The sequence below is a fragment of the Trichoplusia ni genome, chromosome 15 (assembly GCF_003590095.1).
Source record: "Trichoplusia ni isolate ovarian cell line Hi5 chromosome 15, tn1, whole genome shotgun sequence".
Classification (NCBI taxonomy): domain Eukaryota; kingdom Metazoa; phylum Arthropoda; class Insecta; order Lepidoptera; family Noctuidae; genus Trichoplusia; species Trichoplusia ni.
The window spans coordinates 10067793-10137774 of record NC_039492.1 but is presented as its reverse complement, the minus strand read 5'-3'; the positions used below and the strand labels follow the sequence as shown (position 1 = coordinate 10137774).

The following is a 69982-nucleotide window of genomic DNA, read 5'->3' as shown; positions in this document are numbered from 1 at the left end:
AGCACGACATGTTATATTGTCCATATTTATGTTTATTTATTTGTTATTTAACTTAGTGTATAACGTTAATGCTAAAACGTTCCGGTACTCACGACATCCGGAATCATTTTCAAATACCAAAACCCACACGAATACGGGTAGGTGTCCGCCAACTCTCGTCAGTCGCGCTAATTGTTGTTACAAGTTGTTGCGCCGCGCGCCCTCGCCGCGACACGCAACTCACGCAAGGTGATATTTTAACGTGACCGAATTTATATGTAAATGCGCAAACTTCCCGCGGAGTTTTGACGGCACCGGCTACCTACGCACATAATTTTCGTTTGTCCAAGTTATAAATTACTCGCCCCAACGACTGCCCTCGTGTGATTTGAATACGATTAAATCTAAATTTCAAGTGTCTTGTCGTACACAGAAATGAGGTTGATTTATTAATCAAAACATTACAATACCCTCTTTATACAATTATGTTGCTATTTAGAATCAATGAAAATATATTCCGAATCTTGTTCTCCTGCACACATTCATCGACATTACTTTCTCGCTGTCGAAGACTACAGATTGAAGCTCCGGACTTACAAAATTAGAGCATGTACTTTGTTTGGATTATTCGGCACCAGAGGTAGGGTCCTTAATAGCCATTGAAACTGAACAGAAACGTGAGTGGACAAATTGGACCGGGTTACGATAAGGGCGCCGACCACCGAGCCCAAGGAAAGGGAAACGTCCATAAACAACAGGCGACTCGGTCCCAATTAATAAAGCAGCCAACACTGAAGTAGTGCAATTAATTCTGTGCCTTCAGAGATTTTAATAGTTCACATAAATCAGAGCGACGCGAGCGGCCGGTGGGTTAATCGTCGTTTAATATGCCGGACGATCCCATCGGCCAACTAGCTCATAACAAATGTATTGCCCACTATCAACAGATAAAGCACGAAACGTGAGCCGCAACTTTACCGAGAACCTTCTTTTGGCAACGTTTATCATCCGACGGAGTCCCACGCCGTGTGAAATTATATCATGATCATAAAGCTACTATCGACTTACAAATTTAGGAATGTCTGATTTTAACGAAGTGACAGTTTATTGCCACATTCGTTGAAATCACGTATTTCTTCAGATTATTTTAATCTCATTTTTAAACAATGTAACATTTGTAAAACTTTAAAGCCAAATATTGACCTTATCCTCTTGAAAGCCGAGTATATTTTAGGAAAATAGATCGTTTATGCGAAAATAATAACAGGAACCCTCGCATACCTAAAATTATCTACATATTTTAGTGCACGGCGGGAGTTCGGAAATTCAATTCGGGCCAGACTTCACTTGTCGTTAAGTGGTTATATCCCCTTTAACAGTGGACAGAGGACGGCTAGTGGACACTAAACACAAGGTGCACGGGGGTGCGAGCCAGCGGGGGCGCGGGGCGGGGTGCGGGGTCGCGGGGGGGAGCGATCCAGATACTACGACACCTCTGGATATTGAATTTGCGGCGGCGAGCGACTCTCAATTGTTATCTACCGCTGCAAGGTCGACCCCAATAGCCCACGCCAGGTACTACAGCCCTTTCTTTTGCAATAGGGCTAGTACGACAAGCAAAATAAATTATAGGCGTTTATTTTATTAATTAAATCACAAGCAATCTGCATGACTCTTGCTCATGTCTCGCCATCTCCAAAACGCGGGCAAAGAGCTCAGAGTAAGTGATATAAATTCGAATAACATGTAAGGTAACCAGTACCTAGACAATAGGCGCGAATGAATAATATCGATACAAATCATAAATCACTCGATGACGCGAACATTCCTTACTGACTCTTTGTGTAGACAAGTAATCATTTGTTACTTATGTAACGTCAAATAATATCAGATGTCTGCCCCAGTTTCATCACAATAGGACTTGGATACGAACTCTAGTAATTTAAATACAAAACGTATACGCGTGATTAGGTCGATCTAGTATGAGCATAAGCATATATGTTGCGTCAGCTTTGAAACGGTTTATGAAGCATAAGGAGGCATGAAACGTCAGAATACCTCGTTTAAGACATTCTGATTCAAAGCTAGTCGCTACATTATCACTAAACCTGGTAGAGAATGATGATACGCATAAGAAATAAAAAATCTAGTATTTTTTGTTCTTTAATTCACTGTTAATTAATCTGAAGTAAGAATAGATATATTAATATATATATAATAATATATCCTAATATATATAATATATCCTGGGACAACTCACACACGGTTATCTGATCCCAAGCTAAGCAGAGCTTGTGTTATGGTAACCAGACAACTGATAAACTTACTTATATATTTCTAAATACATACATATTATAGATAAATTACACCCAGACACCAGAACAAATGATCATGCTCATCACACAACATTTGTCCTGGGCGGGAATCGAACCCACGACCTCCGGTATAGCAATCAGGGTCACTAACCACTAGACCAACAGGCCTGTCAAAATAAGATAATTTACAAGATCATTAAACTAAACCAAGTCAAACAATACGATGCACATAACAATGTATCAGTGTCAGTGTTATAGTCGTCGCTCGTCTGCCGTCAGCGGCCACATCAATAACGGCAACATCGCCGGGCGCGCGTTCATTGCGCCTGATCTATGCGCTGCACCTTCACAAGACACGGCAAGCACTGCCCGCCGTGACGCTATCACGGAACTCATCAAACCTTATATTTTTAAAATGCACTATTATAGTATATGTATGTATTTTTTGTTGATATGAGAAAGGGTTGCCTAGCAGTGGGATCTAAAAGAAGCTATTTAGGATAAGATAAACACTATAAAAAGTTTCTACTATTGTTCTGGTTCATTTAGGTTCAGACCTTAATGAAGCAGAACAATAGAATAGTCTGCTATACGTAGTATGCTTGACGACCTCCGTGGTCGAGTGGCGTACGCACCGGTTTCAAGGTGTCGCTAGCTCTGAGGTCCCGGGTTCGATCCCCGGTCGGTTCAATGTAAAAATTCACATTTCTACATTGTTTCGGGTCTGGGTGTTTGTGGTACCTTCGTTGTATCTGAATTCCATAACACAAGTGCTTTAGCAACTTACTTTGGATTCAGAACAATGAATGTGATGTTGTCCGCATTTATAAAAAAAAAAAAAAATGACCTAAAATCTCAAATCTTATGCTATTCTTTTAGTTATTGTAGAGACTGCTCAAACCCAGGTTATTATGGTTAGGTTAATAACTTCACCAGAACAATTCGGGTTTCAGCCTTCAGGCTACTTGTTAAATAACAAGAGTCATTGGCAATATCCATAGTTCTCTTTTAATTCTCTACGAGTAGTTGTGACGGACGGTTAGTGAGCAGACATGTTTATGCGGCCGCCGCGGTGAAGTAGGAGTACTGTTTGAAAACTTATTAAAGTGGGACACTAATTAGCCGAACTCATTATCATAATCAACACAACACACGTTACTCTGCAGCAGTTATTTCAGCTACAGGGAATTTAATTATTTCAGCGTTAACAAGGACACGTTATGACCGTACTATTTTTACTTTAAATTACTTACAGGTTTTATTGAATAAGTTCTCACTTCATGCTAAAATGAATTAATAATTATTGATTGATTAAAACACAATATTTGACGTTATTGTTATTATAAAATCAGCCACAATCATTATATAATATCGGAAGGTTACCTAGATGACTTGCGTGGGATACGGTCGGTTGTTCCGTGGCTGGTTGACCATCAATGTCGCAACGAGTTTCTGCGCGCTTCTGAAGACTCGCCACCAGCTGGTGTATAATTTTACAATTTTGACCGTCGTTACCTGTACTTTGAAGCTTGGCACTCTGACAATCAGTCTTACTAAGGGGTATGTTTTTGCCCAGGTAATTGGGTTGAAGAGATCTGATAAGCAGTCGCAAATCTTTGTAAAATATTGGTAGGTACTTACCTGAATCCGGTTAGACTGGAAACCGACCCCAACATAGGAAAAGCTAGGCTTATAATAATGATGTGTTTTGGGTAAATAAAGTCCACAAATCCTATACTTATTCTCATCTCAGGATCTTCTCGACGGATATTGAAAATTCGTTTAATAATAGAAGCGTTTTCTGCGAGTGACATACATAGGGTACCCAGTAAATGCTGCTCAACAAAATGAGCACGGACCAGCTAGTTCATATAATGATGTACATAATTCACAAATGCATTTACGTAGAGCGGTTAATGTTGTTATTATGACACAAATGTGACTTATTTTTATTACTTTACTAAATGTAACATTATCCACCTAAATACAAATGAGACTCTTCGAGATCATCACAGGACGCGAATGACGCTAGCCGGGGAAATACGCAAACATGTTTGTTACAAATGAAGTTGTAATAGGTGCTGTGAAGGTTAACATAACAGCTTTCTTCATCTTCTAGCCGCCTTCAAAACTAAGTCGCATCACATAAACGATTTGGTAACGGAGCTTTCAACGATTAACCAGTGATATAACAATTCAGTCTTGTTGGGATCTTTTCAGACAGACAATACAAAGTGCCTAAATTACGTCCTTGATGAACCATCGATCTGGTGTTAATATCATATGTTAACTTAGAACAATGCCTCAAGTCGTCATACTGACTATCTTTAATTATGCCGTAAGTACATCTGTTTTAAGCAATAAACGCAAATAGTTAATTTTAATCGATGTCTGTTTACTTATTTCATTATCTACTCCTTTCCAATATCTGATTATACAATTCACGAGGGATATGAATATTTATGTAGTAAATTCATTTCACCAAGTTTTCACTATTATTGTGAGATAACTACAAAAATTTACACTGAATATGGTCAGCATTAACATTATAATTCATACATAGTTTTTTTGAACAAACCTCCCTGGTGGTCAAACTCCAAATGTCTTATATAGGGATGGTGTTTCATGCCAATACGAGATAAAGTATGTACTAAAGGGATAACAAGCTTGGCTTCTTAGCTCCTTAATATCTACACTGCGAAGCTTACTTAATTGGTACTAAATTCAACATAAGCGCAATTATTAAAAAAATGAGTTGACTTAAATATCGCCTAGACCATCGCATCGACACCACCTAAGAACGAGCAGTAAACAAGAAACACATGACGCAGTCCACTTCCTACAAAACAGGCTGAAGTGCGATATCGTCCAAAACACGAGAATAATAACAACAAACGTCAAGAGTGTAAGGTTAACGGCTTGTAGTGCGTGTTATTTAGTGGAACCTTGTAGAAACGGGGCCGCGGCGGTGGTGGCGCGGAGGAGCAGGCAGCGAGCCCGCGGCGCGATACCGAGGTCGGCGGGAGCGCGCGATAGCGGACTTACCTCGTCGCGGTGTGAGGCTCTGACGTCAATCCGTACCCTATTTGTATGTATTATCTGAGCGATAGCGGTGGCGGAGGTGAAGGATCGCGCTCATACGCAACGTTCACGTGTTGTCGATCACATCGCGGTATTCTGCGAAGATGAGATAACTTGATTGATTGCTCTTTGTTCGCCGCGATTGTTATGCGATGCGCTAAGTGGGCCGATCCCGGTGATGGGACTTCTAACTCCGCTCGTTTATTTTGTGTTATTATGGTAATACAACTGCAAGCTCAACAACAATTCGTTAAATTAAAGAATCAAGCAAGCTATTACCATTTTTACTTAAGGATCAAAGCACTCTTTGACACAAATCAAACGAGACTGAGTCTCAACTCAATAAGGTTGTCGTTTTATAACGGAGTACCTACGGCTATCGACACCTAAATCAGATAAGATATGCCAAATCGTAAGGTAACCGGGATATGGGGCAAATTTAACTTTAATTTTACTTGGATGACAGATAAAGGGCAGGTGATAGTAGTTTGCTAACCACCAAACTCTAATTATTTGAAATCTTTCCAGAAGTCGGTCACAAGTAAACACCATAAAATGTATTGTGCGTAATTAATGACATATCGAGTGCGTCATCATCACCTTATTGTTCTAATGCCGGGTACCTAATAAGGGAAGAGGTAATATCACGCTATCTGCTTGTAAGCAACTTTGTGTAAGCGTTAAAAACATAATAAGGTGTGCATATTTGTCTACATTCTATCTTGCTATCTTCGAGTAATAACATGTGTATGTTTTCCAAAAGATGAAAACTATCAAAATAATTCACCATGGCACCGAACACCACCGAAGAGTTACCAACAGAGCGGGTTCCAGCTGCACGCACAAGCTACGGCTATCAACTAACCGAGATACCGATTAATCTGGGTTATTGCACTGGTCACTGGTAGCAATCTGAAAACATCCAGCAAATTCTTGGCGTGGATGAACCGGTGACGTGTCAATATATTATTATCAATCATAATCTCCAGTAAGGTGGCTATGCGTCGAAGGTATCGCACACCAGTGACAGGTTCAGTTCCCCGTTGGCACAGTTGGCGGCGCTCCAGCGCACTCTCCTCTACCACTATAATATATTGGTTGTAATGCTCACTAACGGTAACCCAACAATAAAATATATTACCCGTAAGCACATCTTTATCTACTACAACATACATACTCTACAAGCCACAGCAACATTAAACAAATCCGTGCGACGCATAAAGAACTATGCTTATTATCATCATACGTCGTCGCCAAAGACGTAAATACAAATAATAGCGAACCTATTCGGTGTGAGATAACTGTATTTATCGAAATTATCGTAAGTTTAGTACAAAACTCAGAAGTAGGTAGAGCATCCGGACAAAACAATTCACGACAAGTAGGTTAAAGAAAAGGAAAAATCTTCATTTTTAATTTAACTTGGTCTAGCTTCTCGTAAATTTCAATGAAAATAAAAAGCTTGTATGCGAATCCACACACCACGCCAAATTCAGCGTCCATTAGTTTTCACCGAGAAAAGGAAATGCAAAAGGAAAACACACGCAGAACACTTACGAGAGGAGCGAAGTGAGCCACGGACAGCGACGCGGGGGACTACTGGAATATAAACCTGGACTTATATCGCATTAGTAGCCAACGTCTTACTGTAAAGAAATAACTTGAACCAAACGGAACAAAGTGACGAACAATAAAATAATTCAGGCAGGAATGCAAATAGTAACAAAATATGCCTATAAATATACATACCTATCATCTGTGATTAATCGACCTCGCACCAGCTCTACTGGAGGTAGAGCCGCCGTAGTCGGTTAAAAAAAATGTTTGTACATAACTTTGACAATGGGTCGTTACAACCTAAACTAACAAAGATGGCATGACACAAATGTTCAATTATAATTAAATTCTGTTTATGTAAAGCCAGCAATGTAATTCTAAAACCGAGCAAAGACAACACGCGAAGGCTTGGAGATGAAGCAATAGGCCGTAGAGGGCATAGGCCGTAGCGGCACATTGGCAAGTGGCATGGTAATGACGGCGGGGCGACAAGCGGCGGAAACCTGCCGCAATAAAGGTTCGCATCGGCGCATTGTTTTTATTGCGCCGGAAGCGAGTCGCGCCAGCGCGCCGCCCGCGCCCCGCCCGCGCCCGCGACACTACCTCATCTACTTACAACTGGTTGCTGCCATTATTATATTTTTAGCGATTATATTATCAGTTGCTAGTTTACTTCCCATTTCATATGTTAACTAACAACGGTACCCACACGATTAGTAATATTTGAAAATTATATTTATTAGGTATATCTACTCGCAAAACGCTAATAAATCCAAATGTGCCGACACAGTCGCCATTGTGAAGCAAACGTTGTGATACCCCTTGCATATACGTTAAGCTTAATAAATCCCTAAGCGAGATATATTTTGTTAGTTATCCGTATTCGATATTTTTTGTGACTAAAACCAACGGTCGCACAGCAGTTGCATGGGTATGTCACATAATAATGTCAGGCGGAAGATGTAGCTCGTTCCTTGTAATTGCGCACCTCGATGGGTGCTTTCGAGAAAAGCTGTGAGTTCCGCGTCAGAGCGCGGCGCGCGCGGTGCCGGTCTGCAGCGGCGTGACTACATCATTTTCCATGGTTAAGTAAACTAACAGTTGCTTACCTATTCTACACCTACTAAGTATACAACAATAATTGTCAACAACATTACAGAATTTCCAGATTTCCAACAAATTATCCTACCTAACAACTACTATAAATAACATGATCATTAGGATATCCGGTAAAAACATCCAATTTACCTTAATTTACAGATAAATAACTCATTACCGTTCCGCACGATAAGGATAATTGTTAAAATAAATGTAGAGGCAAAAGTGAATAGCAGATTAGGTTTAAATGTAGGTTAAATAAAAGTAGCAACAATTGAGATAGGGATTAGGAAAGTAGGGGCATGCAGGTGAGGCCGGGGCAGCGCCTACTGCCGGAGAAACGAGGGAAGTCAATCGAAGTGACCACTGAAACAATACCACTTCTGACTCTACATACACTGTTCATACGAGAATCTATTAAACAAGACTATTCATAAACTCACTGGATATAATATTACGAACAGTTATATTTTAATATACTATTATTAATAGGTTGTTAATTAAGGCGTATCCGCTGCTCACCTGGCGGCACGCGCACTTCCTCTGTTGACGGACGCGTTCCTTTCCTTCCTCATAGTTAATTATATTTGCCTCTAACTGTTCGTAATGACATCACCTGGAAATAATTACATTTATAAATAGTGTGGGTATTTACTATAATATGTTATTATAGTTAGTTATAAAAATATATTGGAGCGAATAATACTTACTCGTAATTATAAATTATTGTGAAAACCTTAAAGTTATCAGTTAATATACCTTAGTTAAGCAATATAAAAAATAGACTAATAACTTCCGCGAGGTCATGCATTTTTATCAAAATTGGTCAAGTGCTTGAGAGTAAAAGACCACAAAGATCTAATAACAAACACTCGCATTTATTAGTATAAATTGTTTAAAACAGCTATGCATGTATATTAAGTCGCAATAAATTCCGATGTTATTAAATATACAGCATAATGAGTGGCTTTGTTTGTAGGTGTACCGGGTAGGTGTCCCGACCTCAGTGCGCAGCATTTCAGCCACGTCACGGCAGAGGCGGCCGGAGACGCACTTTATAATTAATTAAATAATAACAATAGTTAGCGAGGGACGTCGCTTTTTACGACAAGTGTACACTCAAACAATGGAGACGCATAAAACTTTCGCCGAGCCATTGTGCGCTCTGATGTGAGAATAATGTTACATCAAATTAGTAGTGGCAAAAATACTGCGCCCTACTCAAGGGGGAGTACAACAACTAGGCTGATGCGAAACAAAGCCCACAGTTATAAGGAATTACTTACGCTGTGTTAACTGTCGTTCTACAACGCAGCACTCGCGAATCGAAGCTTGCATTATAACTAAAACATCACTTCATATGAATACTTAGTTGAATTCAAACCCAGGAAAAACGTCTCGTCCCATCGCATGCGCTCCATACATCCCATACATCCCGGCCACTTGTTAATGTACTACTATTTACGCTACGCTTGTAAATGATTTTCGATTATAACACGTACATACATTTTATCTCTAAAATTAAAATTAGGTGACAAATATAGGTACATCGTGAGACACGACAGCACAACACTAATCAACGACGAGGAAGTTTGTTTGAACACGAATATCATTTTAGAGACCAATGTATGTAAATCGATCATAAACTACAACATCATTAAATCATTCGAAATTTATCGAGTCTGACTGTAGTATCATAAGGTAATCCCGTCATCCTTACGATGTTGAGTACTTACCTAAGTAACTTAAAAAATAAGTAAGTAAATCCTATTAGTACTCGGATAGTGCTGTTTTTGTGCCCAGCTTATTGCCACATGGTTTGCTAATGCTTTTCAATCTCATTAAATGTGTCTCTGCCATACCTTACAAACAACAGATTTACAGCTTTCGCATCCTCTCATTATCATCTCAAGTACAAAGGCTATTACTTTGACACTTCTAACAAAACACAACGCTTCCTGTCAGACCATCTGGCGACATCTTCTAGGGCCAACTTCTTTACGTCGAGACAAGTCAATTTAAACCTTATTTGAAGGGCTTAAGGAAGGTAATGTTGGTAAAGCGAGCATAATGTTGTTTAGGACAAAGCAGGCAATAGTTAGAACAATTAGTGTTTGTTTGGTGGATCCGAGACGTGCCTGGTGCGGCCAGGGGTCGGCTGGCCGCCACATGGCCGCCCGGCCGCGACACGGCACGCCGCGCACAATGCTAGCACAACTATACGTAGTGTTTTATCAAACAATCGATGCTCACGGGGCCCAAGACACAGACTAGCAAGAGGTTACAAAGCCACACTAGTTTCAAAACGGCATGTCTGTACAGATATACAAGCATCCAATAGGGGTTATGGTTTTCCGAAATAAATTGTTATATTTTATCTGTACTTTTTCTCATCACAATTCCTTTTTTTCAGTTCAACGGTACACCTACATATACTAGGAGGCTTATTCATTCTTCGAATCACGACCGTTAGATGTTATCTTGATCGTTCATGACAGTTAGCAGTAGTTATATGAGGTTCGAAATAAATGACAGAGTGTATATAATCAGCTAGTTCGGTGTTTGTGGTGATCCTGTGCATGTGTCAACACTTTCGTCTCACGTCGTCGTCGCCAGATTAGAGAGCGGCGGAGGAGATAACCTCGGACCTCGGGACGCTCGGTAAGCTGATTACACTGTTTTTATTCCGTACCGTATTGTTTATCACCACTCAAAACTGTTTGCTGATAGGTTTCAAAGGATATAATGCTATTACTGATAAGATTTGATTGACGTTATGGATGCTCAGAATTTAGTTTTAAATAATTGTTGATGTCGATGCTTTTTACACTCTGTTGTTTTTATGTACTGATAAATTTGTCATATGTCATGTGAAAGCAGATAATAAAAAAATAAAAGACTCCCTCGAAAAAATTCTCGTTGAACTCAGTACGTAGTATCTTGCCAAGCAATTGAGCTGTTGAGGTCAACATTTTACTTCCAGTTAGCTTAAAGACTTATTATTTAGAATTACGAATTTAGAACTGGCTATCAACATTTATCGCTCTTTGTGATCAATAACTATACATTTCCGAACAGGAGCTTTACATTGCGGGTCATTGCAAAGACCACATTACTCATAAACTATAATTCCCACACAATACAAACAAAATCCCACAGCATCCTAAAATCCGTTACAATCGACAATAGCGGAACTAATAATAGGTGAGCACGTATGCGGGCATCGGAAACGTATCGCGAGCCTGCTATCGGCTCATTATCGACACAGATCGCGGCAGTCGATACCGCGCGGCAGAGCGCTGCCCAAACTGGCAATTTAGCCACGGCTCCGGTACGGCGCCCGCAGCTGCCGCGCAACAATATCGCTACCTCGTTACCGCTCTGCGCTCTACAACTTCAATACTTCCAATCTCATACAAATAAAATTATGTCGTTATCGTGCCCGAGCCTTGTTATTACTTGAGAAACACGTATACGTAGAGCAGCGCCGACACCCTGTTTGTAGAGTTCAATTTTTGACAAGCGGCCGCCAGCCGACATAAATAGGTATGTAAATAATTTAGGATACTTTACATGAGAACGAATTTTATAAACGCAAACACTAGATTTAGTGTTGAAGTAATTTTTAATCAATCAACTTACTACCCATCAAATTCTGACAATATTGAATTATTTGAGGTTCCAACAATTACCTTAGTCTATTTTTTACATCAATGTTTTATATTTGTGCAATCTCGTGATGACTCTGTTCCATGACATAGGTGTGATCGCGTCGCTGGATTGAGCCAAATAGCATGAATAAATCCGAATATTATTGTTAACGATCAATTCGATGCAACACATTCGTGTGACAGCGCCACGATACTGCCATTAGTATTAGAATCTATATCGATGTCGATGAAAACATAACAGTCGACGTGACAAGCGGATGTCCGAGAACATCATTAGTAAACGACCCTCCGCACTCCCTAAACTGACATTTTACTAACCTGACTATTAAAAAGGTCTCTTCTAAGTTTTTTTTTCGGTTTGACACTTGTATATAATCCTAGTAATAACAATTGTGTACATAGTGTCGTTTGTTTGACAGCAAGAATAATACTGTCATAGTATCGGTGTAGCTGTAAAACAGTAAAGTTACCTGTGCGAGCGGCGCCTGCTGGCGGCCAGATGTGCGCAGGCGCGGCTCTCTCCCACGGCGCACCTACTGCCGTGAGACAATACACACACTACCTAGTCTGCATCACTTCTACTATCACACTGAAACTCACTCGGATCGTTGTTTCTAGTAAAAAGTCGCCAAACTCAAAGGCAGCAACTATTAGAAACTAATTCATGATATGCACTCTCTAATCCTCGAAACTATGTCTTACTGTGTGCTTTTCCCTTTAGACGTGTTGTGGTATAATACTCAAAAGCTTCATCTCAAAATGTTATTAATGTCCTTCATATCCTAGTAGCTCTAAACAAACAACTTGTTTATATTGAGCGCAAACAAATTGATAAAAGCAATCCACTCGAACGCATCCATTAGGGCACCAAGAAAACGTTATCAATGTGCATACGCAGTGGTTACCCTACGCGATACAACGTGGATTTGAATGCAAAAGGTTAAAATGACACATGTTTTTATTTAAAGGTATCAAGCGTGTGTTACGAATGAAATAAAACATGTGTAGTTTTATTGAGTGTTTTGGCATGCTTCCGCGTTTTCTCTTGGTGGTTCTGAAATGTGTTCACCGATCGAGATCTGAATGTCACGTTGTTAGGAGTGGGTATACCGCAAGTCAGTGCTGCGGGGTTGAGACGCGACCACACGTAGAGGCCCCACACAGTCCTGCGCCGCTCAGCACACGTGCAGCGAGGACCGTCCATTGTAAGCTCTCACTATACACCTTTTGTAATCAGACTTTACTTAACCTCGAATATATTATCCTCACGCGTGCTATTGAACAAAACAACAATTCAAATTAAACTTTTAAAAATTGACGTCGTGAAGGATGGTAAACTCTTTGCTAAGTTCCCGAATGGATCTACTTTTTTTTTGTAAAATTTAGTTAAGATGCTAAATTATCTGTAACTCAACAAGATCAAAATAATGCAACAAATAAAACTCCTGCAAAAAGACAAACAAGTAAATCTTCAAAAAATTATGTTAACATTTGTCTAAAAGTATAGCTAACAACGAGGTCACCGCTCCGGATCTATAATATCACACGATGGTGTGCTACACTGCCCACGCCACTAGATTCTTGCACTGCTGTTGCCCACTATCCGTCTTATCGTGGAGGTATCACAGAGAGCCCATCTCGAGAGCGGTGACTAGTTTTCCGGCAACTTTAATAAAGCTAACTTAACAAATTCGAATCAATAGTGAGATTATACTAGATCGACATTCTTCATCAGTGATATGCAATAGTTCTACATATTCTTCGGGTCGATATATTTTACAATAATTTAATATTCTTACCAAGGTTTCTGTATATTGGATCTGCGTTAAAAGAGAGCAGGTTTAAACCCTTGCAAAATAATAAATTCCGACCACTGAAGAAACGAACGTAACTTGTTTAAAGGACGATTTTTCAAACGCCAGATAACTTTTATTCAACGAATATATTTGACGTTTTGACAGATTTTGTATAGAAAATATGTCAAACAGCCATATTTATTAGTCAGACAAAAGTTATCTGACGATTGAAAAATCGGACCTAAGTTGTATTGCGATTACAGAAAGACGAACAAGTAATTAGAACGCAATGTAAAGCGAGTCTCCAGCATCAATAAAACAAAGCGTGGGACAAAGCGGTAGGTGTGGTATTGTGCGGAGGCGGCGCGCGCGCACGTGGCGCACACGTGGACCACAAGGTGCTATTGTCTTTGTTACCTAACCCGCTTTTGTCCTGCAAGTTTAAACCGTAAAACAATTATTTTAAAGCTCTATTTAGTATTTAAAGTCGTCGCAACGAGGTAAATTATGAGGGTACCATCTACAAAAAATAACAGCGGGCCATATTTTAGTAACGTAAAACAATAATATCATTTACAAAAATGGTGTGTCAAATAGAGGGCAATATTATGTCGGAGTTGTAAGTTTTCCAATATTAATTGAGTGATATCTCCTTCATAACATGGGGTTATACCTTTATAATCTGTAAGTAGCTTAACGGAGAGTTAATAACTACTCCATGACACCTAGTAGAGTAATTGGCTTATCAGCGATACAGTGATATGCTATAAAGATGGAAATAATGAACAATGTGCATTTATGACTTAAATGAATGTCCTTAACAAAACTGTCGAGTCTTGAATATACAGCACCTCATTGTAAACAATCGACTCTCCCCATTAACTCGTCTATAATTAGGCGAACAATAACATGCTACTTACCACATGTTTTTACAGAAAACAAATCATTAAGAGCTCCACTACTAGTAACAATAATAAAGCTAGTCTACTACCTATTAATCAAGTAGTCGAGTCATTATAATAATGGTTATTGAAGTTTGCTTCAATATTGATAGATGTTGAACCAGTGGAAGCTCGTAATTTTTTTAATTATTAAAATAAATCGTCCTTAGCTCTTTTAGTCATCATGGTATGATACTAGTTTCAGCTATACTATACCAACGTACTGTATGTTAGCAGCAATGTTTCCGTTAGACCTGTGTGCCACTGCTAACGCCATCTAGTGACCGAAAGCGGAACTAAAAATGCAACACTGGGCAGTTACAGAAACCAGTCTCTACAATCAATATAATATACGAAAACATACTTCTAAATATATTTTTTGTATAAGTATTATTATATACTACTTTGAAATACAACTTTCTTCAAGTATTTGGACTCTCTTCTATTTATTTCCCTTTATTTTTTCCTTTCGTTCTTGCTCTACATTACCATAAAGAGTTTCTGAGGCATTCAAGTATAATTTTACCTATGAAATTAACCAAACTTACCAATAAGTTGGATAGAGACAGGTAGATACTTTTAGAAGGTGGAGCGTAGAGCATGTAAATAAACAACACAATGATTGGAGCCGCAGCCATAGGTGCAGGCTGTAAAAAGCGGTGGTCATTATAATGCGAAGGTGTTATATCGGTGGTGTATCGTTATTAGAGTCGTGGTGAGACACGGCTCAGCAGTCGCAGTCGGTAGTCGGCTCTACTAATTAAGTATAGGTGGGGGGAGGTCGCGGGAGGTGAGCGGGCGCGCGGAGCGGGGTGCGGGGGGCGCGGGCGCGCAGGGCGGGGCGAGAGGCGGGCCGGCATCATTCCGCCGCGCGCCGCGCCGCCAAGAGCACGTCAGTCCGCGCGCGCGGGCCATGGTCGCGAGAACCGATGAGAGCATGTTCGGGTGCTATGGTGACAGCTACTCGTACCGCCTGTGGAGCCTGGCCAACGTGTGGGGCGCCTGCCGATGTGAGTAGCGCGCCGCCAGCCACCTGCAGTGCACGTGCACCCCCTGTACTGAAACTAGGACTTTTACCGCTGACGTCAGCGGAGGCTGTGAAATCTCGGTGTAGTACGACGTAGATAGGAATCCGACGCCGCCGCGAAGTGCTTATCGCGTTGTTAGATAGCCCGTGGTCGCGGTTAGTGAGGTGTGAGAACAGAGGTGTCGCTCGATGAAAGTGCAGAGCCCGTTAATGGGAGTTGGCGGTTGGTACGAATGCTTGGCGGCCGGTTGGCTTGCGGACATGAGGAGTAAGCAGGTCCCCACGTCCACCACCTCGGCCAGGCGGCTCGCGGCCTTAAGTAAGCTTCCTTTCTTTTTGTTTTATTTGCATTTTACTTCTTTATGTATCGCCCTTATTATTTGAATTTCTTCACAAGTTATTTTATTTTCATTCTACATTTTTAAACTATTCCTAAAAGATAATACGTTCACAAGTATACTCTGGGAAAAAAATATTTATATTCAACTTTTGATATTAATCGACGAAGTGACAACAAATACAAACAAACTTCGTAACTTTATAATCCTGCGACAGTTTATTTTTGATAATAAAAAAGTGTAATATCTGCAGGTGTGATATGGCAAAATTATAACCATCACCTCTGAAACATTAAAAATAGAAACTAGAACACGTCTTCATTAGAAATAACCTTCGTGTTCGGTAGTCTCCCCTAGTCTCCCTCGGGATATAATTCATCCACTTGAAAATCGGGAACAGGTACACAGACTTGAAAGAAAGTTTCGTTTGTCGAGGGGAACCCCGCTCGCTTTCACCGTCTTAAATCGTAAATGATTATGTTGTTTTAATTCATTTGCTTTTTTCTGTCTTACTTTTTATTTTATTCCTTCTCTTTGAGTGCCGCCTGTCTGGAGTGGATAAAATAATAGGGACGTTTGATGCATTCGGACGACCTACAATGCGTAATATTTTATCTGCGAGTTTGAGGAAAGCGGATGAATAAATTAGTAAAAAAATATTTTATTACTGTTCTCCGCCAAATGCTCTGATGCACGATTGTATTTTTGATCGCGTTTTATGGAAAAAGCAACAGAATACAAGTGTCCAGAGAATCTCTAACAATACTTTAAGTTAATTTAAATATACTCACTGTAAACGTATAATAAACATTAATCACGTCTCAGATAAGTTTAGCAAATAGGATTAGATTCACAGAACAGCAGGTTTACTACAGATAAGAACTTCAGAACCTTTCGTGTGTTTTAGACGTGGATCCACGTTCGAAAAATCTTTACCCTCGTGTGCCTAAGCGTGGATCCACGTCCAAAACTAACAAACTTTTTAAATGCGATTTTGTTCTCTATTCTTTGGACTTTTGGGTAAATTTTTTTTTGCAACGAAAACGTACTGAATGAATCTGTCACGGGCGGCCATTAGACTGAATGGATTTCGTCATGGGAATGGGATCGACAAGTAAAAACAAGTGCATTCTGGTGACACGTGCGACCGGTGAAATTCCTTTTGTGTGATTCTCACGAAAATAAACAACTGTAAGTATTCTTGTCTATTTTGCTTTTGTTTATATTATGTAGAACATAAAACAATTGAAAATAAATGTATTATTAACTTGATTTGTGATATTTCTACGATCAAATCTCTCGCGATGTTTTTTCTGTCAATGTTTTGATTTTCTTATCGATTTATATTTGCATCTATCTTAAAAAAATGTCGTTATTATATATCATTATAAAGGAAATTTCATTAACTTTCGAATTGCATAAAGGTTTTAGTACATTTTTTATCAGAATATGAAAAATAATTGACATTTTCTAAGGTCATGCAAAATGCACGCACACATTCTCATAATAGGGCTTGCATTTACGTGACGCAGATGACGCAATCGAATGGCGTCATGTTACGTCAGTCTTGATGTTTTTGTACAGTATGTTGTTTTGTTTGAATCCATTGATATATTGAACTATATATTATAATTGCAGTGTAAACTGTATATAGCGACAATGAAATAAATTGCGCATTTTATGGCGTTATTGACACTTGTTATTAAATAAATGGAATGAGATGGAATGGAATGAAACGAGATGAAAAAAAACAATATTATTTTACTATTTCAATATTTTTTACTAATAAACGATACTATACATGCTCATGATATAAAAAAAAAAAAAATAACTGGTGTTGTTAATCGATTTCGCTCACGTAAAACTACTAGCGTTTCATATGGTTTCGTCCAAGTTTTCGTAACTATTTTTCTGCACACGGTTTTTCTCGCGTATCTATCTTAACTTTATAATATTATAAAAGCGAAAGCAATAAATATCAGAAAGTATCAATAAGTCATTAGTGGTTTTCTCTTCTTTTTAGGAATTCATCATGGTTGTGGTCCTGGATCTTGACCGGTTTTTGCATAAACGCGACTATATTTCTTGCTATAAAGGAGAGTGTATGTGGCCATGGGAGGAAACCCATTTCTTGCGGGAAAATATTTGTCATATTTGCCACACGGAAGTTAATAACTCCATAAGGCACTTCCGTGTCATCATGAGTAGAAATACAATTCGTCGGCTTCTACTATCAAATTTTTTCTGGTGCAAATGTGGTTATAGTGTATATGATCACTATCCCCCAGACGAATGTTGCTCATAAATTCTTAATTTTAATTTGATTCTTTTTTTAAATTCATTGATCAGATCATTCCAAGAAGAATATGTTTTTATTTTCAAAAATAAAATTGATTTCTTAATCAAATTAACTCATTTTCTCTACGTGGACACAAGAAGGTACTAGGCAAGATCTACGTCGTCCAATAAACTATTAAATGGCATAATTGACTAACTGGTACAGATTTTTTTTTTTATTTCTTTCATTCTGTCATCATTGAAATAAATAAATAAATAAAAAACTAATCTATCCTAAATAACCGTAGGTAATGGAGCCAGACCGAATTATTGACGACGTCGGGCTTCCCGAAGCCAGCACTTCAAAAAGTGTGGTATGCTGCTAATAAATATTTGTATCAAATATTTTTGTTAATCAGGGAATTCTAACAAGTAAATATTTTTTTCAATTTTCATCTTTGTAGGGTACCGGAAGACATTTTCCCGATGACGACGATTATGATTGGCAGCCTAATCAAAGGCCTCATGACCTTGATATGTCTTATTCCGAGGTAGATATTTAACAATTTTTTTTTACTTTTTATTTTTAGAGTTTTGCACGCATTCTCCCTCTGATTAATTATAAATGAATATGATTATATTTGTCACATTATCAAAAAGAATTATCATAAATGGCAATTTACTCTTGTAGATACTCAGTGGGCCATTAGGCGAGGAGCTAAGAGTGGATTCGGGCAGTGAGGAAGAGGAGGAACCTATGTCGCTGGAGGAGCTTCGAGCTATCCTGGAAGAGACAGCCGAAGATGTTGAGGAAGATCCCGAAGAACACGAGAGGCTGTCTGAATCTTTCAATTGGTCAAGCGATTATAGTACATTTAGAGGTCAACCGGAAGTTTATTCCCAGGCAGGCGAGCGAGGTCCCAATATTAAGGAAACAGATCCTCTGAAGCTATTCACTCATGTTTGGGATCACGATATAATGAACAGTATTGTGGCACAGACCAACGAGTATGCCTGGCAAACGATAGCGCAAGCATCCGAGTTACCGGACGGTATCTCGGCGCATTCTCGATTAAATGATTGGGTAGAAACCACTACTGATGAGCTGTACAAGCTCTTTGCGGTGATGATTTTTATGTCGCTGATGGTCGCAGGACGTGTGAGTGAATACTGGAGCACGGGTACCCTGGCCATGCCAGGTTTTCGTAAACTTATGAGTATAAAACGGTACTGGCTACTCATGCGTTTCCTGCACTTTGTCGATAACAATACTATCAGTGTTCATGGTTCCGATCGTAAAGTTGCTAAGATACAACCCATCATTGACCATTGTAATAAAAAGTTTAATAGCATGTACACGCCTCGCAGAGAAATAAGCATTGACGAATCGTTGCTGCTTTTTAAAGGACGCTTGAGTTGGATTCAGTGTATCCGTACAAAAGCAGCACGGTTTGGTATCAAATTTTATGAACTTTGCGAGGCGGTTACAGGCTATTTGCTCAAATTTGAGGTTTACACGGGAAAAAAATATCCACAGACAGGGGACTCTGCGGAGGACTCCTTGTATGGCTTTACGAGCGCAAGTGCGAAAGTGGTGCTAAGGCTCATGCAAAGATTCCTCAACAAAGGTCACTGTCTTGTAATGGATAACTTTTATAATTCAGTTACTTTGACACGATTTTTAAAGTTGAATAAGACCGATGTCATCGGAACTCTGAACAGGCGAAGAATGGGGACACCGAGGGACATACAAATTCTCAACGAAAGGAAACTTCAAAAAGCAGCAGTGGTAAGTAGACACTGTGGTGACGTATCTGTCTTATCCTGGAAAGACGTTAAATTAGTAACCACAGTGTCGACTTACCACAATGCGGACATGTTGCCTGGAAGAAGAGCAGGACAACAAATATTGAAGCCTGTGGTTGTGCACGACTACAATAAGTACATGGGCGGTGTAGATTTAAAAGATCAAATGCTGTCCATGTACTTAATGGAACGCAAAAGGGGGATGAAATGGTACTTGAAAGTGTTCAAACGGCTAATAAATGTTAGCATTTTGAACATTTTTATCATACATCGCGAGAACAGCACAAATCCCCTCAGCCACAGGCAATTCAGATATAAATTGGCGGAGCAACTGGCTCAGAAATACCCAAATTTGACCTTATCTCGGCTAATAAATCCTCCTGCTCTTCTCCGCTTAGATGGTGATAATCACTTTCCAATCTATGCAGATTCTTTAGAAGATCGAGCGGGGAGCAAAAGAAACAAAATTAAAAGAAACCGCTGCGTTCGTTGCTCCTTAAAAAAAATACGGAAAGAAGTTAACACCGTTTGCCAGAAGTGTCAGAAGTTCCTTTGTCTCGGTCAATGTTGGATTGAATACCACACTCTCGAAAATTTATAAAATTTTGTCGCTAATGTAGGTATAACTAACATCGTGCCACAAAAAAACCCGACTACGGAAAAAAGCATCTGAAAAGTATGAAACAAGAATATATTCCAGAATCAACGAAATACGGTAGTGAGCATCTCCAGGTTATGGCCGTAGTCGCATGCCATTGTAAGCACTTAAATAAGCACGCATAAATCATAACGGCATGCGAATACGGCCATAACCTGGAGATGCTCACTATACCGTATTTCGTTGATTCTGGAATATATTCTTGTTTCATACTTTTCAGATGCTTTTTTCCGTAGTCGGGTTTTAGTTTTTATAACTTTTATTTTTATTTTTCTCTTTTTGGTGGCTTGTGACAATTACTCAAACTTCACGTTCAGGACAAATACCGTGTCTAGAGCATTTCCAAATAATACGGTCAACACACAAGAGATGGCGCTAGCAGGTCGAACAATTTCTAATTATTCAATCTTTGCTATTTTATTTTTTATTTATTTTAAGTAATATTTGTAATGCCAAATGGTATTTCAATACTCATTGAATCAAAACTAATGCAAGTACGTTATTTGTGAAGAAATCAATTTATTTAGTGCAACTTTTTCTGTCTCATCGGCTTTTTTTTTAAAGTAGCCTATTTTTTATAGAAAAAACTAGCCTATGACACTCCTGGTGTTAAGACGAATCAATCGACACCTCATTTGTCAAAATCTGATGAGTACTTTTTGAGCTACGGTCTAACAACCGATTCAGATACATACATACATACATAGGGTGTCAAACTCATTACCCTTCCTTTTTCCGTAAAGTGGTCATTTTTATTCTATGGTTATTGTCATTATTTAGAAAATTATCCTTTTCCTAGAAATTTTTCCTTTATTTTTATTGTCTTTTTAAGTATTTTTGTTTCCATTGCTTCAATTATAAATTTTGCAAGATCAGATTTTGAATAGAAGGAGGCGACGTAAATTATAATTGATCTTGAAAAATTCAGAAGGAATGGAAACGAAAAGATTTAAAAAGACAATAAAAAGAAAAAAGAAAGGAAATTTTTTTAGATTAAAATAAACCAATTAATTTTTTTTTATTTGTAACTAATTATAAGGAACAACTTTTAATGTTTGTTAATAATTTAATAAATAAAAAGATACAATTTTGTACACGTTTTTTATTTCTAATCCAGCATTAAAGATTTTTCAACAATCAAAAATAAACATCCTGTATCACCGGTCTATGTTATGGCGCGAAATTTAAAATGCTTACACACACATACAAAGGAACGCTCGCCGCTTCCTCGCGCCATTTCATTTCGGCCGTGCATACGACGGTAATTATTACGAGCGTGGGTCAATCACACGAAAGGTTCATAAACCAAAAATGTAGAGTCGATTAAAGTATTTAAAAAACAGATTCAACAGTACTCCTTCGCAGCGAGCAGTAATTTTAGGACCAAATTAATTTTAAAATTATTAATACCTCTTTTATCGAGAGTCGCTTTGTAAATTAACTGTCAATCATTTAAGTGGTATTGCCATACCTTGTCGATAACTTCATGACTCACGTCTCTGGCTAATTCAGCCGATTTCATTTTTAATTCTATATTGTATTTTCTACTTTGCTACTCTATGTCGCTATCAAATGCTTAATTTCGGAATGCACGAAGTTGTAATGAGTGTCTTTGCTACAGCTAATATAAACGGATAACGAATTATTGAATAACTTGTATTTTTTAACTCTACATACACACGTTATAATATAAGCAAGATTTATAATAATATATATGTGTTCTAACGAGACTGGAGCCAAGTCGGTGTTGATGACATAGCCTGGATCCCGCTTAACATTACCTTGTTCTAATTCTACATTACCTACTGAGGAATAATCTATTATCTCAGTTGAGTAGTTTAATAGAGCCTTGAACAGTGTCCGAGTAACTCCTGAGCAGAATGCTGCTTTGTATTTTATACCTGTTTTCGCATTATTTTTATCGACCTTATCGTTATCATAATTAGTAACATTATGAATAGTAAACCGGGTATGTTATTATTTAATGTATCTTATTAACATTTAGTATATTTAGGATTGGAAGCGAATACACAATTTTCAATACTAGTATCCAGTGCCTTGGATTAGAATTTGTTCAGAATTATTCAAATAATAATTGCGTAAAATATTATTATAAGTACCTGCTGTATGTCCACATTAGGTACAACGATCACGGCATAGGTATAAATATATTTTATTATCTGAACTTCAGAGTAATCTGTGCGTATTTAATAATACCTAATAATTACTGGACTAATATTTAGCAAATATTATGAGAACGGAAGTACATATATTATAATGTAAATCGCCATGTCATATAACAAGGTACAGATGCGCTACGGCTACAATGCGATATAATAACCGAACAAATAGCTCGTGTCTAAACAGTTCAATAATAATTCTTTCAACGGGCAATTACAATTCTGAGCGAGAGGCTACAACATGGTGGCTGCAGTCGGACAGGCGGAGTTTTTTCTTGGAGTAAAGCAAACACTTGGGCGCTCCGCCGCCCGCCGACACAGGTGCGACCAATCACCGGAGCGCGCGCTTGTGTGCTGCGATCAACAATCAAACTCTTATCTGTTGGGCTCACGGCGCTCGGCGAGTGTGCGAGTGTGCGTGCCTCTGATAATTGTTATTTGTTGTAGCAGCAATAGGAAGCGCGTTGCGTTCGTGTGCGTGCATGTAGGTTTTTTATCAGTGGTTAACGGACGCACTCTGCCCGTGCGCACAGATTACTGAACCACCGATAGTGCTGTGTGTAGGTGTACGTCCGTTTCACCTAATAAACGATATAAATTAAATGTACTTAACAAGCTGCTCAAAATCTTTTTAAATTGAATAAAAGACATCTAATACAATACAACATAAAGCTAGTCACATATTTAACTTAAACTAAACTTAAAAAATTATTAACGCCGATCGATTTGATAAGTTAAAAAAAAATAGCGAAACTATTAACAATAATATCTCATTTACCAACTTAAATCTATGAATGGGAGGGTCTTATTTTAACATACAGTATTTCAACGCAACGCTCAGCGCCATCTAGTAGAGAGTAGCAATACTACAAATCTTTACAATTTGGGAACCGTTGCGACTACTATTTAAGACACGCTTATAAAAAAAGTGAAATGTCAAATAATTCACAAACATTCTCTGTATCCATCCAAAATTAATTTGACAACGTTTAGTGAACATAAATTAGGCAATGTTAAAATTTTGCGGTTTCATGTTATAGGCGTTTGTAGGCATTTCAACATGATAACAGTCAAAGTGATGGTGCTTGTTAGGACTTGAGCCTAAACATAAGGACGAATTAAATTTAGATTTGTGTTAGAGATGCTCAATTTAGTCACTAGGTACTGCATTGGCCCGCTGAAGTGATAGGTTACATTTATTAGAAGAGCAGGTAGTCATGTGCGGTATATGGTGTTAGTCATATTTCCTAAAATTCAATACCGGTGTCCCAACAGCAGATTACAACGTATGGATGTGGAGGACACGGCCAACGCTCGGCCGCACTAATTAATACGTCGCCCCGTTGTTTTGCTCTTTATTATATTTGATTTACGGCGCACACTCGCCGTAGCCGCTTTTAAAAACGATATTACACTGGAATAACGGCCATATTACCGAAATAACCGCCTCAAAATTGAATTGTAGCTGCCATATTTGTTTTTATAAAGCTAACATCGCCGTAAAGGTGTCCGCAATCATTTTAATTGTTAACAACACGGATTATTGTTTATTTCGAAATGGGGTTTACGATGGTAGCGTTATTATACTAAGGTATATATAATTTTACCGGCAATACTTTTGCCGGCATCACACATGCTATACTGTAACACTTTATCAAGAATTCCTATGTGAAGTGTATTTCTTGTGAGCTCTTTTCTTTAGTATGTCAGTTTTTCGATTAACTTTTTGTTGGTTTTACCAGTTTTCTACATACATACATATTAGCAATAAACAAAAAAGAATTGTAGCTAATAAAAATTAAATAATTGCATATAATTGATGAACTATGAATTAGAAACTTACCGAAATTTAATTGTGCAGTCCGCCCGCTGGCCAGCGGTGGGTCGGAGAGCAAGCCGTCTGAAGAAGAAGAAGAGCGGGGCGGCTCTCCCCTCGGGCCCGGCGGCCCCTTCTCGTGCAGCCAGTGCCGCGGTGCCTACCCCACGCGCGAGCAGCTCGAGCGCCACGAGACCCTGCACGCGCCCAACACACAGGTGGATACAGTCAAATATGTCAGTGCCCATTGTATTACATAACGACCAAACATTGTCACTCACTAGATAATAAGCAAATGGATGCTGTTTAATCCACCCAAGTTATTTTGTCATATTATAATTTTACTTGGACATGATAATTATAAATACTAAAATAATAAACAAGGCACTAAGGGTAGGTAAAAGACCCAACTTTATCCTAAACTAAACGTGTCTTTTTCCTTTTTCACAGTCATGCAAGATTTGCCACAAGAGTTTTGCAAACGTGTACAGACTGCAGCGCCACATGATAAGCCATGACGAAAGCGCACTGCTTCGCAAGTTTAAATGCAATGATTGCGACAAAGCATTTAAGTTTAAACACCATCTTAAGGAGCACTTGCGGATACACAGTGGAGAAAAACCTTTCGAATGTGCAAATTGCGGAAAAAAGTTTTCCCATTCTGGTTCTTATTCCAGTCACATGACTTCTAAGAAATGTCTCGTTATGAACCTTAAAATGGGAAGAATAAAACCTAATAATCCTGCATTAAACCCAGAGCGGAGCCCTTCAAGGAAGAGGACGAACGCTATGGTCGCTTCTCAGTTGAATAATAATATTTCACCGAATGGCAACTCATTTCTTCCCATGCCTGCTGCGTTTTTTGCATCAATGTCTTCGCAAGAAAATAATTTTCATCGTCCGCCACTGGGGCAGCCTGGAATTCCTTTCTACATGCCACCCGGTATGCCTATGAGCCCAGCCAGTGGTATAGCTCCTTACAGTATACCCACATCCCTTAGCCAGTTCCTAGAGCAACTAGCTTCTTCTCAATATCAACAGAGAAAGATAGAGAATCCTGTTAGTCCAAAGCGTAGTAGCCCTCAGCTGGGTGATCCAGAGGATCTAATTGAAGAAGTGACAGAAGAAGATGATAAACGATCAGAAGGAAGCGCAGAATTAGTTATGGACATCGAGGATGAAGAAGCCGTGTCTATAAAAAAAGAAAAAGAGGACAGAGAGGACGCGAGATCTCCCTCCCATAACTTCGATTCTGTCCCTTTAAATAACAATGCCGAAAACCATTCCGGTTTCAATTCCATATTAGAATCGGTGAGCGCATCTGTGACTAAACATTTCTTCAGGACCAATATGGAAAAGCTTTCGCCAGTTTCAGGCAATATTTGTCCGAGCATAGAGTCACCACCTACTTCTCATGTAGTTGTCAAGGAAGAGCCAGATGACACACATCGATGTTTGAAATGCAACTTAACTTTTAATTGTAAAAGTGACCTATTAGACCACGAAAAGATGCTTTGTGGAAATGTATTTAGAAAACACGAGGGATTGGCAGCTCAGGTCGCCGAAACGGTAGCTCTTAATAGATTAGAAGCTGAAATGCGCGCTTCTATACAAAGTGGTGTAAGTGCAAGTGAAGACGAAGACTTTAATAGAGAGGATCGGGACGATAAAATATCAATACACGATAATGATAGAAAAATCAGAGTGCGTACAGCACTCAGCGAAGAACAACAAACTGTATTAAAGGAGCATTACCAATTAAATCCCCGACCAAATCGGGAAGAATTCAAACGAATAGCTCAGCAGATTGGCCTTGATAACAGGGTGGTACAAGTTTGGTTCCAAAATAATAGAGCTCGAGAAAGAAGAATGACGCAATCTTTGACTGCATCAGACCAACCTTTAGATTTATCTACAAAAAAGTCTAATCAGTCGGTGACGTCGAGTCCTTCGCCATCGCCACCGTGCAGCATTTCTGTGACACATTCCGACTCTGAAGAAGCAGTTAACCTAAGTCAGAAATCTTCCCGTAGTACAACACCTCATCGCACGAACTATCTGAATACTTACCCACATTCCAATTGTTCTTCCTCGTCTTTTACCGATTTTCGATTGTCACCTTCGCCGGGAGAGAATATTAATGGGCAGAAACGATTGCTACCACAAAAGTTACATGTCAATCCAATAGTACCAATGGACAAACTCCTTCAATACAACGATATGGTAAACGCGCGATCTCCCGTACTAAACATGCACCTGACAAGTGACATCAACCGTCAAACTTCAAGTCCATCATACGAGAGAGCACCGTGGGATGAGATCCAAGCGCCCAACGATATCGAAGATGAAGCAACAGTACTTAAGAAGAGTAAACTTAAACAGGGAGTAGAATACAAGGAGGGCGAAGGCCAATTTGTATGCGACCAATGTGACAAAACCTTTGTGAAGCAAAGCTCCCTAGCAAGACATAAATACGAGCACTCAGGTCAGTAAATAACATTTTTAACACGAATCTAATCTGTCTTTCCAATTGGTCACCATTTTAAGATTTTAATTTGTACATTATTTTCAGGTCAACGTCCTTACAAGTGTGTAGAATGCCCGAAAGCTTTCAAACACAAACATCATCTAACCGAACACAAACGGCTGCACACCGGAGAAAAGCCCTTCCAGTGCTGCAAGTGCTTTAAGAAATTCTCCCATTCAGGATCGTACAGCCAACATATGAATCACAGGTTCGCCATTTGCAAGCCCTACAGGGATTAGATTGCAACTCGTTTCGATTGGAACAAAATTTGGTTTAGCTTTTGTTAAAAAAATAAATATTCTAGTGCACTCGTTAAATTACAAAAGAGCACCAAGATCTAAAGAGGTTCGTGTTGACTGCTTTGAATTTTATCGGTACGCCAATTGTAAATATACTGAAGTTTAACTACAATAATTAATATATGATATTTTCAATACTCTAATTAGCAAGATTACTGATACTAAGTAATGGACTAAAGATGGAAATTCTGAATTCAACTCGTGTTATTGAACATTCATATGCTCATCGATATTAAAGTATTCATTGCCCGGTATTTTTGTTTCCAACTTAATTAAGGTCATTGCTCAAGATCATATTTTATACTGTAGAACATACTTAATTTGGAATAACTATTTATAATATTGATTGCCAAATATCCTCCAAAAGTGCCATAAACTAAGCCAAAAACTTTTAAACAGGTAGTAGGTATATTTTATATTATTTAATCATACCAAACGGTCAGTACCTGTAGCATAATACTCCAACAAATAACGATTGTTTTATTATTTTTTATAATGTAATGGACTAAAATCGATTAAGCTTTAATAATATTATAAAAATGAGTCGTCGTTGTTAAAACATTATTTTATGGTCCTGGTTAAGTGCAACTATTAAGATTACCTTATTTACGCTTGGTTTGATGGTCAAGCAAATTGTGAACAATGTATATTTATAAACGGTATTTTTGGATCCTTTCCTACCTTTGTAGTAGAATTGGCGTTATTGATTCTTTTATAATAAAGCCTGAAGTGTTTATGTTGTATTACACAATGGACAATTTGATAATTATTGAAACATAAATGAATGTATAATATACAAATGCCAGCCATACATATATAAAATTAAAGCGAAAGTATTGTGCGCAGTAGCACACTAACGTAAAGGTTATATGTGTATCTAGTGTGTTCCGTTACGAGGTAACAAGTTATCAGTGCTACTGGCTTGGTTCTCGGTCTTAACTACAAGAGACTCGGTCTTGTCTACATAAGAGATCCGCTTTTGAACTGAACATCATCAACGTTCACGCTACTTGTTGAACATCGCATCTCTCACCGCACTTCATGATCCGCAGCTACGACAGGAGTAGGGTAATGCAACCAACAAGTGACGAGTTGAGCTCATTTCTAAGATAAAACATTATAATTAAGAATTCCAAGATCCGTATATGAATGGAAATATACTCTGTTATTAAAACATATAAAATTTAATAAGTATAAGCTTCTCGTATTGTATTATTAAGTGTTTAGATAGATTAAATCTTAATTAAGTTTAAAGCATTCCATAATACTCCTATGGGATCTCTGCTGTGTTTAAAAAACTCTTTGAATTAGTCGAAAGATTACCATTGAATAAGTTGTAAATATAATAATGTACATATTAAGAATTTATGTGTAAATATGATCGCTTTATTACTCGATAAACATACATTTGTGAAATTGTGCGGTGTCCAGGCTGCAGTGTAGCACAATGAATATGGTGACAATAAAACATCTGTTTATTGAACGCAATAGGATAAAATAACTTTTGAACATAACGTATAGCGTAGGATCGATACTTGTGTAACGTTGAAAATATATTTAATATAACGACAAACTTCAAGTATGCAAATAACTCGCAAAATCATTTTATGCTAAATAATAGCCACGAGTACACACACATGGGTACATTCAATTTATTGGTAAATGTACTTAATTTGATACGTAGTGTTAAGTACATACTATTTCACAAATTCATGCTCACTTATCATTTGATACTAAAACTAATCAATTTTATCTCATTGTTTATCACAGCAGTATATTAGATCAGAAAGTTCCTAAGCAAAAAATACAATAAGAGATACCTAAATGATTATTTCTATTCTATATTTTATAAATTTAATATAAGTAGATAAATTAATTTTAAAGGTTTCTGAGCAACGAATTACATAAATTATTACAAGCAGTATATACCTCATTCATCTAGTGTACGTTAGGTATCATGCACACAGTATTCAAAACATTTGTCGCAACTGAATTTCATTGTCATTAACAATATATTACCAAATTAAAACACAGACCAGAGAATACGTATATGGAGTGTAGTGCCTTACAGCATTCCAATCAATGACTAATTGAAAAAAAAAGAGATTTTATACCCGTACTGAAGATATTTACAGCACGAGAGGTTATGTCAGCTTCATTCCGAATCCGGTTGGTTGGGCTCCATCTACCTAATATAATCTAGTCTGTGATTTCAATGTTCCATATAAAAAACAACAGTATTCAACTTGTGTTTTTTTAATAAAAACTTTTACAACTCAATCCAAAGTTATCTGAATAGTTGTATTATGTACCTATAACTAATATTAAACTATTGTAGGTAATCGGAATAAGCGATCCTGTTTGAGTAACATACTCGACATTATTATATTTTTATTATTTAATTTAGTTTTAAGCAATTCCAGATTGGGAGCGGTGGGCTAGACAAACCAAAGATTACTTATGTGTATAGCATGGCGTGGAAAACTGTACAATATAAATAACCCGTCATTTTAGGTTTAGATTAGTTTAAGTTGTGCCAAATATTAATTTTAAGGCTTCAAATTTAGGTTTTATATGAAAATTTTATTTTTACATAAAAAGGCATGATGTACTATATTATAACAGATTTTGTTACTTGTGCAATATAAATCTTGCATATTATGGTATTTCCTTCTTTACGAATGTGTATAGTTGAAAACACAATATTATACATATAATTAGGTGTAACATTTAGCCAATGTGAATTCCTATTGCCATATTTGTCTTTGTTGTATTTTGTAAGATGTGTGATTAGACATGGACGGTGGGACAGCAAGTGCTGTATTATTGTTAAAATAAGTAAACTTTAGATTGTTAAACTTACCTATAGATTAACATGTGTTAAAATATTGCCTATATAAATTATAGTAATTCATTTTACTTGATATTATAATGTATATTGAATTTATGAACATTAAAAATATATATATTGACAATTCAATGCAAACCGCAGATTTATTTTTCAAACCCTATGCATTGTTAAAAGCTTGAATAAGAAGTACGTACTTATGTACCAAAGTACTTTACTAAGTACTTATAAATAAATAAATAAATGCGGACAACATCACATACATTGTTCTGAACCCAAAGTAAGTTGCTGAAGCACTTGTGTTATGGAATTCAGATACAACGAAGGTACCACAAACACCCAGACCCGAGACAATGTAGAAATGTTAATTTTTACATTGACCCGACCGGGGATCGAACCCGGGACCTCAGAGCTAGCGACACCTTGAAACCGGTGCGTACGCCACTTGACCACGGAGGTCGTCAACTTAACTTAAAAATATCAAGAATTGTATTATGATATATTTTACATAACTTTTATTTTTATACACATTAACCTTTTTTTAAAGACTAATTTTTCCGTGAAAACCATGCAACGTAGAAAAGCCATGTACCGCTAGAAATGACAAAGAAATGTATCCTTCTTTGTCATTTCTACCGGTCGTTAAAACGTAACCCTCTATAAACGATAGCATTCAAAACCACACCCGTAATTTATTTTATCAATTAGTCCTCCTTCGGCTGGGCACAGGCTTCTTCCCTTATATGGCAGGTTTTGAGCATCAACCAAAAAGCTAGCTTTCTGTATGTTGGCGATTTCAGGTCCAATATTTGGAATCCAGGTTTGTCAGTGGTGTCCTTCATTAATTAAGAAAGCACTGTAGTACATTACCTGCGTTGGGATCGAACCTGCACCTTGTGTCTATACGTGACGTTTTCTGATCTTGTGTTTGATAACACATATTATTATATTGAGTTAATTTTAAGACTTTCTAATTTTAAAAGTACATTAATTTACTTGTAGGTATTAAATTACAGGTAGCCCTAATACTTATTTTGTGTGCTCGGAAGATAGACTCAGTGTTTTCAAAATAACTCTAACATAAGGTCCCACAAGTCAGAATAGAGACGTCATGTCCATGATATAAATAATAATCAGTTTCTTCCAGCAAAACGATATTTCGGAATAAGAAAAATATAATAAAAACTAGCCAAGTCAGATTATCCTACAATATAGTATTACTAGCTCTTCGCCCGCGGCTTCGCCCGCGTCGATGTCGGTTATATCGCGTTTTCAAGAGAACTCTTAAAAAGTCCGGAATAAAAACTAGCCTATGTTCTTTCTCAAGGTCAACTCTATGTCTGTACGAAATTTTATTTATACATCCTGGGACAACTCACACACGGTTATCTGATCCCAAGCTAAGCTGAGCTTGTGTTATGGTAACCAGACAACTGATAAACTTACTTGTATATTTCTAAATACATACATATCTTCTAATATATAAAATTCCTGTGTCACGATGTTAGTTACCGTACTCCTCCGAAACGGTGCGACCGATTTTTATGAAATTTTGTATACATATTAGGCAGGTCTGAGAATAGAACAACATCAATTTTTCATACCCCTAAGTGATAAGGGTTTATCACACTAAAAAAAAAAATATTTTTTTGACGAAATCTTTCTTTTTTTTTTATATAATGTGGCATTAAAAAAAATACTACTAGAAGTAATTTATTAGGCAAAACAACGTTTGCTGGGTCAGCTAGTTATAGATAAAGTACACCCAGACACCAGAACAAATGATCATGCTCATCACACAACATTTGTCCTGGGCTGGAATCGACCCTACGACCTCAGGTATAGCACTCAGGGTCACTAACCACTAGACCAACTAGCCCCTAATAATGCCGCAAATGTTAAAAAGCAGAACAAGAAACCTTCTATATATTATAATAAACAACTGCAAAGGTATTAAAAGTGATTTAAATCAGACATACTTTGAAAAACACAGTGACAGTTGGATTCGATCACTTTACTTTTAGGTTAGTATTACGTAGTTTTGTGAAAACATCTTGATACTTTTAGGTTAGTGATTTTACGTTTTTTTAATTCTCACAATGAAGTCATATTTTTTGTTAGTATTTCTGTCAGAAAATGTTATTTGTGAAACATTGTGTGGCGGAAATTTCTCAAAAATCACGAAAAAGAACAAATTGAGTCAAGAAAATCCGTTACTTGGAAAAATAAAGAAATGAAATGAAATCATTTATTCTGTAAGTAGGATATATCATCACTTTTACATGTCTTCTTATTTTTTTTGAGAACGCTGGAGTCGACATTTCCTATCAGACTACCCTGAGAAGAAATGTCGAAACAAACTCAAGGGGTCACAGTCTCTTTTAAAGTCCAGACAATTTCAATGCGATATGACATGTATAAACCAATGCACGGTATTTTTTTGGACTGGCCTTTTGAAGAAAGTACCAGATCGATCTGAGCAAGGGAAAAAAACAAATAATCTCACTCAAATCGCCAGTTTGAGAAACTACAATTAACATATACCTGCATAAAGTTTATACTTACAATAAAAAAATAAAATAAAATTAATAATTCGGTAAACATTATATGCAAAAGCACAAAATATGTCAAAAATTGTATAAATGTATATGCAAAAGCACAAAACATGTCATCAATTAATTAAAACGTATCATATGCAAAATGCAAAACACATGTCAGCATGCAGAAGATAACCGGGCAGCAATAGACAGCTCTATTAGCGATCAGCTCAATCCCATGCGTTTTTATCAGTAAGATAGTCAGATATCTTGTAAGATCCTGTAATAATAAGGTGATTGGTTTCGATACAACAGCTTTACGGAATAAAATAAGTGGCCATATTCAATAGTAATATTTGCGTACAAACTTGCAACTGTTTGTCGGTAACAGTGATCTTGTCTATTAATTAGCGTCTATTATTTAACAGCCAAATCGACTAATTTCCAAGCTCGTCAAATATCAACATAGTATTTTGTTTGTCAGACTATAGCCTTTATACGAGAAGCCCACCCGCCACAAATCAAAAATGGTCCCACGGGAACATAAAATCGGATAAAGCTATCCTATTTGTTAATCATGTTAAAATTGATAAAATCAAAAAAAAATACGAAGGTACTTTGTCTTTTCGCATAGACCTTAAAACCGATTTAGAAATATTACGGAATTTGGCTGGTCTTCGAAAATTAAGCCTCTGTATTTATTAACCCACAGACCTAGTATATTTATTAACGCCATTATGTTAAATCTGTGGTGTACACCTTCTATATGTCGTTGGAACACCACATTGGAATGACGTTCTAGTTGTGCTGTCAGCTGTCATTGTCAAGTACCTAGTAAATATAACACCAAACCTGCCAAGTGGCTGTTACTGGGCAATAATTACTGTAGTAAATTACCTTTAAATTGTATATAGTGTAAACATTCGTCATAATATTTCTGTGACCAATCTAAAATTACACATAAATAGTTGTTAAATGACAAAATGGGTGGTAAGACTAAACAAAGCCAACGAACTAAAAACAATGTTAGGGTAAGTTAAGTATAACCACTTTAAATCGCAATTACGATGGCATGATAATAATATAATTGAACATAATTTGTACGTTTTTGTAGCTAGGAACAACAACAATATACTGGCATATAGAATGTGTACAGTAGAACTATTCACTCAATGAATCAACACATCAAAAATACCTATTAGTGCATGATTGAACTGTCGAAAGTTAACAGCAAAAAATATTTAATGTAAAAATTTTAAGTATAAATGATGTGAAGTCTCTTATTGTGAAGTAAACAAAATAAATAAAAATGATCTTGATAACTATGGGCTTACATATGGGATCATGTATGTGGGTTCAATGTAGCGTAATCTAAGAGCCAATAATAAAATAAATTGGATATTATTATCATCATATTTTAGTTAAAATAAAAAACATCTAAGAATATATATTTATGATTATTATAATTTTCAACTAAAATACTCTTATTCTAAACTTGTCTTTTGTATTTGTATGTGTTGTGTATGTGTATAACAAAAGCAGTACATGTGATATAATTAAGTTTTCAGTTGTCAGGAACAAATTTAACCTTTTCCTTTTCAGCCTTCAAGCAGCAGCCGCAGTGCTGGGCTGCTTAGTAGTGGAGTGAACCTCGATGGAGGTCTTATGACTTTGAGCAGCGGGAAAACTGTTCCTCAGTTGTTTCCCACACTTGCTGCTACTAATCTAGAGCAAGGCCTTACTCCTGAGTTTCAGATCTGCATCAAGAAGCTTAATAAGAAAGATCCTATAACACGAGCAAAGGTATGGAAAATAAACAATATCTTTTCACAATAAGAGTTTCAGATTTATCAATTCAGACAACACTGTTCTATATTACAATTAGCTATAATAAGCCCATATCATTTTGTCAGTAAAACAAATGATGCTCAGCAGAAGTAATAACTTGTATTAATAAGAGTAGTGCAAAAAATACTTCTCTACTATAGATAGGGTTCAATGTTTCAGGCTCTGCAGGAGTTGTGTGAACTTGTAAATAGTACAGATGTGAATGATGTTGTAGCAGCTCTCCCTAGCTGGGCACATTTCTACAAAATACTGTCAGCCGACACAGATCGCAAAGTCAGAGAACTTACTCAGGTATGTAACATGTCATATTACTTACCATTCTGATTGTATTGACATAAAATTATACAACAAACTTTGTATGTTGTATGAATTCGAAGTTGTCAATCTATCCAATTAATGTTTAATTAGAGATTATAATATAAAAAAAATTGTTGTTCCTAAATTTAGGATAACTCCAACTCATTCATCAGGCATGTTTAACAGCACCTGCACGTGTGGCTTCCCTATAGTGTAACCAATCCGTCTACTTCGCCAGTTTATTTGCCTGTATTTGTCAAAGACCTGTGTGTTGTGCCTTGACCTATATTACCTGTTCTTGTAGAGTTGCATGAAATTTTTAGGGAAATTACACATTATATTATATATTTTTTGTTTTTTCACCAACAGTGTACTTTTTAACAAGATTTTGCATCATATTTAATTTCTTTGTAATTTAAATTTCAAATATAACCAATAGCCATCATGCAGTTTTGATGCATATCTCTGAACTTGTACAATCTTGTAATTTTTTTTTGATTAAGCGATTTTTTTTTTCACAATCACTGATTAGCCACTATCTGGCAGACATTTAGAAAAAAATGTTTTCAAGTAATTTAGCCCTTAGAAGGGTAACCTATTGAGCTTTTCGTCGGTGTATCTCCATGGGAATGACATTTTGGAAGTGTGCACTAGGAGGCATTAATTGCGTATTTTATCATTTCTTAGGCGCCTTTTTTAGGCCTACTAGTAATAAAATTATTTAGATATAATTTTTTGAGTTGTGTGGTGTGTGCAGGTGTGCCAGGGCGCGCTAGTGCGCGTGTGCGGGCGGCGCGTGGCCCCGCATTTGAAGGCGCTGCTGCCGGCCTGGCTGGCCGCGCAGCACGACGCGCACGCGCCCGCGCAGGCCGCCGCCGCGCACGCGCTCAAGGTACTCCGCCGTACTCTAGCATATTTATTCTCAAAATCTTGCTTTTAACTTTGACTAATTATTGATTTATGGGCACTAGTTGGTTTTTCAGTGATTTGTTTGTTACTGTTAACAGAGCACATTCCCTGACAACAAGTTACCGGAAGTGATATCATTCTGTAAGGCGGAGGTGATGGCGCACCTGCTCGACAGCCTAATTGGCAATGCTGAAAGTGTTGTCACAAAAAGGTTTCACTAGACTTTTGGAATGAGTTTTATTAATAAAAATAAATATTATTTAGTAATAGAATTATAAAAGAAACATATTTTGTTTATCTTTTACAGAATAGAGAACGCAGAAGACCGCGAACTTCAGATGAATCGAATCAAGACGAGCAGTCTGCAGGGCTTAGAATACTTCTTGGAGCATTTGCCCGCCGCGCACGACGAGTGGCTGTGGGCAGAGCTGGGGCCGCTGCTGCAGGCCGGCGCCTTCTGGAAGCTGGCGCAGGGCGCGGACCAGGTGCGCGGCGCGTGGTACGCGGCGGCGGGCCGCCTGCTGGCGCGCTTCCCGGCCGCCTTCGGGCCCGCACACGGCGCGCGCCTGCTGCGCCTGCTGCTGGACGGCGCGCACCAGCCCGCCGCCGCCGCCGCGCCGCCGCTCTGGGGCTGTCTGCTGCAGCTCATGCGCCACGCGCAGGTAGCCCCCCACCCCCCACCCCCCACACCCGCACGGCGCGCGCCTGCTGCTGGACGGCGCGCACCAGCCCGCCGCCGCCGCCGCGCCGCCGCTGTGGGGCTGTCTGCTGCAGCTCATGCACCACGCGCAGGTAGCCCCCCACCCCCCACCCCCCACACCCGCACGGCGCGCGCCTGCTGCGCCTGCTGCTGGACGGCGCGCACCAGCCCGCCGCCGCCGCCGCGCCGCCGCTGTGGGGCTGTCTGCTGCAGCTCATGCACCACGCGCAGGTAGCCCCCCACCCCCCACCCCCCACACCCTCACGGCGCGCGCCTGCTGCGCCTGCTGCTGGACGGCGCGCACCAGCCCGCCGCCGCCGCCGCGCCGCCGCTGTGGGGCTGTCTGCTGCAGCTCATGCACCACGCGCAGGTAGCCCCCCACCCCCCCACCCCCCACACACACACCCGCACGGCGCGCGCCTGCTGCGCCTGCTGCTGGACGGCGCGCGCCTGCTGCTGGACGGCGCGCCGCTCTGGGGCTGTCTGCCCCCCACACCCCCACCCCCCACCATGCGGGACACGATACGGGTTCGCGCGTTTACTACCTATGCTCTATGTTTCAGGACTGGCCAGCATATTTAGACAAAAAAGAGTTGCTAGTCAAAAGAATACTGGATGTCTTAGAAAATGGTGAGTTCACAATAATAGCGAGCCTTACATTAACCTAACATTCGTTTTTTATTCCGGACTTTCGTTATTATATTATTTATTTATAACTTTTAAGGGGGGTGGGGTGATGCGAGGCATTTGTCGAACATGCTCCTACCGCTGCTAGCACATTTGCCGCAGGATTTACTAACCAAGGAATTTTATGAGACATTCTTCAAAGCAGTGTTTTCTGGGTGAGTGAGGGGACTAAGACTTCTTTTAATAGATTATGTACTTTGTCAATTTAATTTACATGTATTTATTACAATTACAGATTAGATAAGAAAAACATATTAAATTCTAAAAGTGAGCGTCAAGCATGGATTACGAGCTTAGCCGAGTGTTTAAGATACCTATCTATACAAGAGCATAGCTTTGTCCTGGAGATCACCACGAGTGTGCACAGGCAGTGGCTCGAGAGGGTACTCTCGACGCAGCAGGACGGACAGACCAGGACCAACCTTATAAAATGCTCGGCTACCAATATGGCTTCCCTTGTTAAATATTGGCTAAAACAATCCACAGAAGTAAACAACGAAAAGTATGATCAGCTCATCAGAAACTTTTGGCAGAATGTCAGTTCTTCAGTTTTGACACAAATCGATAAATGTAGCTTCGATGATAATGAAATAGAAAGGTGTATTGAGGGACACATACTGTTATTGCAAACTCTAAAGACGGCATTCACCCAGGACACTAAGAAACAGCTGAGCATTAAGTTCGACGGTGACGAGCCGACGGTGAGGGAGCGCGCGCCCCCCTCGCCGCCCCTCCCCCGGGACCGCGCCCCCTGCGCCCCCCGCGCCCCCTGCACAGTCCGCGTTGGCGCCGCGCTACACGCACTGCCTGCACCACACTCTGCACACGATATGCGCGCATTACTTTCAAACAGCTGAACAGAAACAAGTAGCGGACCCTATTTTAACACCTTTGCTTACATTACTAAATGACTTTGACAGTGAAAATCTATATATGGCCATAGCCAGACAATTTGATGTGGATAGTGTGTACAAGCTGTATGAAAAAGTTTTAAGTACATGGCTAACCAAAGATGCTATGTGCAGCAAGTCAGTCGTTGACGTCGTATTTTTAGCAATGAAATATATGTCTGAAGAGGAGCAAGACGCTACGTACGGGTCCTTTGAAAAGGTAATTTAACTGATGCATTATGTTTTTCGGAAATCAGAAAAAAATATGTGTATATTTGTAGCATTCCATAAACATAATATGTTGGCGCGGCGCGCCCCCGACAGATGTCCTGGCAGACGGTGGAGTGGTGCCTGGCGGTGAGCGCGCGGCACCCCGCCGTGACGCGCGCGGCGGCGCGGCGCTGGCTGGCGGGCGCCGGCGCGGGCGAGGCCCTCGTGCGGCTGGCCGAGCGGGCCGCCGCCGCGCGCGCGCCGCCCGCCGCGCCGCTGCTGCTGGCGTGCGTGGCGGGCGCGCGGCCGCTGGCGGGCGCGGCGGCGCTGGCGCGCGTGCTGGCCGCGGTGGGCGCGGCGCTGGCCCCGCCGCGCGGCGCCGCGCTGGACCCGGCCGCCGCGCTGGCGGCGCGCCTCGTGTCCGACCTGCACGACCACGCGCACTCCGACCACTACGAGCGCCTCGTCCGAGACTTGTTCCGACTCAACATCCTCGTGCCGGTGAGACCCTTCGCCTTCTATATATTTCACTCCTATTGTGCTGTGAAGCTATTAAGATCAAACTCGTATCGCTCAAAACAAGTTTTGCCAACGTTTATAAACCTAGGCACCGATTCGCCTTAGATCAAATGATATATAAATGATCATAATACATTTGTGTGGTCAGCGCGGCGACCCGCGGCTGTCCGTGGACACGTGGTGCGAGGTCCGCTCGTCGTGGCAGGACGGGCTGGCCGCCATGCCGCGCGACGCCCGCCAGCGCGCGCTGCAGCAGGCGGCCAGCTTTATACACGACCAGCTGTTCCTTGAGTGAGTTTAAAGCAATATGATCATCCACATACAAATACTGTTTTATTTTGCAAAGTTTTACATTAAATTCATTTTATCCCTTTTTCAAGATGACACATTATCCCTAAAGATGTCAACCCCTGTAGATGGATTTTACGCTTCTAATCGCGTTTCTGTCATTGATTTTCAGTATCAAAGATCTGGACATAAGTAAAATCGAAAACGTGGTGTCTCCATGTGCGGAGCTAGTGTGGGTAGGCGCGGGTGCGGAGGGCGCGGCCGACGCCTCGCGGCTGCTGCTGTCGCGGGGCGGGGGCGCGGGCGGGGGCGCGGCGGGGGGCGCGCGCGGGCCCGAGGCCGCCGCCCTGCGCCTGCTGTGCCTGAGCGCGCGGCTGTGCTGCCCGCAGCGTGGCGAGCACGCGCTGCTGGACGCGGTGGTGGGGTCCGCCTCGGACCCTGACGCGGAGGACCTCACCGAGGCTGAGCTCGTGCCCTACGTGCACGACCTCCTGTTCCGCGCCGTCTACTTGAGAACCCTCTTCCTCCACAAGATTGGTTCGGACGACGACGAGGATGAGGAATCTAACTCGAAGACATGGTGCGATACGCTCCTGCAGGATGAATACCTACGAGATGAATTCTGTCGGGTGCTCTACGACTATATCGTTATATATTTATTGGAAGAAGGCTATCAATTTGTAAGTACAGAAAAAACTATGAATCCTATTTATTCAGGGGCACTTGTTCTACTTTTCTGAAAACCGCAACCAAATTGCTTCAGCCAAACGCGAGATAATTGCGGACAAACATACATACATACAAACAATCAAACTGAGAGCCTCCTTTTTTTTAATGCACCTTTGTAACTTTTAATCACGCTTGTTTTTACATAATAGCAAGTTCACAATTAGATTATATATATTATTGTTTTGTTTTTCGGGAAATTTAAAATGGGGTCGCTCGAAAAGATTGTCGCTGCAAACGAGCGACGAGTGACGCCAACATCTCGTACAACAGCCAAGACAGTTACACGGAATCTTTATTTATTAGAACTAAAACGATTTCGACGCATTAATGTAAAATTCCAGCATTTTCTCACAATTTTATTCACTCAATTTTCTTGTTTGTTTGTCGTTCTGTTTGCTTGTGTATGTAGACTAGTTGCTAGCAATTTGATAATGCATAGACGCGCTGTAAAATTATTATTAAGAAAATCTATTTCCGTACATTCCGGGACTGCGACGTGCGGATAGCATATACAAACAGCATACAAACCATTTTCAGTGGTCCCGCTACGATTTAATTCGTCAAGCAAAACAGAAAATGGATTCTCTGCTGGAGGACGTGATCAGCGCGTCGGGCCCCTCGGGGCGCGACAGCGTGGCCCGCGCGCTGGACTCGCGCGCGCTGGCGGCCGGCTACCTGTGGCCGCTGGCGCGCCGCTGGTACCCGAGCGCGACGCCCGCGCCCCCCGCGGCGGACGCGCCCGGCCTGCTGCACACGCTGCAGGCGGGCGGCGCGGGCGGCGCGGACGCGGCGGCGCAGTACCGCGCGCGCTACGTGGTCATGCTGCACAGCTGGCACGCGGCGCACGCGGCCTCGCTGGAGCCCGCCGAGCTGCGCCGCGCGCTGGCCGACGCCGCCCGCTGCGACCCCGACCTCGTCATCAACGCCTACTACCGCCACAACCACACCATGCTCTACGACAGGTGAGCGACGCCGCGCTGACTCTACAATATACAATTTTACTTCGTGCAGAAGGTGCACACAGAACAGCCACAGAGTTACCATCGCACCTAGTGCATTTGAAGTGTTAATGCTTTGCGCGTACGTAAAAAAGAAATAACAAAGTATTTTGAGAATAATTTATTTTATCTTTAATGCAGTGTTTTATATAATAACAACCTATTATTAAATTTTAACTTTACGATAACTGTAATCTGAATGTTTTTTTTATCTGAAAACATGGGATTGTCTGTGCGGCAAACTGTCGGACAGGCACCGGCGCCGCCCGCCTCGCTCGCCCCTACGTGTCGGCTCGACCGTAACTGTAACTGTTATTATCTAAACAGAGACATATCGGACTTGCCCTGGAACGACGTGTTAAGCAACGTGTCCGTGGTCGAATTCCTAACGGCCATGGTAGAGACGTGCGGCTGGGAAGCCCCCGCGCATCATTGGGACTTCACCACCATCACCATGTGCTCACTGCTCAGCAGTCTGGAGAAGAGCAAGCACAAGTGGTCGTGCAGCAAGGTGAGCATGTCGCGCGAGCCCGGCGGCGCGGCTGGCGGCTGGCGGCTGGCTGACCCGCGTGTGTGCAGGTGGCGATGCTGGCGCGCGCGGCGCTGCGCCTGTTCGCGGCCGTGCGCGGCTTCGTGCGCGACGTGCGCGCGCGCGCCCTGCGCCAGCAGCCCGCGCCGCACGTCGCCGACCTCATGGCCGAGTGGACCGACATCTTCGCGCCCGACACGCACCACAACCTCTTCACTATCATCTTGCACGTCCTCGGTGAGTACGGTATCATCTCCATATAAAGCTATCGTCTCGTATAAGTCTCGTTTTCAACTCATTAAATATTTTTTTATGGCTATGCGTTCCGCAGAATCGTGCACAACAATGGAGCTGACGAGCAGCAAGAACTGCGTGTTGGAGGCGCTTTGCAGTACCGTGGAGCTGATGGAGTGGGAGGCGCTGGGCAAGGCGCGCGCCACGGGCCCGCTGGCGCTGGCGGCGCTGGCGCGGGCGGGCGCGGGCGCGCTGCTGCGGCCCGCCGCGCCGCCCGCCAAGCGCCTGGCCGCGCGCCTGCTGCGCCGCCTGGCCGCGCCGCTCGTGCTGGACGACGGTACGCCCTCTGCGCCCCTCCGCCCCGCCCCACCGCACTGCCGGCCCTCTCTAACCCGACTCCTTCTCCTGCACAGCGGAGAGGCTCAGCCTGTGGAGCGACGACAGCTCCGCCGATGACGACGCCGAGCACGAACGCCCAGAATTCTCGCTGGACTACTTCCACGACACCTTCACGCAGCTGCACGAGATCGTCGAGGCGGCGCTCAGCACAGTGGTGTTAGTCGCCTGATTTTACCAATAAACACTTAAAATAATGGCTGGTTAAATGGCATGTTTGGTTGCATTCAAATGATTTTGTATCGCATACTGCAGATTAGGTGAGGCTACCTGTGAGTTGGTGACGACATCTGATAGCTACAGTATGGCCCTCGGCTGGCTCTTACTGGCCGAAATCATCGCGTCAGTGTGTCATTTAGCGCGAGGAGACCTGTACCACCATTATCTGCAGATATACAGGTAATCGATGCTGTTCTGTATTGTATGATTATATTTGTATTAGTGAGCTTGCACTGAGTGTCGTGTGAGTGTGCGTGCAGGGAACGCAAGTACGTGGAGGCGGTACTGGAGACGGCGCTGCGGCTGCTGCCCGCCGAGCTGTTCGCCTTCGCCGCCAGCACCGCGCCCGCCGCGCCGCCGCCGCACTACGCCAGCTTGTTCGACGCCGCTCCCGACTTCTGCGCGCCAGGTGACTTCTTCTAACCTACTACGCACGAGCCATAAGCTAGCAGGGTGTAACGAGGCGGGGTGTCCGCAGAGCGCGCGGCGGAGGAGGCGACGGAGGTGGCGGCGCTGGCGTGTCGCGGCGTGTTCAGCGCGCTGTGCGGGCCGGGCGCGGGCGGCGCGCGCGGCTGGTGGGGCGCCGCGCCCGGCCGCGCCGCGCGCCTGCTGGAGCGCCTCGTGCGCGCCTACGTGGCGCCGCCCGCCGCGCGCCAGCAGCTGCGCGCGCTGCAGCAGCGCGCCGCCGAGCTCGCCGACGTGGAGGTGCGCATCGCCTGGTCCAGCAACGAGGTGACCTGCCTGTACACCGTGGAGGAGCGCGTCATCGAGCTGCGCGTGTGGCTGTCGCCGGCGCACCCGCTGACGCCGCCGCGCATCGCGGCCGCCGACGAGCTGGGCCCCGGCGCCAACACGCACTGGGTGGCGCTGTACCTGGCCTACCAGGTGAGCTAGTGCGATGCGCGGCTGCCAGCCGGTGCGCCCCCGCTGACGTCACGTCTGTTCGCAGAACGGCACCATCCTGAACGCGCTGAAGATGTGGACGCAGGCGGTGAGCGCGAAGGTGGAGAGCTCGCCGCAGTGCTACATCTGCTACTGCCGCCTGCACCCCAACACGGGCCGCCTGCCGCGCGTGCCCTGCCACCAGTGCAAGAACAAGTTCCACAACTTGTGTCTGGTAACTAGCGATTTAAGTTTAATTTTATCAATGTCGTGTGCACATAGATATGGGCTTATCCACGCTCGTACGAATCAGTAGTGGATAGTCAGTAAATCTTTTCGCAGCTCACACTTCTCAGCGCGTCCACACGTTGTGTATTTTATAAAACGTGATCCTTTCGCATTCACACTAGCTTCCATAAGCCAGTATCTTATTAAACTATTGAATCTACATAGGTCTCGTAGCTGCCGGTACCTGCAAGACTTGTAAAAATGGCTCTCCATTTGGACCAAGTTTTATACATGATTTTCCCATTCTTCTTTGTTTGCAGCGCAAATGGTTCGCAACCAGCAACAAGTCAAACTGTCCACTGTGCAGGTCGACCTTCTGATAAAGCCTGGCGTGTTCCGAACGCTCCTAATTCGGAAGATACTGTTAGTGCACACATCACAAATCCTTTCTATTCAAATCTTTAAGTGTTACACTTACAAACTGTTTCATTGTCAGGTGCAAGAATAATAAATAAGACAATATATAAAATAACATAACATAATAAAGTTTTGTAAAGGAACAAGCTTGGTTTGGATTATTCACATTTTTTTCTAATGTAATAGAAGAATTTTGGATTACAAAAATGGAGGCTTTTCAAGATCTTGTCCAGTTTCTCCAGGTCTCTTGACTCAGCAACTTGGTGGTATTTGTGGTTCCATTATTTATATGATTTTAGGAAATCTGGACTTGCTTACAGCTACGGTTCAAACCAAAGTTAGTAAGTGACTTCATACTAATCTCGTTAAATTTGGATGAAATCAGTACTAACTTCAGCCAACTTGTCCTTATAACATTCAAGAAAAAAACCAAGGTCTCACTGATATAAAATGTAAAAAAAATGCTATAGTAGATGTATTTGATGGTGATGACTCCATTGTGCTGTGTGCTTGTGATTATTGTAATTGTTCTTTTTTGTTTTCTGTAAATAAATTGAATGAATTTATGTAGTTTCTTTATTAAAGTAACATATTTTGATGACTTCTCTCTAACTGTATGGTTTCAAATTACGAATAGTAAAACACAATTGTTACTTAATGGAAACATGTATCTTTTATTAACTATAAAGTACATTTTTGTTTTCAGTTTCCTTATCCATTAAAATATTAAAGCTGCTATTCCTATTGAATGTATTATACCCACTTTTAAATAGAATCCAATTGGTTAATCCATGTCCATCTGTTTAATGAGTTTGAAGTTGCTGATTGATCCAGTCTATGTCTTCATAGAATCGAGGATCACTGACACGAAGTGCTGCCCTCTTGTAAAAGAAGTAGTACCAGGGTGACACTAGAATATGAAGCAATAACTTAGTAAGATTAGAGCTGGTAAGCCCCAATAAAAATAAAGAACTAAAATTACATGCTCATGAGAGAGACAAGTGGAAGAAGGGTGGGGGCCTTTGCCCAGCCTTGGGACATTCCAGGCTAGTAATAGTAAAAGGTTAAATTAATTCTATTTTCTTGCTCTATTAAAAAGTCGAGATTTGTAAACATAATCTCTATGATTAGTATAAACTTACAGCATCTTTGTAGAGTGAATAAGAATATGAGCATGGGTGTAGAGACCGATTCAGGATCGGCCCACTTCTCCAGGAGCCACACGGCGTGCAGCGTCACGCTGGCGACGATGTAGGCCGCACACACCGAGCCCGCCGCGCGGAACTTACGCACCAACACCTCCACTAGCCCGGCCTATCGACACACAACACACATTTTACATGTAAACAATAAAACTGCTTATTACCTCATGGTATACTATGGTATGTTAACTAGGTACTTACCTGAAATAGATATGTAGAAAAAAATGTCATCAACATTGTTGTAATGGAAAGCACAAGAAATAAATCTTGAAATCTGTAAACAAAAAAGAATATGGATTACTTAATTCAGAATGAACTACATCTCATTAGAAATTCGAAAGGAACTATAAATAAACAATCTTAAGTTTGTACGGCTCCTCATAACTTACATAAAAAGTACCAGTAGTCCATCGCGGCTCTTGGGAAATAAACTAACACAGTTAAATATTAGATCACAAAATATAAAAATGAGCTGAAAAAATAAACAAAATGTGTATCTGGGTGTTGATAACTTCATTTTCACATTCTAGGTGAATAACGTTACATTAAAAATGTTGAATTAATTTCTTATTTCTCTGTCTACGCTATCACCTCACCGGAGACACCGGATGACAAGTTGTTGTATCAAAAAACTAATCTGTGTGTATCAATAAGGCTTTGACTATGACGTCATTAATACATTTTCAATGTGTGACGTTTTCTATTGTTTTCATTTTAATTCCTTTACGCATGGACTTGATTCACATTGGTCAGTTTTAAAATGATGTTGTAAAAGTTAAACAGGAAATAAAATTACGATATTTCTGTTTAAATTGAGAACTTTAAAAAGCATATTAAGTTTATAAAGAGTCTTTCCTATTTAAATTTGCAACTTATATCGAGTTTATATTTTGACTCGATATTGTTATACTCGGATGGATGGACTCAATACTATACTCGGTCGGCCGGAGTGTTAGCTCATGATCAAGCACTCCGGTGTGTTCCGAAATCGGATTAATACATGTGAGTAAACAGTTGCATAATTTACACGAATAAATTTAAAAATACTTAGTCTGTGGTAGAACTTATAACGACTGGCAATGTTGTCCTCGCGGATGTTTATTTACTCTTTGGTGAATTTGACATTTTGACAAATTGACATTTGACATAATTATACTCGATCGTTGACTCGCGCTGGAACCTGGAACTCCTGAGTCTTGAGTCTGGTGCCTCTGTTTTTAGTAGTTTGGTTTTGTTCTCGTTTTTAACGTCGTGTGACTACAACTCAAAATACATAATATATGTGAGCGATGTAGCTTTCTCCATATTTTACTTAAAAACAAAACAGGAATATCGGATTACTGTCCGACAGTTATGTTCATTACCTATCCACTCTAAACAACAATTTAATTTCTATAAACTTATGGTGACGTGAGCAGGGTATTTACAATACAAAAAGTGTTGAATTATACGAGAATGGGCGGAGATGGAGACCGTGCCCGCTACAAAAGCCGCAGTCACGAGCGCCACAGAAGTCGAGACCGATGTCGAAGTGTTCGTGACCGAAGTCGAGATCAAAGCAAGGAACGCGGAGGCCGCCGTCGTAGTAATGACCGAGGAAGAGTAGATCGTAGCCTCGAACGTGGTGCAGACCATGATGCTCGCGATCGTAGCCCCGACTCAAGTAAGGATCGAGCTGGTAGAGATGAACGCGCGCGTTCCCGGTACCACACAGAGAGCGGCGACCGCGACAGGAATCATAGGGACCGAGAGCGTACCAGAGGGCGCAGTTCCTACAAAGAATTTAGTGGTGGCGGTCTTGGAGGAGGTAAGTAACAGTTAATCATAGTATTATGTACTATAAACATGTGCCTTAACACTATACCTACTGGCAAGAATGACAACTTCATGGACAAAACATGAAGACAGAATTGGACTGTGCTGCCTTCTGACTGTGTTCTATAAAGTATTCAAAGGAGTAAAAATGTTAGTGCTTTTTCTTATTACTTATAAAGAAAAAAGAGAAATTGCAAACTTGCAAAAAATCTGCAACCATTACTATGCCAAAAGTAACCTATCGAACTTTTTCTCTGTCCTATATTCATTCTACTATACTGATAACATTGATGTGCGAAAAGTCAAACTTTTAGGTCTTGGAGGAGGCCCTTCTACAAGTGGTCGCTATAAACCACAAGAAGAGGAATTCTTAGATGCACGGCGTGAAGAGAGAGAGAGAATTGGACAAATTGGTGTTTCATCCATTTGGGGAAAATCACCTCTACATGCAGAGTAAGCACAACTATTATAGCCATATGACTGCGTCACCTATTGCAAAATAGTCATTCTATTGAATAAGTAAAATTATATTTCATTCATTATTTAATAGATGCCATTGCAAAATTAATTAATTTAATTTCCAGGCAATTTCTCTAAAATTACATATGTCATATTATTAGAACTTATTTTTAGCTCAGATGATGAACATTCGCAACCTGAAAACTCAAGCAACAGCAAGGAGAAGAAAAAAAGGAAAAAGTCTAAAGAAAAAGATACCAAACAGAAGCTAAAGAAGTTAAAGAAGAAACTAAAAAAAGTAAAGAAGGCTCGCAAAAAAGCCAAAAAGAAAAAGTCTAAAAGCTCCAGCAGTGACTCTGACAGCAGCGAGGAGGAAATTTGGGTTGAAAAAGGAAGTTAGTATTGTTATCAATATAATTGTTTCAGGAGAATTAGTTCAACTATAAATTCAAGTATGAACTCGATCTTTAATCAGTCTTATGCTTCGATTTATTTTATTTGTTTGTGTATACATTGTTGTGTATTATAAGAATAATTATTATTTGACTACCTTGCCTCAAAAATTTGACTTCAATTGTAGAAGAACATGAAATCGAGACTATAAGAGATTCCAAGCTGTCTAAGAAAGGCGAGGAAGAGCTGGCTTCGGAGGCGTTCGGACCTACGCCGCGCGTGGGTCCCGCGCTCGGCCACAAGGACTTCGGGCGCGCCTTACTGCCGGGGGAGGGCGCCGCCATGGCCGCCTTCGTGGCCGAGGGCAAGCGCATTCCGCGCCGAGGGGAGATCGGACTCACCTCTGACGAGATCGCATCATATGAGTCTGTCGGATACGTTATGAGCGGCAGCAGGTGACTATTTCATAACCTCAATTAAAATTCGGTAGTGGTACGTATGAATGAGTTGAATAATGGAAATCATTTTCAGACACCGTCGAATGGAAGCAGTACGTATCCGCAAAGAAAATCAAATTTACTCAGCAGACGAGAAGCGTGCTCTGGCGGCGTTTAGCAAAGAGGAGCGCGCCAAGCGAGAGAATGCCATCCTGGCGCAGTTCCGCGACGTGTTGCAGGCGCGCACGCAGCGGCGTGACACATAGCACCGCCGCAACGTCCACATCATGTCATGTTGTAAATAAAGACACTTATGAGAGTAAATTTTTATTTTAAATCACAAATTTACTGTATATGAGATGATTTACTATATTTACAGACAATCACTTAAAGTGCTCTAAAGCTAGTGTTATAAACAGTTACGCTATAGAGAGACATAAATTTTTATTCATACAGGTTTACAAGAGTGCCAAAAAAAAAATGAAAGCAGCAAGACTATTGAAAAGATTTTTTTTTCGAAGAATATTATTTCCGTCTTCACATAGGAGGACAGAGTATCTTCTTATGTCAAGATATTGAATATATAACTATTGATTTGACAATGATCGAATTGTGAAGCTATTCTATCCTTATGTAATTATTACGTAATTATACACGTATTTGATATCAATATAATTAATGTTAATGTAACATAATATGGTAACTTCGAAGTTCATCCGAAATTTTCGACTGGGAGTCACTAAACGTAGTTGGCGCTCAAGCATTTTTGGGAGATGTCCGACAAGGGATTATCAGACGAGTCACAACACTGCCGCCGCCAGCCGCGCCCGGGTGGCCTAGAGCGGGGGAGCGCGCTCGTAGTGCGCGAGCCGCTTGCGCGCCGAGCTGAGCTCCCGCGTGGCGGCCGCCAGCGCGCGCTGCGCCGCCGCCAGCCGCGCCCGCGTGGCCTAGAGCGGGGGAGCGCGCTCGTAGTGCGCGAGCCGCTTGCGCGCCGAGCTGAGCTCCCGCGTGGCGGCCGCCAGCGCGCGCTGCGCCGCCGCCAGCCGCGCCCGCGTGGCCTAGAGCGGGGGAGCGCGCTCGTAGTGCGCGAGCCGCTTGCGCGCCGAGCTGAGCTCCCGCGTGGCGGCCGCCAGCGCGCGCTGCGCCGCCGCCAGTCTCAGGCGCAGCGCCCCCGCGCTGTCGCCGTCTGCCTCGTCCGCGCCCGCCGCCGCTTCCGCTGTGACCTCCGCGACCGCCTGTTGGGACCACGAGCGAGCGATGTCACTTACTTATTATTATTATTATTTATTTATTTTTATTCGTTAAATATACAATTACAATATGTAGTGCTCCACAAAACCGGTTTATCGGTTTGCCTGTGGACGAGTCGCAATTTAGTTAATTTTACACATATATTATACATATAAAAGTTATACACATAGATATGTATTTACATATTATTTAACAAGTACTTTTTAAGTCTCCGTTTGAATTTGTGTTTATTTGTTTCTTGTCTGATATCTGCTGGCAAACTGTTCAACAGATATGGTAAGCGTTTCTTTAATGTTCTGTCGCCGTAATAGTTAGTGACTCTAGGAACGTCAAATTTACCAGCAGACATCAGGCGCGTGTTGTGGCCAGTGTTAACCATTGATAGGTTGTGCTCTTCTTTGCCATGCTGATTTACTAATAGTAGATATTTATGTTTGATACTAATTGGTAATATTTTACATACTTTAAATAATTGTCGGTAGTCGTCTTTATATCTGTTTTTTGTCTTTTTTGATACTAATAGTTTAATAAATCTTAATTGTAATGATTCTAATTTGTCTATGTAGGTTTTGAATGTTAAGCCATAGCTGTCGAGAGCATAATCCATCACTGATTCCACCAGAGAAAAATAAAGACACCTCAATGTATTAACAGGAACCTTATAGCTTAGATGATAGAACTTACTTAGCAATATTCTTAACTTACTAGCTATATAATCAATATGTTGAGACCAAGAGAAGCTTTGATCTACTTTTACACCGAGATATGTTACAGAATTATCAATTTCTATGGGTTTACAATGGCAATTTGTTAGGTTATTATGTATACATAGGTATTCATGCGCAATCAATTTATTCAGGGAAACAGTAAGCTGTGAATGTGGTGAGCGAATAATTAGGCATTTAGTTTTTTCTGAGTTTAAAACAATTCCGTTGTCGTGTGACCATTTAACTACAGCATTAATGTCCTGTTGTATTAATTGGAAGATTTCATTTACGTCGGTGCCAGCCCGCATCGCACATAAATCGTCTGCGTACATATATGCGGAACAGTGTCGCAGCACTCGGCATAGGCTGTTTACGTGCATAAGATAGCAAATTGGGCCAGCTCCCGATCCTTGCGGCACCCCGCTGCTCACCGGCACCCTGTCGCTCAGTGCTTCACCCACCTTAACACGGTAGGACCGGCCCGTGAGGTAATCTCTGAACCATTGGTTCAGGGGTTCTCCCACGCCGACCTCCTCCATCGCATTTAGAAGTGTGTTTTTATGCAGAGTATCAAACGCTTTCTTATAATCAAATGTTATAATGACAACAGTTTTTTTTATGTTCTAAATAATTATTAATTTCGTCGGTAAACTTTGATAGCAATGTACCCGTACTTTTTCCTCTTAAGAAACCATGTTGACTATTGTCTATAATCTGATTACGATGTAAAAAATTACTTAACTGAATCACAATACATTTTTCCATAATTTTGTCTAGACTTGATAGTATGGCTATGGGTCTATAATTCGACATGTTTTTATAATCACCTTTTTTGTGTATGGGACGTACTATTGCTTCTTTCAATTTATCGGGAAACACATACTTACTAACAGACAGGTTTACTAATTTGGCTAAAACAGGACTGACTTTGTCCATCACCAGTTTAATGTCGGACATGCGTATGAGATCAGAACCCGGTGACTTGTTTCTACTCATGTTTTTAATTATACATTTAATATCACAAATGTTGCAAAAGCATTCGATGAGAAAAGTTAAGAACGCACCTCTGGGCGCGGACGATCGGCGGCGCCGGCCAGCAGGCGCGACAGGTTGCTCTTATTCATGATTATCTTCACGGAGCGCGGAGCGGCGCTCGCCGTCGCCTGAGGACTCGCAAGCCGGGTCTTGGCCTTCATCGGTACTATTTTCGACGGAGAGATTATTTTAGCATCCGGATGTAATTGCACGAATTTCACCTGTTTCAAACATCACAATTGGAATTATCGTCTGAATAAGATTAGTGGAGACCGTAGACCGTTAGAGAAAACTGTGTCATAAAAGCATGTTCTCGAACCTGTATGTCTTGAGGGTTGATTATCTTTTTAACGGGAATTTTTTGGGCTTCTTTGGGCACGGCGAGTAATTTGTTGTTGAGCGTGAATATTTTCACTCCAGGTTTGGGTGGAGATTTGACAGGTGTGGCCGTGAGGACCATGCCTTTGGCCTGATTGGAACTTGAAGCCGACTTATTCACCACCGGCGGAGATGACTCGCTTTCTTTTAACATCAGTTTTCCAGCATCTAAAAATAAAAAAATAATGAGGACATAAGTCGGTACAGTGAAGTAAAGTATAAGCGTTTGTGTCGTCGGCCGGCAGCAGCGTGATGCCGTGTTGCCGCAGCGGTGTGTGTGTGTGTGTGTGTGTGGTGGGGGGTACCGGAGAGCACGACGGTGCGGCCGCTCTGCAGCGCGCTGAGCACGGTGCTGCCGTCGTCGGCCGGCAGCAGCGTGATGCCGTGTTGCCGCAGCAGGGCCGCTGCTCCTGCCGCTCCGCCCGCACTCCCCACACTACTCACGCCCGCCGCCGACGCCGCCTGCCATAATGAAATACATAAAGTAAACAAATATAACTTTCATAAGCTATTTCCAATTACTTGAGACTTGCCTGTGTCTTGATATCAGTTTTTACGACTCTTTCAGCTGGTTTTGCCTTCGGAAGTTTCACTTCCTGGATTCCTGAAAAACGGTCGTCTATTTGCAGTCCATATACTTAAAATCATTTTATTTATTTTCAAACTAGTGACCCACGTCGACTTGCGGGGTATTGTGACTTGTCTCGACGTGTAGGATACCTTTGTATTAACTATTTACAGCCCACTACCACTACCCACGCCAAGGGCACGGCGTGGGCATATTTCGGACTCTCGCCGACTAAAATCACCCGGGTTCCTACATTTGCCTAAGCCAGAGCCGGTCTAAAAGATATATATTAAAATATGCTTACTTTGTACGGCATCGTAAGTGGGTATTTGAGGTTCTGTTGTAGTTTCTTCTGCTAATTGATCTGAAATCAGATTTTATCTTAATTTTTCTGTACAATGATTTTAGTATGTTTAGAATTAATAGTGAATGTTAAGATGTAACAAGAAAATTAACAGCTTCGTTTATATCTTTTACCCTTAACTGGCGATGTGAGCTAGGATTTGAAAACTATGCACTGACCGTTGACGAGCGCACTGACAGAGCGCGCGGCCTCACGCTCTTTAAGCGCGTCGTCCATGAGGCGCAACAAGTCGGCGCGGCCCAGCTCGGCCGCCAGCGACAGCGGCGTCTTGTGGAACTTGCTGAGCGCGTGCGGGTCCGCGCCGCGCCGCAGCAGCTCGCGCGCCGCCGCCGCGTGGCCGCGCTGCACGGCCCAGTGCAGCGGCGTCATGCGCAGCATGTCGCGCACGTCCACGGCCGCGCCCGCGTCCAGCAGCAGGCGCAGCACGCGCGCGTGGCCCTCGCCGGCCGCCAGGTGCAGCGGCGTGCGCTCCACCTTGGTGCGCGCGTCCCGCGACACGCCGGCGCGCAGCAGCACGGAGCACGTGTCGGCGTGCGCGTTGCCGGCCGCCAGGTGCAGCGGCGACGTGCCCAGCCAGTCCGTGCTGAAGGGCGCGCCCTTGGCCATGAGCTCCAGCACGGCGGGCGTGTCGCCGGCGCGCGCGGCCAGCAGCAGCCGCCGGCCCAGCTCCACGGCCGCCGACGCCGCCGCCACGCGCGCTCCTGCGCCTCCGCCACTCGCCCCGCCCGTCGCCGGCTGCGACTGCCACACCCACGCAACATTCATGATTTTAATTCAAAACTGTTTTTAGTTATATACCCGTAAACACATGTGATTTATGCTTATAGAAAGTATATATTATTATACAAAAAATAGTACATACAATAGAGTAGTCGAGAGGGCTTATCTGCCAGTTTATTAACTAAACGAGGTTTGGATCATCCAAATAGTGTATGTAGAGGTCGTTAAGATTATTTATATTTAATGCATCATCATGATTTTCTTCCCTACATCATGACACATCTACCGGATAAGCCAGTACTAATTTTAATGTCCTCTGGCTCTCACTGGCTCTCCGTAGCATAAATCTAAATCCTGCCATATTCACTATTGGTTTCTTTAATATTTTATGCTAGGTCTTCAGTATTTATTCAAATAAACTAATAAGTAGTTTGACTCACACTAATTATCTGAGGTGTTGTAATCCGCACCACCACATCCTCGGTGCAAAGATCTGAAGTCATTTTGGCTCATCTAAAATTATTACACATATTTTGCAGTCTTTACAAGTATAATAAATGGTATCAAATTTTTTAGTCCTCTTTTTTCTAATTATTCTTAGAAATCAGTAAAAAGAAAACCTGATGAGGAAATCTGCATTCAAAATTGAAATTAACAAACCGCAGTGCATGAGATCTGCTCAAACCTGTGTGGAAATAACCCTGCACCCACCAATGGAATGTTGATATTGTCTTATTTACATACAGGAAATAGTGAATATTTTAATGGGTTATTTCTCTCAATACTGTGCATAGTACCTAATGTAAATATATGCTTGGACTGCATCAAGGGACAACATTGTTGTATGTATTTAAAAAAAGCAGATATTCTGAAGTATTATGAAGTAGCTAATGGAATTAATTATTTTAAGTGACAATTATAACTTACACACCTATAGCAAGCATACTACTTAGTTTTCAGGAATATCAACAATATTGTAAATATAGCTAAGACTAAGCTATAATGGTCATTGCTAGATGAGATTTTAGTACTGATTTAAAAGATAGGAAGGTCACGTCTGACTTTTGTAGTAATAATCTTAATATATATAAATCTCGTGTCACAATGTTTGTCCTCAAGGGACTCCTAAACCACTTAACCGATTATAATAAAATTCGCAAACCGTGTGCAGTTCGATCCAACTTGAGAGATAGGATAGTTTAAATCTCAAGTTATAGTCGCAATTTCTTCTAACCTCGCGGACGAAGTCGCGGGCAACAGCTAGGTATTTCTTAAAAATTGCATATTGCTAGTCATTATCAATCAATCAATCTTGGCAAGTACCGAATATAGGTCTAGCATACGAGGCAAACGAGAGGAGTAGGTAACTGGCACTAGCACAAGCACAGTATTCATTTATTCCTCCGTGCGACGTACGTAGCCGTACGCAATAATTATTGATAGAATGATTGTCTAAAACAACAAAGAATGAGTAACGCAAAAGATTACAATCTATAGTTCCAGAGTTTAGTAATTGGAGAAGGAACAAAATTAAGGGGTCAGAATCGCTTATGGAGTGATATTCAATCAAAACATATTTATTGTCATTATAGTTATCGTATATGGTATCATTAGACATATTTTCATAGGTATAAGAAGAATGATTAAATATCACAGTTCGCGCTTTTGCGCCTAAATATTATTGATTGAAATTTAACAGGATAAGGATGTTCGACTCGTTGCTAAAACCATGCCGTCGACCGCCATAAAACACACTTCCTTTTCCTGTCTTAACGGAAGTGATTGACTGTGTCTTAGATAAAAACAATATCAAGAAGTTACATATTGAACTTACCGATCTCTTATCATTTATAATACGGGTAAGAACTTAATTATTATCAGTCCATATTGGATTTCATGAAAAAGTGTAAACGTCAACAGAATCTATTCGTTTTAGTAGAGGTAACAACGTTGTCTAGCGCGAAAATAAACGTCAAAACTATAAGGAGTAATCTTAGACTTGATTGTTGTAACTACTAAAATTCATGAGAATTAAATTGGGCTCCATAAACACTCAATTTTTTCTTTTACAAGATTAAAATAATGCCATTTAAATATTTATATTTGAAAAAGTACATTATTTTTATAGGTTATTTAACATTTGGTTTCTAAAGGTTGGTATCGTACGTAGGTTGTCTTAATTATATCAACTATTCTTTATGGTGACTGCTGTTCCTATTTTTTTATTTACTGTTAACAAAATTAAAATTTAAAATTGTAATTAAATTCGTAGAGGCAAAATTTACATACATCAAAATACTAAATAAAAGATACATGCCGACACGTATGTAACTGGTTGTGGAGCAAGTAAAAATACTGCGACCCTATGTTTTAGTCAGAATCTGCATTCTCGAAACGTAATAGGTACAAGTGATCAAATAGAATAGTGACAGTATCTATCAGTTTCTGTTCGGCCAAGAAACTAATGTTTTTTTTTTGTGAAAGCAACACCACGTTTTCGTGTCATTTGTTTTATTTATCTTCAATAGATGGCGTAACTAGTAACATCCATATTTACTTTTACATTACACGGTTTACACTTGCCAATAATAATATTGTGCTGACTGATGCCTAGGTTAAATTATCTCGAAGTAGTTTATATGGATCTTACATCGGAACATTTATTCGCACCTATAAGCTATTAAATTTGTTCCGGCCTCTTGTGGTTTAATTAAAAAAACAAAGAAATCAAACTCTTGCCGTTCTAAGGGAAAATTTTAAATATATCTCATTAATAATATGTTTATTTTATACTTATTTTACAATGAAATGAATATTTTGTAAAATAGTGTAGAAGTAATTTTCCTTACAGAATAATTTCAACAGATTGGCGTTTTTGACCAGTCTAGCCAGCGAAAGATGTACAAAGTCAAAAAATCAAATTCAAAAGCTTTTATTTGTAGGCCGTTTTCTAAGCACTTTCAAAACGGTACAATATTGACTATATGTGGTCCAAAATAAATAAGGGAAACCTTTACTGTGCAATTAATACCTACGTGTACTAACAATGAGTTGATATTTGACAAGTATTTTAATCAGTCGATTTATCTACAATATTTCCGCCACTTTCCTCTAAATTAATATTATCTTAAAGAAATAAGAATAATATATGTTTAAATAAAAGAAATAAGAATAATCAATAATAAAAAAATATTACTTAACGAGAATTATAATAAGTCACCTTAAATAATATAAAAGTATCAATAAGTTTTCATAAAACCTACTCTGAAAAATTAGTATTTTTTCAGAGTACGTCGTGTTGTTATAATCACTACATATATTATAAAACAGAAGCGTTTTTTTGTTGAGATGGTAATACTTATCAAAATCAAAATAAATACGACATGTATTACATTTTTCTAATATTAAACGTTTATCCCAAAGTTTTTTTTACTACGATGCAGCGACGATGGTATGAATCCTTATCAAAGTAAAGGACGTTTAAGAAATTCTGTGGCATATATTAGCACTGCTCCCGAGCGAAGCCGGGCCGGGTCGCTAGTAATAAATAAAATTGTCTCTCTATATACATATATTAGTGTATAGTCTATGGTTTTCATCGTATAACATTCAGAGTTTTAGGTAATCAAAAATAAACCTATGTCTAGAAGCACGAATTCATAGTTCATACAATCAAAATCACCACAATACATATATTCTACACGTCATATTAAATATGTACATGAAATTATTTTTAAAGAAAAAGTGGCTTCTGTGAAGTTGGAATACAATACAGTATTACCGTGATGTATCTATATTTCACAAACTATCTAATTAGTTGGAGATATTGGAACTTCTCATGAAGGTCCTTACTTAATAAATTATTTTCGCCTTTTTTCTAAACTCGAGTCAAAGATTATTCCTCCTACAGGCCAAATTAAGGACGTCGCAGAATTTTATTCAACCGTTTGATGCAAGTGTATCACCAACTATGCTAGAAATCCTGATGATGGTTTGTCGCTGTTTATAGTTTTTAGGTTACCAACTTGTTCTTATTCAACTGTCTGTTTGTTTCGTTTCTGCATTCACTTTTTTGAGATTTGTCTTTAGTAATGTTAGACAAGTTATAATTACTATAGGTAATTCATGTGTATCCTATTCTATGCATGCACGCATGGTGGGAATTTGTTTTTATGATGCTGTAGCTTCTACCCGCGGCTTTGCTCGCGTGGTTGTGAGTTATCGCTAAAAGTATATTGTTAAAAATAATAATTAATAGAAAAAAGTAATAAGTAGTTCCGTGGTCAAAACGTTACGGAGCCCTGAAAAGCAATTATTCAAAGATGTAGCAAGCCAACAGCGAGCCCCGCCACAAGTCTCAAACCTCGATAAATCTCGATAACCTAGATTCACACATCTTTCAAAATGAGACATTTGCTTATTGGACATTTGGACGTTATTACACGTTTCTGTCCGTACACTTCTAGTTAATTTTACGTTTAACGACGAAACGTATTTATACGATGACGTGATAAAACGGTTGTGTCATCAGTCATGACATCTTAAAATAATATATTATCTTAGGACGCTACGTAGGTACTCATACGTCGTATGATTTTTTATGGAAAATTAGTTGGTCGTTTTGGGGAATCGGCTCCAGTGGAAGTGTCCGCGAACGTGTTAAAAAGTTGAGAAATATACGTTCAGAGCAGGCAGTAAAGATGCTTGCCGGCTTACAACGAACTTGGCAATTGTTTCGATGTGCCTTTCCCTCGGGGATTTGGCGCTAAGGCTGAGCAAACAGAACAAATGCTGCGGCTCGTATATAAGACACAGCGATAGCTAACCTGCGGCTTGCGGCGGAACGCGTAGCAGCCAACCTTAATTGCTTTGTACCGCTTAATCAGATCCCAGCGATACTACCAGAAAATAACGGGGCACTGAACAATCTACGTTGCTCAGACTCTCCCACCCATTAAACGTTAATCGCAACATAAACATGTAACACAAGGATATTTTATTACTTCTCTAGCTTACTGGAGAACCTTTTGGACGGCAACAAACAAATGAGGAATTAAAAATGTAAATGTCACTGCTCATCTTTAAAATTGAATTCGGGGTCAAGATATCTATACTTTTGGCATTTGTAGAAACCGAGAAGGTATGGGGTTCGTGCCAAGAGTGGTGTGTTCGTGCCGTCACGTAACCATTCCGCCGACTGCGGACGTGATAACCTCTACTAGAACATATCTTGTAACACATTTTGAGTTCGTTGCAGTCTTACCTTGTTCCGATACCCGTAAAGTACGGTGTTGTGAGACCCGACTTCGAACAGAACTGGCAATGTACTCAAGGCACGGCATGCGCTCCGCAAAGAGAAATGTGTGGGGTAGAAGCGGGGCGCGTCGAGTTATTTGTCTAGATCGCGAGGAATGCAACTATGGCCGGCATTGGCGGCAGACATCGCACGCCAGAGCCTCACCTCCGGCACTACTCGTTCGCACCTGCATACTATACTACGTATGTTGAATGAGATCGAGGGATAAGGTTTGCTAGATAGATTTAATGAGAGAAGCTTCCTCAACAGCAATGAGGCCCTTTGTCCGCCAAAGTGAAAAGGAGAGAAGAGAAAAGAGGATGTGTCTTCAATAAAAAAATAGATTCGGTATAGCTTAGCAGAATTCATCATTTTATGTTTTTGTTTTAGTGTATTAGAAAACTATCATTATGTATATTCAATAAAGGTGTTGAAATAAGAAAATAAGTTTAATAAGGAATAAGCTACGAACCTGCAACGATAGGTAACAATATAGATATATTTTAGTTTATGAATAAAAATTGAACTTTGAATAAGTATATAATGATGTATGCTATGTTCCTTTTAGTTACGATGCTTGCGTGAAGTTCTGAAGAGCGGAGGGGGGCAGAAGAGATGGGACCGCGTGGCCTCACACTGTTTGGCTGGGCTTCAAGGCCGCCACCGATGTTCGCTTCCGGAGTTAATCACTACCAGATATATCCTCCTGGAGTGCACTACTTCAGCCAGATTCAAACAGTGTATGTTTGTGACACACATTCTGCCATGCCGATGCACTCTTTTAGACTCACCTATTAAAACACATTAATCCGTATCTTATGTAAATATCTCACGGCGCTTACCTCTTTCAGAACTTCAAAGTGGACATCACCGCGATCTGCTTTTGATCACCAATCATTTACATCAATACTTTATTTTTGAGAATATATGGACGTATAAAAGACGCAGAACATTCAGAACGGACACAACTACTTGACTGCTCGCTCGCCTTAAACGTACATCTACAAATGGTAAATGCGAAAATTCTTTATCTATTAAATATTGTGATTTGATTTCACGCGAATACGATCTTATTAAACACTCACATTTTCAAACTCATTGAGGCACTTTCTGCATTTGTTCGAGCGAGGTGCGCGTAAACAGATGACGTCAAATGTATAATGGTTATGGAAATGACAACCTCTCTAAGTGGTGCTGTGGACCGCTGCACTGTTTGAACACCAGAACAAATGTAAAGCCAATAACGGATTTGTCACGTGACCTAACAAATAACTTATCCTCCCGAGCCTGTTCGTGAATACCCGAACCTGTCCGTGAATAACCTCGACGATGCTTATCTATGTAGGACACTAACGAGATAATATCTACTGTATATACATATTTTTTGTTGTCTATAAAATATGTGCAGTCAATAAAAGAGCTTCGCACGGCCTCAAAGTGTGCAAGCTAAAAATATCAAATAATTTATCGAAACCTTTCAGTTTAGCGCAGTATAGGTGAGTGAGTGTTTCGTCTGGTGCACTTGTTCAGATGGAGTATTTTTGGTATATTTGAGCAAGGCCTTGACCCAGTGGGCGCGCGCCGGTGCGCAGCAGGCCTGCTCTACATGCTGGTACCGGGTCTATCTGCGGGCCATTATATTCAACGCACACAACAACACAACTTATTAGATTCGAGTGATGCGATAAATACTTTGCTCACACCACTAATTAAATAAGAAATTTCAAACTCGAGACCCATTTGCTAGTACGAGTATTTCATTGCATTTTATGCACAAAGACTTGAAAGTGGATTGCTCTCTCACTGTGAATTTGTAAATAGCAAAGAGAGAAAAAATGGCCGTAAATCCATGTATACTTTATTATTAAATGATGCCACTGTTTACTCACGCGTAGACATCAGGGTTGGCCGACAAGTTTCGGACCCAATCGGAGTTCTCAATCACGAGCTGGCGAGGCGGGCGGGCGACGGATCGAATCCCGCCGGCAATACCGATACTTACGCGTGAGTAAACCGTTGCATCGTTTAATAATGAATCATTCTCGTTTATATTTTGTTGTAATAAGAAATTATCCAGATTCAGAATGTTATGTAATCTAATTAATTTCTAAATCTTAGCCTACGTCTTTCACTTATTAGTGTTCCGCCATTACTCCCTACCCTTGTCTTTCACACTATCCCGCTCTCACTCAGTTAACAGCCTTGACACTCAGTTCGTTCATCCCCACATTTATATAAACTTTGTCCGTTGAACTTACTTCCTGGGCCTTCGTGTATATTTGTGGTACTTAAGTTTTTCCAGTTAACAAGGTTCAGTGTAATATTTTTGTGTGCGCTTCATAACAAACAAGGAACATCGCGGCGCGTCCGCACAACCTCGCTTATCATGAAACTCTTTTGTTTTGCGCGACTTCCGAGTAACCTGCTTAAGAGTAGGCTCATTAGCTCTCATTACGCATTTCTTGTTTTGGGCAGTAGGTGCGTGAATCTTTGAAAAACAATTTCTTTGAATCCGATATAAATGTTAATGAATGCTTTTGAACCATTTGAACAGTCACAATTAAATCGTCTGACTATGGTTATAGTGGTAGTGGCTACAGTGACAGGTGACTTTGTCAGGGATCATTAATAGACTGTATGAAGGATTGCAACGCATTTCATACACCGACACAAAAAGGCGGGTGACGTAGCACGGCGGTCCAGGTTTAGTCACTAAAAGTCTGACACTACCCATTTCCTCCCCCGAGGGAATTGGTGTCCATGAGGATTCCCCCGACTTACCAAAAAAAAAGGGATCACATATAGATACATAATTGTATAACCTAAATACCACGTCATCATCGAATAGCTCTGAAAGTGAATTCTTAAATTAATTAATTTAATTATGTGAAAAAGTGCTTACATAAGTACCTAATCCCTTTAGGTGGATCTTCTTTTGAATAGTTTCCAGAATAATAAAACGGATGTAAGTTTATAGGGCTAATAACTCTTATTCTATAGTATTTTAGCTTAATATATGCTTTAGACGTAAAGTGAGTTGTCTCATGCTAAGTCGATGTTTAACTATTCACAGAGCGTTACTCCGTTATTAGATTGTGTAATGCACTGTTTGCGTCCCTCCCAGCATAATGTTAGTAGTCAGCATTAAAGGATCTCATACTCGACTAAACGCTTATGAATTTAAAAAGCCTATTTACTGGATAATATAAATGTAAATATGAAATGTCATTCATAAGGAGAGCTCAGGGCGCGCGGGCGAGCTGCGAGCGTGCTGTGTGAGTTGGCGGGAGCACCGGGTGGCGGTGACCGGCAAACTTCGATACTCGTCAACTGGCTTGGATCCTTAATTACAGTACATCAGCACATCACTCGTACCTACGTGCGCTCCATTTCTAAGTTGCGATAGGTAACTAATTACAATATCAGGAAGTGTGGTTAACTTGAAACGGTACACCATTTATTAAGGCAGTGCGGAAGACGAGGGTGAGAGGGGGAGAGGGGGGGGGGCGAATCGCTGCACTCGGCAGTGGCGTTGAGGACCGGAGCACGGGGAAATCAAATTACCGATTGGAAGTCAGAATATCAGTATCAGAAGTCGAAGATTAGTTTAGCATATCCGAAAGTTGTGGCCGATCTATCGTCGACCGAACCTCGCCCCACCTCCAGCTCACTGCTCGCCTCGCCACGCGCCCCGCGCCCCGCTTGCGTCCGCTCCACCGATAAATTAACAACTATGTAGCTACGGATGCTATGATGCTACGATCGTGAACAAGTGCCGGTGGTTTAAATATTTTTTCGCAGAAATAGTTTCACGACAACGAAATCTCTCGTCCCTGAATAAAAATGTAAAATAATTGAAAGTCCGTTAGTCCCAGCATTTCCATGTTTGGAGTTTGTTCATCAATATTGTTTTGAAGCACGTTCGGGTATCACTAATCTTCCGACGTATTAAAAAGCCTGTGTCAAACTGGCATGTAACTATCATAAAATAACAAGTCTCGTAACGTTTCAGTTACTGTACGCTATATACATATTTTTGTAGCCGACTTGTGAAACTTCTGCATGTGGATTTTGTACCATGTTACATTTTTGAACGCCATTCTTTTTGTAGGGTTTTCTTTTTTTGCGGAGATAAAGTATATCTTGTGTCTACGCTACGGGTATTCTCAAGACTGATCTCTGAACGACAAATCCATTTAACTCAATTGTTTTTCAGAAAATGATGACGTTTTCTCTTTAATACAACAAGTCAACTATTGTTTTACCTGTTCCAGCATACGATGCATAGCAATGGCTGGACACACCCACAGATCACACGTCCCTGCGGGTCGGCGCTAGTCGCCGGAGAGTTCACTCTAGTTGTGTATGTACAACTAATGTTTTGGCGATCACTGGCAGAGTTTCTGTAGATAAGAACTTGCCTCGCCTCGTAGTTAGTGTACCTATACGTCGCAGGCGGCAGGAACTCGTGCTCCGGTGATAACTAAATGTGTAAACTTTTTATAGCAGTAATCTTGATTACAAAATACGAAACTAGGCTGTGCTTTTATCGACAATAACTTGTCTTCTGCCCAAAACAATATGGTCCAAAATACTAATTGACTTTGATAAAATTAAAAATAATAACAAAATAAATATTTATTCTTAAATATCCCTAATAGTGATGACTTGATAAACTCACTATCAGGACGGTGACCTCTAAGCCGGCTGTAACAAGTTGCCTTCTTAATCTCGTATTCACTCTAGCCATAGTACCAGGAGCCTAGCGACTCTCTTTTAACAGTTTTTATTTTCATACAGCCTACTCCATTTTGTTCCAGAGTAGATCTGACTAGATCACTAGTTTATGTATTCGGTTTCTTAGAGCTAATAATAAATGTTGGGATTTTTAATAGGAAAGTAAGCAATATAATCTTAATCACTTAGAACTTACTGACTTGTTTTTAATTCTGCTGAGCCGGCCGCGCGCAAGCGGGAGAGGGTCGCACCCGTGTCATATCAAACTTACTTTGTATTCATTCCCCTATTTGTTTGCTTTACAATAATTAACTTCTTAAACATTGCTAGTTAAAAATCACACGAATGCTCAGTGAGGTGTTCGCACGGAATGTAATGAACGCGTGAAAGTGCTCGGAGTGTCGGAAGCCTGGCCGCGCTCAGGATGCGCTGTGCTTCCAAGTTTGTGGGTACCTCCCTCCCCCTACCCTCTCACACTACTTGTCATGACGGTCATACCACACTCAATACAGTTATCGTGTTTAACGATGTCGTGGAAACTCGTCGCAACCTCTCAGAGAAGTAAGACATTCAATTATTCAGGTGTGTCGAGGGGAGCGAAGACTATTTTTATATCATAGAAACATGTACCAGCCTACTTACCTAACGAAGGAAGAAAGTAATTCTGAAACTGCGAAATAGACGAATTTGGAATCCCTTTATCAGCAGATTGTGTCCACTTGTTATAAGATAGGGATATTCGAAAGATAAGGGCGGCTCGGGCTCCGTGTGGGGCCGGCAGCGGCACCAGCGCCGCGTATCGCGCGCTCATCACTTGCTTCACAGAATTTTACAATTAAGGTAGTTAATCTAACATGAGAAATCCTTTTGATTCAATACTTTCGAACCGAGAGCCGCGCCTGGCTACAAGTCCCAGTAAGGTCATCACTTTTAATTTCTGCGCTAGATTTTAATGGTTTGTTAATGGTAAATGCTTATGATCAAAAAGAATTAATATGGAACAAAAGTCGTTAAGAATGCTTACTAACTTCTTGTAGATGAGGTATTCGTTTTAGTTATACACGATTCTCGTCACAAGAGTATGCTGTTTAAGTAAGCTGGCAATAAAACATACGTAACGCGATCCAGTGCCTAACAAACAAGTATGAGAATGCGGTGCGGGGCGAGGGGCGCGGGGCGCGGGGCGGGCGCTGAGCCGAGCGGGCCATGCCGCGATTGTAATGTAATTATGTCTGTTATGCCGGCCGATGATGGAAAACGTTTCACCTAATTCTGGGGACCCTTTTCACGAAATCTGTTTAAATTCTAATCAAAATTTTACAAACTCGTGATGGCTCGAGAAATAGCCTTTATCAAAAGGCATTAACGTTCAAATATTGGGAGCATGGAGCTATGTTATTGTGCCAGCTATATCATGCCTGCACTGGATTCTATTAGTCACGGAGCGCAACACAGCTGCGATCCTTTATTTTCAAGATGTTACTAACGTAAAATTTAGCAAAGAACACTTTATTTTCCTGAAGTGATTTTGTCAGAAAAGTTATTCCTTTATTTGTATGCCGGTATGTGGTGCGCGAGGTGCGACGCTCAACTCTTAGCAGTTTAGTCAAGCGCCGGTCGAAGCAGATCCTTTTATGTTTCATTTATGATTCAGGGCGCGGCGCAACCTTCCCGCACTAATGTCGAGCCCCCCCCCCCGCCTCGAGCCGGCCTCGGCTGCGCCCCCTTCTCGCCCGCACGTGTCACCCACGTTACTGACCTCCGCGGGAGCTCTTTTTATACCACAGATTAAGTTGTTAAGGGCCGCGGCTTCAACTTGTCTCGTCATCATACTTACCGGAAGGTCACAATATTTACACATTATTACGCTAAATTTTTACCTCATAACGATGACATAAATTTATTAATTTGAGTAAGCCCAACAATCCTTGGCCTTTGCGTGTATGGAAAATACTATTGGCGTATTGTAAAGAACAGTCTCCGAATGTACTCATACTAACAGTTACAATGTCGTTAAGGTACGGATCAGACACCCAGCTAGCAGCGCCAGCAGGCACATGTTGGCGGCGCGCGGCGGTCGACTCTCCGGCGCGGTGCGGCGGCGGCTGGCGCGCGGCCCAACTACACATCTTCTCTTATTTTCACATCATTGTCGACCGATAATCCACTAGCGATCCACCTCACCAGAGTCCACCGCGTTGTCTAAATTGTACTATGTTTGCTACGAATGCTACAGTCGCTACGGTGACTACGATCGCTGCTACGGGATTTCGGGCGTCACTCACCGGCACTCACATGTGACGGCATCCGTGCTCCCTTGATCCGGATTATCCGAGGATTAAGGACGCTCCTAATAGACATAATGGAGTTTTAGTAGTCCGCGGAGCACGTGTAACGAGTGTCGCCGCTCATACATGATGTACGCGACGCCGCCCGACACCGACTCCCTGCTGTAGCGCTCTCATTGAATTGTAAATGTCATAACTTGCTAATGCGCAACTTTACAAAGTAGTTAACACTCAACTCAGTATTCAATTAAAATTGGCTGTTTATAAGTATATATTTATACATTCATACATATGCTGCTTAAATGATCTACCGCAGTGTGTTCCAGCTTCTGAGAGAGCTGATTTCTCGCGGGAAATTCAAGAATCGTACATTAATATTCCAAATCGTTGTTTGTACGTACATAGACGACTAGGTCGACGGCGCGCGGCGGCCCAGGAGCTGGCGATCCTAAATAATGCGGGGCAATCAGGGATGATAGATAGCGTCTGATTCCGCTTTACATATCAGCATAAATGCCGCTCCACCGGCCGCCAGCTCGCCACTTCGTAAACAAGTGACGCGAGTTATTTTCATATTCGGTGTAAGACCAGCGAGAGCGCCCTTCGCCTTCGAGCTTCCATCAATAACGGCCCGTCACTGGCTGTCAATGTTCGTGCTTCAGAAAAAGCTTTTTAAATTTACCTTTTATAACGTTGTGGTAGTTACTATACTTCGCTTTTGTATATTAGTAACATTAGTCCAGCTCCAGTAGCAAGGTTTCCAATTAATGCTTTAATTACTTTTGTTCTTATGTTTATTGATGAAATGAATAAAATTTTCTTCGCTTTTATACATCAGGATGAAATAAATATTTTTGGATATTCGCTGCTTACATTATTGGTACCTTGTCATGTCCAAAAGGTAAATTTTGTGCGGACAGAGTATACCTTGCATTGCCATATTCCTTAGGATATGAATCGCTACATTAGTAGCATGAAATATAAACGACAAGTTTTAGGTCTACCCGGTGTCATTCGGTAATACTGAATGTGTAAAGTGTATTTAGTGACCTATTATCCCTGGTGAACCTATAAAGATACTCGTTTGAATATTTGTGGGAGAAGTTGCTCAACATGATGAGCAGTTTTAGTTCCCTTACAATTAACGTCCCAAGCGTCTGATGTGATTTTCTAGAAGCCCAGTAAAATCCCTAAAGATTATGAACTCATACTTTTTAATAACCTCACAATATGTAGGCTAATTTATTTAGAAGATTTGAAAATCTGATGTCTACAATATAAATAGCGAATAAATAGTTGTTTTCTTTCAGAGTATTGTGTTGATTTGAATTACATCGACATCGTCAAATATTGAGGTGCTCATAACGTTTCTTTGTTTATTCTGTAAAGCTTCAGGTATTTGGGTTTGGTGATATCTCTCTCTCTCTCTCCCTCTGACGTGAATCTGATTCGTACAACTTCTGAAAGGTAAAAGTTTGCAAAAAATATTTCAAAGCTTTATTTTCTCTTAAAATTTTATATTTGTAGGAGGATCTTATATAAGGGGGAAATTAATGAAAAGCAGGAAGAATTATTTACAAATCTTACAGCAGGGATATGAACAGTTTATAATTTTTAAAGTTGCGCTTAATATTTTTTTGTGTCTACCTATTTAAAAGCTGTTGGCCACTTCGGGCAATATAATAAGTTTTGAAACAGGAACGCTCACACATTAGTCAAAAATACTCTTTGTACGACTGATCTGTAATTTAGCATTTCAATAGTATCTATATACTTAGGTGGGAAAAAAATAGTTGAAGAAATTTATGTCTTAAAAGAGAGAGAGAGCTAAAAGAGTTTTAGTTTTAATGTCAATTAAATTTTTGTACTTTGATAATTTTTGACGCCCTTTTTGATAACCATATGGATGAAATCACGACGAACGAGTAAAAAGGTTATAAAATCAAGACTCTGATTTTTTGAAAAATCCTGGAATTTGCCGTAAACTACCACTGTACAGTGCTTTTACAGTTCGGTAAAAAACACGAAAATAGGTGCCGTTACTTCTTATACCGCTTAGAGACAGTTCGTACTGGAGAATTCGCGGTTAGCTTAAAAATACTGTGACTTACACAAGCACCTGCCGAGACGTAAGCTCGCGTGCGGATGTTTGATTGATGGTCGAAACAACGAGCCGCTTGAGATACAAGCGAGCCGCCGGCGCTACTGAATATCGGCGCTGAGGAGCTTTGACATCTTCAAGTCCGTTTACACTTTTGTGAAGACTCAGAGTGGCGCAGATTGAGAGCACTCCGTCGCTCCGGCTGACGGCACCGAAGTGTGAGTGTGTGCACTACACTGACTACACACCACCACACGAGCGGTTCGTGAGGACGTGTGTGTGTGAGTTTATTGTGCGGACGATTTTGTTAAATCAAGCGAGAAATAGGTAGTGCGACGCTCGTGTGATATTTGATAATCTCTGAACATAATTACACACCCGCTGCACACAATCTAAACCAGCAGAATTCAAATGTATCTCTATTTTAAACAGCGCTGATGATATTAACACAAGATGATTCGAATTATGACTTTAAACTGAAGTTTATGATTAACTTGTAGTAGGTACCCAAAAAAAAAAACTCCCGACGGCCTTTTTTGTTTGGTCAAATCAGAGCAACTTTTGCTTTACGATGGGTTTTCAAACATCCGTCCTCGGAAGGAAAAGCTTGAATACTAATGTAATACTATAAGTGACATATTTATCTTAGAAGTTGCTACTTCCTGCCACGGCTCGACTATCTTCGTAATACCTTGTCAATGCTGTTAGCGTGACTGTGAGCGTTATTAAAAAATGACCCGGTGATCAACACGCCCAGAAGCCCAGACTTTGTCAATGAGCTTAAATGTAGTTATGAGTCACCTTAATGTCGTTAACCGTTAGATCTAGTTGAAATTATACGAAGGAATATTTATTAGGTCCTGTGCAATATAACTCTGCGGCTTATGTAGGTACGTTCAGTAAGCGCTTACGAGATGGAGACCTTTCGATAGCTACTGGGAATTTAATATAAAATGTTATAACGTTTTATCGCTGTACATGTGGTATGTGGGAAGGCAATATAATCTATAAATAGGTGAGTGTCAGAGGCAGGGGCTCCACGCTCGAGGCGAACGAATAATACTCTGAATATAACGGCTCGGTTTAGCATCACAATAAAGTTCCGGAACGTCACTCGACTGATGCTCCTCTAAGAATCGCTAATTGAAACTTCAATATGGGCTCGAAGCGGCCCATGGGAGGGGGACAGCACCTCGGCATGGGAGGGGGGGGGGAGAAGATTGATGACGATTAATCTTTCCCCGATTTTAATCAATTCTATCGCATCCTTAACTCGGTTCGGCTGATCTAGCATACTTTTGATAGCAGATGCACGCATTGGGTATGATTCTCCGCCGAGTACCAGCAGTCCCTTCATTCCGGGACCCCAGACGTTAGCCCGGTCCATTAGTGGCTCTTGAATGTCAAATTCTACGATGCATGTTCAAATGTAAATAAATACGTAAAAATAATGTTTACTGGCTAAATCAAAGTCTAAAACAAAAGGTATTACCTACTATACTACTTTAAGTAAGAGTTCGTAAAATCCGCTAATATTCCTATCTACAGTTATTGTAAACATCATTCTGGAGTTATTAGCAAAATACCTGCTAATATGAACATAATTTATTTTTAAATGTTGAAAATAATTAATGTTTATCCTGAATAGTTTTCTAAGGAAATAAGATACTGTTTAAAGTATTACCGCGCTTTGTGTAGCAAAAAAGACTGTTCTCATTGAAACCGTACTCATCACTAAAAAGTAAACTCGCGGTGCGCTATTATTGATTCATTCTTACCTTGAAACTGATGATGTGTTGACTGATGGATTGTTGAAAACAGATAATTCCCTGGTACTAGTTATCGGCAGCTAACAACAAGTACGTCAAATTGTGGGTCCTGGCTGTTATTAGAGTGCATAATTGTCATTATGAAGTTAGAAGCTAGAAAGCCTGTCTTTTATCTTATTAACATGTTTATATTACATAGATAGATTAGTGTTCGGGGTTGCACTCGAAGCCGTATCGTGAGCAATCGAACTTAGAATAGAGTTTAACTCTCAATTGTAAAAAGATTGACCCAAGGCTGGATAGGTGGCGTGGTGATCGATTTAGATCGCGCTATGGTTGCGTGACCGCTGTTTTGGTATATCCTTCTGCATTTTTTTATTTTGTGCTATTATATACCCTACTAACTCGCAAGTAGGGGTTTTTTTACTCCTCGTTCATCAGGACCTTTTGTAAAGTTATACACCAAGGCATCTGGCGTGTAGCACTTTGTAGCCCTAGCCTAACATAGTTGGGAAAAGCCTAACCCAATGATGAGCACTAGTTCATTGTTGTCTATTTATTTTAATTAATTTCTCCTTAGGTACGCACATTGAGTTGTCTGTTTACATTGATTGGTTCAGTTCAATAATAGTGCCAAAATACATAAGGGACACAATAGGAACATAGAGAAAGAGGAAACCTGCTCTGCCACACTCGGGGAATAACGACATAACAGGACACAGCGCCTCAAA

The 69982-nt window shown here is 40.8% G+C and overlaps 7 protein-coding genes and 2 long non-coding RNA genes across 16 annotated transcripts; 6 read left to right on the top strand and 3 right to left on the bottom strand.

The window, feature by feature from the left end:
- The first annotated feature begins 15290 nt into the window (after nt 1-15290).
- On the top strand, nt 15291-30357 carry LOC113500987 (zinc finger protein 1). 3 transcript variants are annotated; one of them, XM_026881946.1, is made up of 4 exons: nt 15291-15448; nt 24586-24776; nt 24991-27025; nt 27113-30357. In XM_026881946.1, the coding sequence occupies exons 1-4, from the start codon at nt 15352-15354 to the stop codon at nt 27304-27306; spliced, it is 2517 nt and encodes an 838-aa protein (XP_026737747.1). In that variant the 5' UTR covers nt 15291-15351; the 3' UTR covers nt 27307-30357. The 3 variants fall into 3 exon arrangements, with proteins under 3 accessions (XP_026737747.1, XP_026737746.1, XP_026737745.1); XM_026881945.1 differs by having other exon boundaries at nt 15355-15784; nt 24586-24758; XM_026881944.1 differs by having other exon boundaries at nt 15355-15784.
- On the top strand, nt 16692-20543 carry LOC113500989 (piggyBac transposable element-derived protein 4-like). Of its 2 annotated transcripts, XM_026881947.1 has the most exons (5): nt 16692-16994; nt 17827-18300; nt 18389-18454; nt 18545-18631; nt 18772-20543. In XM_026881947.1, exons 3-5 carry the CDS (start codon nt 18392-18394, stop codon nt 20485-20487), a joined length of 1866 nt encoding a protein of 621 aa, XP_026737748.1. In that variant the 5' UTR covers nt 16692-16994; nt 17827-18300; nt 18389-18391; the 3' UTR covers nt 20488-20543. The 2 variants fall into 2 exon arrangements, with proteins under 2 accessions (XP_026737748.1, XP_026737749.1); XM_026881948.1 differs by lacking the exon at nt 17827-18300.
- On the bottom strand, nt 21631-24631 carry LOC113500990. Its single transcript, XR_003401247.1, has 2 exons — nt 24568-24631; nt 21631-23078 (listed from the first exon to the last, which is right to left on the bottom strand). It is a non-coding gene; the product is annotated as an uncharacterized LOC113500990 (long non-coding RNA).
- A 3205-nt stretch (nt 30358-33562) lies between the features above and the next one.
- LOC113501418 (E3 ubiquitin-protein ligase listerin-like) lies at nt 33563-38490 on the top strand. The gene is made up of 11 exons (XM_026882547.1): nt 33563-33782; nt 34354-34554; nt 34759-34890; nt 35654-35788; nt 35904-36016; nt 36113-36467; nt 36741-36875; nt 37069-37135; nt 37230-37347; nt 37428-38302; nt 38407-38490. The coding sequence occupies exons 1-10, from the start codon at nt 33735-33737 to the stop codon at nt 38047-38049; spliced, it is 1926 nt and encodes a 641-aa protein (XP_026738348.1). The 5' UTR covers nt 33563-33734; the 3' UTR covers nt 38050-38302; nt 38407-38490.
- LOC113501417 (E3 ubiquitin-protein ligase listerin-like) lies at nt 38407-43694 on the top strand. Its single transcript, XM_026882546.1, has 14 exons — nt 38407-38793; nt 38960-39102; nt 39272-39779; nt 40366-40790; nt 41154-41337; nt 41406-41592; nt 41687-41826; nt 41872-41926; nt 42003-42144; nt 42241-42384; nt 42465-42613; nt 42683-43089; nt 43154-43321; nt 43635-43694. The coding sequence occupies exons 1-14, from the start codon at nt 38407-38409 to the stop codon at nt 43692-43694; spliced, it is 3099 nt and encodes a 1032-aa protein (XP_026738347.1).
- Nucleotides 43695-44381: 687 nt separating this feature from the next.
- LOC113501029 (transmembrane protein 138-like) lies at nt 44382-45630 on the bottom strand. The gene is made up of 4 exons (XM_026882006.1): nt 45323-45630; nt 45135-45207; nt 44874-45045; nt 44382-44641 (listed from the first exon to the last, which is right to left on the bottom strand). Exons 1-4 carry the CDS (start codon nt 45448-45450, stop codon nt 44535-44537), a joined length of 480 nt encoding a protein of 159 aa, XP_026737807.1. The 5' UTR covers nt 45451-45630; the 3' UTR covers nt 44382-44534.
- Nucleotides 45631-46092: 462 nt separating this feature from the next.
- LOC113501028 (NKAP family protein CG6066) lies at nt 46093-48381 on the top strand. The gene is made up of 5 exons (XM_026882005.1): nt 46093-46740; nt 47063-47201; nt 47382-47602; nt 47788-48055; nt 48132-48381. Exons 1-5 carry the CDS (start codon nt 46389-46391, stop codon nt 48301-48303), a joined length of 1152 nt encoding a protein of 383 aa, XP_026737806.1. The 5' UTR covers nt 46093-46388; the 3' UTR covers nt 48304-48381.
- Nucleotides 48382-48462: 81 nt separating this feature from the next.
- LOC113501027 (receptor-interacting serine/threonine-protein kinase 4) lies at nt 48463-55308 on the bottom strand. 3 transcript variants are annotated; one of them, XM_026882002.1, is made up of 9 exons: nt 54895-55308; nt 53501-53573; nt 52499-53081; nt 52281-52340; nt 51942-52012; nt 51714-51870; nt 51350-51576; nt 51060-51251; nt 48463-49272 (listed from the first exon to the last, which is right to left on the bottom strand). In XM_026882002.1, exons 2-9 carry the CDS (start codon nt 53561-53563, stop codon nt 49096-49098), a joined length of 1530 nt encoding a protein of 509 aa, XP_026737803.1. In that variant the 5' UTR covers nt 53564-53573; nt 54895-55308; the 3' UTR covers nt 48463-49095. The 3 variants fall into 3 exon arrangements, with proteins under 3 accessions (XP_026737803.1, XP_026737805.1, XP_026737804.1); XM_026882004.1 differs by lacking the exon at nt 54895-55308 and adding an exon at nt 54223-54245; XM_026882003.1 differs by lacking the exon at nt 54895-55308 and adding an exon at nt 53992-54180.
- On the top strand, nt 54519-65100 carry LOC113501030. 3 transcript variants are annotated; one of them, XR_003401252.1, is made up of 5 exons: nt 54519-54919; nt 58747-58840; nt 58925-59096; nt 59208-59366; nt 62631-65100. It is a non-coding gene; the product is annotated as an uncharacterized LOC113501030 (long non-coding RNA). The 3 variants fall into 3 exon arrangements; XR_003401250.1 differs by lacking the exon at nt 62631-65100 and having other exon boundaries at nt 59208-60470; XR_003401251.1 differs by lacking the exons at nt 58747-58840; nt 62631-65100 and having other exon boundaries at nt 59208-60470.
- Nucleotides 65101-69982: the final 4882 nt, after the last annotated feature.

Coding starts and splice junctions, on each gene's coding strand:
- LOC113501418 (XM_026882547.1), top strand. CDS start 33,735: ATGGGTGGTAAGACTAAACAAAGCCAACGAACTAAAAACAATGTTAGG. Junction 33,783..34,353: donor GAACTAAAAACAATGTTAGG/GTAAGTTAAGTA, acceptor TTTCCTTTTCAG/CCTTCAAGCAGCAGCCGCAG. Junction 34,555..34,758: donor ATCCTATAACACGAGCAAAG/GTATGGAAAATA, acceptor TCAATGTTTCAG/GCTCTGCAGGAGTTGTGTGA.
- LOC113500987 (XM_026881944.1), top strand. CDS start 15,655: ATGAAAGTGCAGAGCCCGTTAATGGGAGTTGGCGGTTGGTACGAATGC. Junction 15,785..24,585: donor CAGGCGGCTCGCGGCCTTAA/GTAAGCTTCCTT, acceptor TTAATTGTGCAG/TCCGCCCGCTGGCCAGCGGT. Junction 27,026..27,112: donor ACATAAATACGAGCACTCAG/GTCAGTAAATAA, acceptor CATTATTTTCAG/GTCAACGTCCTTACAAGTGT.
- LOC113501028 (XM_026882005.1), top strand. CDS start 46,389: ATGGGCGGAGATGGAGACCGTGCCCGCTACAAAAGCCGCAGTCACGAG. Junction 47,202..47,381: donor AAATCACCTCTACATGCAGA/GTAAGCACAACT, acceptor ACTTATTTTTAG/CTCAGATGATGAACATTCGC. Junction 48,056..48,131: donor TACGTTATGAGCGGCAGCAG/GTGACTATTTCA, acceptor AATCATTTTCAG/ACACCGTCGAATGGAAGCAG.
- LOC113501029 (XM_026882006.1), bottom strand. CDS start 45,450: ATGAAGTTATCAACACCCAGATACACATTTTGTTTATTTTTTCAGCTC. Junction 45,208..45,322: donor GGACTACTGGTACTTTTTAT/GTAAGTTATGAG, acceptor TTTTGTTTACAG/ATTTCAAGATTTATTTCTTG. Junction 44,642..44,873: donor ATTCACTCTACAAAGATGCT/GTAAGTTTATAC, acceptor TTCATATTCTAG/TGTCACCCTGGTACTACTTC.
- LOC113501027 (XM_026882002.1), bottom strand. CDS start 53,563: ATGACTTCAGATCTTTGCACCGAGGATGTGGTGGTGCGGATTACAACA. Junction 53,082..53,500: donor CAACACCTCAGATAATTAGT/GTGAGTCAAACT, acceptor TGGGTGTGGCAG/TCGCAGCCGGCGACGGGCGG. Junction 52,013..52,280: donor CACTTACGATGCCGTACAAA/GTAAGCATATTT, acceptor ACCGTTTTTCAG/GAATCCAGGAAGTGAAACTT.
- LOC113501417 (XM_026882546.1), top strand. CDS start 38,407: ATGTCCTGGCAGACGGTGGAGTGGTGCCTGGCGGTGAGCGCGCGGCAC. Junction 40,791..41,153: donor CACACCATGCTCTACGACAG/GTGAGCGACGCC, acceptor TTATCTAAACAG/AGACATATCGGACTTGCCCT. Junction 41,927..42,002: donor GCCGCTCGTGCTGGACGACG/GTACGCCCTCTG, acceptor TCTCCTGCACAG/CGGAGAGGCTCAGCCTGTGG.
- LOC113500989 (XM_026881948.1), top strand. CDS start 18,392: ATGGAGCCAGACCGAATTATTGACGACGTCGGGCTTCCCGAAGCCAGC. Junction 18,455..18,544: donor CCAGCACTTCAAAAAGTGTG/GTATGCTGCTAA, acceptor TCATCTTTGTAG/GGTACCGGAAGACATTTTCC. Junction 18,632..18,771: donor TTGATATGTCTTATTCCGAG/GTAGATATTTAA, acceptor TTACTCTTGTAG/ATACTCAGTGGGCCATTAGG.